Here is a 71,504-nt window from a genome sequence, read left to right as displayed (position 1 = left end):
TTGAGTTGCGACCGTGCCGACCATAAGATACGTGCTAGCAACGACGTATGACAGTGTTACGTGCTTGTGATTTGTAAACTGAATATTCATTTAACTAATAGTATACGACTATTTTTCTAAATTAAAAGCAACATAGGTGTCACACTTCGTAGTTTATACACAAATGTTAATATAATTAATTACTAACATAATCATGTTCCTAAATTATCAATTGCTTAGCTTGAACATACGCCATACATAATTCCAACACAGGTTCCACACGTTAGTTTTTTTTAAAGATTGAAGTTTAATTTGTTTATTTATACGGCAACATTTATGAATAGAATATAACTAGGTTTAACTTGGTTTTTGAAGGAAAACATAAATTGACTAATCTGAATTAATGTCATTCATATGATTTTCTTAATTAGAATAAATCAAGCTGTGTTAGATTAGTGTCGACATGCTCTATGCAGTACTACCAATGTTTTCATGTCACATGTTTTTCTATATATAGTTGAATATTAAATTGATTAATATATATATGCAACCAATTTTATAATTAAAAACAACATAGCTAAATGTCGATCTTTCCTAAATAAACTCTAATTTGACTAATATTAATATATATGTTTGTAATTATAGTGTGGTTAGCTCAATCATGCGTCACGTATAATTTGAATAGATATTTTCACGTGTTATTTTATCTTCGCAAATTTAAAGTTTAATATGACTTAAATTAGACGGCCGTATTTATTAATAAAATATGACCGGTCATAACTCGACTTTTGAATTAAAAGATAATTTGACTAATCTAAACTAATAATTTTTCTATGGGTTTGTTAACTAAAATAAATCTAACTTACAGTTGTTCCTTTTCTTTTACAGTATAATATAGAACTCCCGGTAGTCGTTTCTTTTTAACGGTAATTCCATTATTGACATTTCTTGCGTTGTCGAAACCACAACAACGAGCCCTCCCTCCTAGTACGTTGTTTTAAAGCTTTTGGTATGATTGGTGTATTGTTCTTAATTTATTTTGCTTTCTTGTTTGTTTGTTTCTTTGTGCTTGGTGTTTGCCATGAGTAGAAGAGAACAATACGTAAGCAGTGGAGATCAGAAGTTGAGTGTGCGAAGCTGCAGAAGCTGTAGAATGGAAGATAAAGTTGAAGCTTCTCTAAGCAAGTTGCTTCGGGTGTAAAACAAGTTTAAGGCAAGTATAGCATGTGATCATCCTTGTTTCCTATTCACTTTAATTCATTAAATTCATGTTGCATGTGTCACCCTGATAGGGATTCCCTAGAATTGAACTTTTACCTTGTCACCTACGGGTTATGCATTAGGTAGCTTTGCTAGTGCTCAATTAAACCATGATCTTGTAACTTAACTAATGGTATATGCAATAAACATTAAAATATGACTTTTTAGCAACTTGGAAGCAAGGGGCTAGAGTATTTAGCTACTTTTCAAATGCTTCAGATTCCTCTCTCTAAGGACTTATCTGTATGTAATCATCCGGGACTTACAGTACAGCTATGAGGGCTATATGGCTCTGGCTTTAGCTCAGTATGAGGATCTTTTCTAGTTTGTTAGTGGTTACCTTTATTGGCGTAAGAATGGCTTGACGAATTGGGTATAGTGCGGTCTCTGTTCCCATGTGTATAGGCTGCGTGTCAATGTGCCATAGGGAAAGGGGGCTCTACATCTGTTTGCCGAGTGAATCTAATGGCCCTAACTTGTTAGACGAACCTTTGAAAGGCTTCATAGTGACCCCTGTCTGCTCACCTTGGAAGTGTTTTGTGAGTAATTAACCCGGACATATGGGTATCATGACTCACAGTGAAAGTGTACAACATCTGCAGAGTGTAAAACTGGTATATCAGCCATGCTCACGGTCACGAGCGGCCTTGGAACATTTACGGAATAGATGAACACTAAGTATTACATGTTTATGCAATTCATCATGTTTACATTGATCATGTGTTTTGCATTGGGAATTGAAACAACTTGTGGCTACTCTTAAGCTAAAATTATGACAACTGAAAGCTGAATGTTGTTAAACCTGTGTCAAGCCTTTTAAGCCTCATGAACCATGTGTTACACTTGTTGAGTACGACATATACTTACGCTTGTTTATTTTTATAATTTGGATAAAAATCTCGGATGGGTAACAGATGGCTTTGGGTATGATGACTTTCCTGAGGACTTCTAGACTTGTGGTCAACCAGTCGACGTCCCTATGAAATGTAGCTTCCGTGAGAGATCTTTTATTGTTTTTGCTATATTTATGTGATAACTCTGTCTTATTTGTGATGTAATAAACACTTGTGATGATACTATTTATAATTTATCAGCTTATGTGTGTGACTGATCTCTGGACGCACATAAGATTCTACACTCTATTTTATCCTTAAAATTGGGTGTGACAGTACTCCTTATGATAAATTTTAATATAATGAAAATATTATTTTTCCTATATTTCATATACACAAAAATTTATAAATTAATCATTTTAATCCTATTTTCAAAAGTGCAAATTTTAGGTTGTTACAGTGGGTTGGTGGATAGTGCAGCCTAGTTCGTCGAATGGAAAAGGAGGGCTGTTGAAAGATGGGTTTTGGGCCAACTAGGATAACATTGCTAGGTTAGCCGGACTGTCCAATATGATGGAAGAAAGATGTACACCATGGTCCATGGCCCATAAATATCAGTCCACCACTCTACATACATATAGTATTCTGGCAATCCCAAAACTATGATACAAACGCGCAAAAAAAAGATGCACACATCAGTAACACTAAAACGAGAATCGCCACAGATGTACAATTAGAAATGCGCTTTTGACGAGTTTGCGTAGGCCCAGGTATTAAGAAGGCTCATCTCTAATATGATTGTATTAGAGACCCGTGTTCTCAAGACATCTCTGAAGTTATAGAGACGCTTCTCTTACACACCTGTCTTTTGGAAGATAACACACATCAGAGATAGGTAAAATATTACAAATGTGTGAACTTTCCGCATGTCTCTCCTATGAGTACCGCATCAGGGACGTGCTATCTCAAACCTCACCACTAGTGCACTGTCTTGTTTTAGAGACACGTTTATTTACTACAAGTCACTAGCTACCGTCGGCACCTACGGAGCTACCTCTTTGCCGAAACTTCGATCTGCACAAGCGAGGTCTACCCATCTGGTGTCGCCACGCTGCCACACCGTGGAATCGTATCTCTCCAGTCAACCCCTCGACGATGTGTTGGCTGTTGCCACGTCCACAGTGCGCTGCTAGCCCGCCCAGCTTATCTGTACCCATGGTGTGGCCGCGTGATGATACTCCATTCGCATCGCACACTTTCTCGTGGCCGCGGGATGGTGCACTTGCAACCCATCTTAATTTGTTGGCTCATCAGCCATCATTCCCTAACATTGCACGTCTAACCTCACGAGGCCTGACATGAGCACAACCACTTGGAGCCACCTGTGCTCACATTTAGAAGGCAAGGCAGTTGTTTATCATCTCCAGATGGTAGAGGCTGGAACTTTGTTCCATTATCTAAAAATTTAGAAGCCAAGCAAGTGAGCCCTCAAGTAACATCGAACCTGCCCTTCACCATGCTCTACATCGCCATGATCGCCCTTTCCTCATCCGCACACGGCCATTCTTGCACCCTCCCACCACATCATCTGCCAGATAGTAAACGCACAAACCTATGATGATCAGTCCTTTATCTTGTTACTTTTCTAAATGAGCTCCACAAGTTGATTAAAGTTATACCTATGATATATTATTTAGTGTGCAAGCAATGTTTAGTTCAGTCAGTGGTTCATCATCATTCAACCAGTATTGTTTTTAGTGGGTGATTCATCAGTCAAGCATTGTTCAATGTTCAGTGGGTGGTTCATCAGTGAAGTCATGTTCAGTTCTAAACGGGTGTACAATAAAGAATGATTTAGTGGAACTTTGCTGTGATACTCCTAAATAATTGTGAGCCGTTCATTTAATTAAATCGTAAGGTTAGGATCATCTATTACTTCCTAAGAGGTAATAGTTAAAAATATATAATATATTTAATTTTAAATTTGTAAAATATAATACATAAGGAAAGTTTTAGGTAAAAAATCCTTTTATAGATCTAATTGATGCATGCATGAATTATTGGATATCCTAGATCTTTTTGTTTTGCAATTTTGGACATGATATAATTTAATTGCATACATTGCTGATCTTTTTCTTTTCTGCATGTAACATTACTTTCCAAATCCACATGATAGCATCATGGAAAACCTAAAAGGAAGTGTCTGAGAGCTTCTCTAGTAAGACCCATACTTAGCCCTCAAAACCAAATTTGAGGGCTGAAGCAAAAAAAAAATCAACTCCAGCAGCTAGGGACCTCAAATTTGACGCCCTAAATCTTCCCCTCGACCCTCATCCCCAGGGCTCTGGAGGGCGCCCCTTCTCTACCATTGTTTCAGCCCCCCTAACATCTGATGGTGCCTTCTCGTCAGTGCGTCTTCACGACAGAAGCCCGCACGGTGCTATCCTCCACGCCTGGCGCTGTGGCTGCGTGGGCGGCGCCCCTACCTAGCGCAGCGGCCGAAACCCTCCTTACTCGGTAGTGGAGCTCCTCCCTACCAGACACAGTGGCCACGTGGGTGGCGCCGCTGCCCGATGCAGCAACCAAAGTCGAATACATATTATACTTCTATACCAGAAAATGTAACAACATAAATGTATTGGAAGTACTCCTTCTATTCCAAATTATGAGGCGTTTGAATTTTCTAGACACATTGATTTTATTATGCATCTAGACGTAGCGTATATCTAAGTACGTAGCAAAAGCTATGTTTCTAGAAAAGTCAAATTTAGAATGAAGAGGGTACTGTTGATGGTCACTAAACACCCAATTTGACCATCAACATTCCACCCAAATCAAGGTAAAACAACATCACATGTGCCATATTATGTTTAAAATTCACTTAGTTCTACTTGTACTTGGAAATTTTATTTGTATGCAGGAAAAATCACGGCCCTGTTCACTTATCTTATAATTCGTACTTTTCAGCTTATTTTTTCAGCCATAACAGTGTTTTTCTCTCACAACCAATCAGCCAGAACAGTGTTTCGGCTTGTTTTTTTAGCGAAACGAATAGGGTACACAAAAATGGACAAATGACGTGCATAGGAGGCAATTTGACTATCAACATTCCACCCAAATCAAGGTAAAACAACATTACTTGTGCCATTAATCTAAGTGGACCTCCGAATTTGTCTGAGTATTGTTTTATTGTCTTTTGGGCCATGTATCATGTTGGAGTCCATTAGGGATGCGTCTAGGTGTCCTTGACACCCCTAATAGAATATATTCTATAGTTGTTGCCCAAGTTAGGGTTTAAATTTTGCTTAGATTAATCTATGATGAACAATTCTCGTTCATTAGTTTATGAGACCCCAACTTCTAGTGTTTAATCTAATTTCAGTAATATTTACAGATTGTGTCTTTCTTGTTCTTGCTTGTGTTCTTGATTCGTAGGCAACGATAAGCCTTTATGGCAGGGTCAACAGGATAGTGCATGGTTGATAACCAAAGGAGATGTGGTATTGTGATTGCAGGATTCCGGTCTTTGTGATCAGACGCCTAATCATGTGTCTTAAGTCTGCACAAAATCGAGAGTTACCTTAACCTGATGAAAGATGGAGCACCCTAGTTCCCATCAATTTGACTTAGTACTGTAGTTAGAATTGCATTATTTTCTAAATGGAGGGAGTACATAGCAAAGGGATACAACAAAAATGATACTTATTCAACTCTGGCCATATAATTTTTACTTGAAGAAAACCATTCTTTGGGTGTTTTTTGAAATGAAATGTTGATTCATTCATAATTACTCTTTTCTGGCATATGTCACTCAGCACAATTGTGTCCACTAGTTCACTAGTTCAACAAAGGGTTTAGTATGATTGAAGAAAAAGAAATTACCTTCTTAGCTTTTGACATGTCGCTTGAAGGATTGGAACAAAATGACCGGAGAGGGATGATTGGGAGCTGACAAAAAATTCTTCGCCTAGAAAAAACATGACATATACCCTCTTAATGAAACACGTGCAACAAGCACATTCGCGAAGAAAATGTATCATATATCCCGATCCAACTAAACGCGTATGCTTCTTTCCTACTCGGCTACTCCCACCCCGTTAAGGTGACATATGCCAACTATAGTAACTTGCTCACCCTAGGATCGATTATTGGTATAGCGCACTGAGAAGTAAAGCGTGAAAAGCATCTCACTAAATTACTACTTCTTCATCGCGTAATAAACGAACGTCTCCGAGTATATATCATCTAGTAGAAAGAATAAACACGGCTAAGCTCTGGCAACTAGCCGAAGGGCGGCGGTGGTGGCGGACGTGGTGACCACGGCAAGAAGAAAGAACACGCCCCTAGGTCCACGTCTGAGGGCACTCCGATGCGGAAAGGGCGGTGCAGGAACTGTGGCATCTATGGCCACTGGAAGGAAGACTGCAAGCGGCCGCCGAGAAAGGAACGCAAGGAGGAGGCTCATCACGCGTAGGCTAACATCGAACATGCCGCACTGCTCTTGGCAACGGTGAACGCCGTGCGTGTTCAACTGCGCGACGTCAAGTCGTCGGAGAGGTGCATGACGCGCCAGGTTGTGCATCTCAACGAGAAGAAGGTTCATCCCGGTGACTGCGATGAAGATTGTGATGTCTAGGTCCTCGATACGGGGGCCAGCAATCACATGACGGGGCGACGCAAGGCGCTCGTGTCGCTGGACACGTCGATGCGTGGCACGGTGCGCTTCAGCGATGGATCGCTCGTCGAGATCGAGGGCATCGAATCGGTGATGCTCCAAGCCAAAAAAACGGGGCACAAGGTACTCATAGAAGTTTACTATATTCCTAAACTAAAAAGTAACATTGTTAGCTTGGGTCAACTTGAGGAGGGTGGCTGCAAGGTTGTGATTGAAGATGGTTTTTGCAATGTGTTTGATGTCGAGCGCTCACTGCTAGCCAGAGCGCCGAGGGTTAAGAACCGATTGTATTTGCTTAAAACCCAGCTTGTTGCACCTGTTTGTTTAGTGGCAAAGGTTGATGATGTGGCTTGGCTTTGGCATGGGAGATATGGCCATCTGAATTTTCGGGCTCTTCGGGAGCTTGGAGTAAAAGAGATGGTGGATGGCATGCCATTGATTGATAGGATAGAAGAATTATGTGATGGATGTGCACTTGGCAAACAACAATGTCACCCATTTCCACAGGTGGCGAGTTACAGAGCTGACAAGCAGCTGGATCTGTTCCATGCAGATCTTTGTGGACAGATCAGACCCAAAACACCAGGTGGTAAGAGTTTCTTTCTGCTCATGGTTGATGATTACAGTCGATATATGTGGATTGAGCTCCTGGCAACAAAAGATGAAGCTTTCAGGTGTTTCAAAAGGGTGAAGGCACTTGCTGAAACTGAACACGGTGGCAAGCTGCGTGCGTTCTGGAGTGATAGAGGTGGAGAATTCAATTCAATCGAGTTTAGAGAATATTGTGATGAGCATGGTGTCAAGCACTTCACTACCACTCCCTATACACCACAGCAGAACGAGGTTGTTGAAAGGAGAAACTGTACTGTGGTAGCGATGGCGAGGTGTTTACTAAAAAGCAAGAATGTTCCTAGATAATTCTGGGGTGAAGCAGTGTCCACAGCAGTGTATCTGTTGAACCATGCCCCAACCAAGAGTCTGCAAGGGAGGACACCCTATGAAGCTTGGCACAACCGAAAGCCCAAGGTGCAACATTTGCGTACCTTTGGTTATGTAGCTCATGTCAAGAAAGTCAGGCCTGGGATTAGCAAACTATCTGACAGGTCGACTAAAATGGTTTTCATCGGCTATGAAACTAGGACTAAGGGCTACAAAGTTTATGATCCAGTAGCCAAGAAACTCCACATATCCAGAGATGTGGTGTTTGAAGAAAATCGAGCTTGGTTGTGGAATGAAGGAGCTCGAAGCGAACCAGCAGTTCCTACTTTTGATGTTGAGTATTTCTCTGTTGTCGGAAGTGGAACAGTAACTGAAGATGCAGAACAGGCAGCAGGCACTTCAGCTGGTCCCGTGTTTCAGGAGCAAGGATCGCCCTCCCAAGATCAGTGGGCTATCAACGATGACTCAAGTGCTGCATCAAATCAGTTAACACCCCCAGGCAGTCCAGCAGTGCAAGAAGTTGAGTTTGCAGCTCCACCTACAGGAGAATCTATCGACTCAGAAGGAGTGCCATTGAGGTATCGAACTCTGAGTAATTTGAATGACACAACTGATGAGATTGGTGATTTTGAGTACAGTGGAGTATGCTATCTTGCAGCAGAGGAACCTAGGAGTGTTGAGGCAGCATTGAGTGAGAATTGTTGGAGAAAAGCCATGGAAGCCGAGATGGAATCCATCCAGGCAAGCAAAACTTGGGAGCTATCAGTGTTACTAGCAGGCCACCGAGCTATTGGTCTTAAATGGGTGTTCATAGTAAAGAAAGACCCAGAAGGAAATGTGGTCAAGCACAAAGCTCGGTTGGTAGCAAAAGGGTATGCATAGCGTGAGGGGGTGGATTTTGATGAAGTATTTGCTCCAGTGGCAAGAATAGAAATAGTGAGGCTGTTAATTGCGTTGGCTGCACAGAAGGGTTGGCAAGTGCACCACATGGATGTCAAGTCGGCATTTTTGAATGGTGATTTGAGGGAGGAGGTGTATGTTCAGCAACCTCCAGGTTTTGTTGTCAAAGGAAGCAGTGATACAGTCCTAAAACTGAAAAAGGCCCTATATGGGTTGCGTGAGGCTCCAAGAGCATGGAATGCTAAGTTGGACAGTGAACTGTTGAGGCTTGGCTTTGTGAAAAATCCACTTGAACATGCTGTTTATAGAAGATCAAACCAAGATGGTTTCCTTCTAGTGGGAGTTTATGTTGATGATCTGATAATCACAGGTTCAAGTAAAGCAAACATAGAACAGTTCAAGAAGGAGATGATGGGCAGGTTCAGTATGAGTGACTTAGGACTGCTCAGTTATTATTTGGGAATTCAAGTTGATCAACAGGTAGGAATAACAAGTTGTGTCAGAGCTCATATACTCTGAAGATCCTAGAACAAGCTGGCATGAAGGGTTGCAATTCTTGTGCTGTTCCGATGGAGAACAGACTGAAGCTAAGTAAGAATGACAAAACACCTTCTGTTGACAAAACCAAATATAGGAGCATAATTGGGAGCCTAAGGTATTTGGTCAACACTAGACCAGATATTGCATATGCTGTGGGCATTGTCAGCAGATACATGGAGGAGCCAAAAGCAAGTCACTGGGCAGCTGTCAAACAAATATTGAGGTATTTGTCACGTACAGTGCACTTTGGCTATGTTTACAAGAGGCAGGGCTCAACTGAACTGGTTGGTTTCAGTGATAGTGATCTGGCTGGGGATGTAGATGACAGGAAAAGCACCAGTGGATCAGTGTTCCTATTGGGGACAAGCTTGGTGACTTGGGCATCTCAGAAGCAAAGGGTGGTAGCATTATCATCCTGTGAAGCTGAGTATATAGCTAGTGCCAATGCAGCTTGTCAAGGCATATGGCTCAGCCGGTTGCTCGGTGAACTACTAGGCATTCAGGCACCAATGGTGAGGCTCCTGGTTGACAACAAATCAGCAATTGCGTTGAGCAAGAACCCTATACACCATGACAGAAGTAAGCATATCGACACGAGGTACCATTTCATCAAAGACTGTGTCGATAGAGGTGAAGTCAACATTGAGCATGTGGGGACAACTGAACAACTGGCAGACATACTGACCAAGGCGCTCGGGCGTTTCAGGTTTGTGGAGCTTCGTCAGCAGCTAGGTGTAGTAGATGTGCAGCGGGATTAGGGGGTGAAATGTTGAACTCGTCAATCCCGTGCACACCTGAACCATGATGTAAATAGTTTAGTTGCATGAGCACGTTTACATTATCAAGTTAGCTAGCTGTTGCATGTAATCAATCGGTGTAAACAGCCAAAACCGTGCTGCGTTCACGGTGCGGTCTAGGAACTCTCTCGCCACGCCACGTATGAAACGTTCCCGCGCTTCAGGCGGGCACGACGCAGCGTGAGCGGGCGTGGCGGGGATCTCGGATCGTGGATCAGTAGCACCGAAATAAATCAAAGAAAGCAAGCCAGAAAAGGTCGCGACATTGTGCGACGCAAAACTACTCTCCCGTGTTCCCATTCGCGTTCCTGTGCGACGTCGTGAGCGGAGAGAGTGATCGTCGGCCATTGCCGATCGCCGTCGGCGCAGCCATTCGGGCAGCCGGCGCCAACAAGGTGACACATGCCAACTATAGTAACTTGCTCACCCTAGGATCGATTATAGGTATAGGGCACTGAGAAGTAAAGCGTGAAAAGCATCTCACTAAATTGCTACTTCTTCATCACGTAATAAACGAACGTCTCCGAGTATATATCATCTAGTAGAAAGAAGAAACAAGGCTAAGCTCTGGTAACTAGCAAGACACTCCAAGGTGTTACTGACGGAGACGCAAGTGCAGGGCTGGAAAGAAAAAACTAACTACCTCGCTCAAGCCATCACAGGGAATTATGGTTACCCCTAGAAACGAAACAAGCAAGAGCTAGTAAAAGGTATGACAGCAAGTCAGCTAAGAGCCAAAGCACTAGTACAGAGAAAATGGGACAGCAACAGGTTTAGTTGCATGAGGACAATCAAAGTAGCACAGAATAAATGAGCTCTCGTATGACTAGACAAACATCTACCTAACTAGCAGGTAACCTTCGCACGGACAACAGTAAACGGTGGAGGGGGGGGGGGGGGGGGGGGGGGGGGGGGGGAAAAAGTGATTACTGTTTCTTATCGGGTCGGGTACTGTTCATCGTGTTTCGTTACTGTTCATATACTGTGATCTGAGCCTGCGCGCGACGGATAAACAGTATCTGCGATGGGACACCCTCAAATTTAAAGTTTTAGTATAGATGCAAGGAACCATGCAAGAAAAATGTGATTAAATGATGGAAATAAGAGACACAACACTATAGCATGAAAATGATATTGCAGAAGCACTGAATCATCCTTGCCTAGTAGCTTCTGGCTGCTGCTTTGAATCGAGCACAATAAAAACCTGACGATGGTACCGAGCTCCTGTCCCTGCACTACTGTCGGTCGCTGTTGTTGAAATGAAGAAGTTGGAGCTGCCAAGCACCGAAAAATTTTGGACAGCTAAAGAAACACACGAACTTGGACACGGATCAAGGACAAGTATCTAATCTCAGACCACCTGCTTTACAGGGCAAAGAGAGAGAGAGCAGCGAGCGAACTGGACACGGATCAAGAAGCAATTATTTATGTATCTAGAAACACCAAAAACATCTTATAATTTAAAATAGACGGGGTGTTACGAGCAAGAAACAGTGTATTGTTCTCTAATTGGGCTTCGGTCCGAGGGCATTTGGGTCTCAGCCTGGTTGTACGGTCCAATCCTGGCATGTGCGTGCCGCTCGACATGGTTATTAGCCGCCTAGCTGTCTCTGTGAACGGACTTATAACCAAATTACGTAACCAAGTCTAACCACGTTTGGATCCTTGGAATTTAATTCATTCTAATAATTATAATTTAGCCACAGATTAATTAAGCTAATATATTTATATATAGAATATATTTGTATATTATTGTTGGCCATACAAGTGAGATACTTATATGTCGCATTTATACTGTAAGGAAGCGAGTTAAAGAGTATGCTATAAGTTGGAGAGTAGTAATATAGCATGATGATCTATAGAATCAATTTTTATCTCTCCTCCTATGAATTTGAAATAAGTTTATAGTTGTGGAATGTCAAATTCCAAGCCAAATAGCCTAATCCACGACATTCCATAACTTTCCCAGCTCACAAATAAGCCTATCTCAAATTCATAGGATGGGAGATGGAAATAGATTCCATAAATCACTATGCTATAATTCTACTCTTCAACTTATAGCAGTCTTCAACTCACTTTCCTACAATAGAAATGCAACATATAAGTACATCCCTTGTATGCCTAACAATAAATATATAAATATATTTCATATACAACTATATTAGCTTAATTAATCTATGTCTAAATTATAATTATTAGAATGAATTCAATTCGAGCATCAAACAGGCCCTAAGAGAAATCGTTTTTCTCGAGGACCCAATTTCCGGTCCAGCTTAGTTAGAGCATAACAGGGAGTAGCTAGGTTTAGAAGAAGCGAGGCTGGCTCTCCACTGATCAAAGGATTCAAGGATGTCCTGCCGCGTGTTTAGGGTCTGTTTGGTTTCCATAAGTCAGGTGACTGAAAACTAGTAACTTATAAGTCATGCATGTTTGGTTGTAGATGACTTATAAGCTCATTAAAGGTGTGGGCTCCATGCAGAAAAGGGTGACTTATAAATTTTAAGCAGGGGTGAACCAACTTAAAACTTATAAGGAGGGGTGACTTATAAGTTGGTGGTGTTTAGCAAAATAAGTTACTTATTTCATTTTTTAACTTATAAGTAGGTGACTTAGTTGAAAGCTACTAGAAGAACGTAGAAGGTGACCAGTTAGCTACAACAACGGGATTATATAATAGAATATAGGTAACTGTTGACACGTGATCACGTGCAATGTGTGCACGAGCGTGGACGGGTGTACCCCGGCGTACGACAAGGCGTTGCCCGACATTAGCTGGTTCGGTGCTCCGTTGGTTTGGTTAACTATACGCATCCACGCGCAGGAGGGAGAGTGATGCAAGGCCAATGTCGTTCGTGTGGCTGCGGCATGACGACCTGAATAAGAAAGGATAGCCTTGTTGCTGTCCACATTAAACACGAGTTGCAACTGCTGTGCCCTCCTGATCAATTGCAAAGGGGCATCGGCCGAGCAGGAAAGAAGACGAGATCAAGCTGGTGACGGAAGGATAGAATGACCACAGAACACGTGATTATTGTCGGACCATCGCTGTCGATTATTTTGTAACCGGCAGTGACAGTGTATCACTGCTAATTTGATCGTGGCTTTAACTGATATGATATTACAATAGGTAGTAATAGGTGGGTTAGAACTGTCGATTTATGGCTACAACCGGTGGTGATAAGCAGTGTACTATCAGTAACGGTTCATGGCTACAACCGACGGTGATAGTCTGGTTCGTGCTTGAATCGCCAATAATGATAGGATATTTTACACAAAACATTATAACTTTTCATATTCGGTTGTATCAAGATAAACATTATATCAAAATTATAGAGTTCAAAGAGATCTAAAACTTTGTAGTTATCAACTTTTTAATTTGAAAAGTTTTACATGTCTAAATATGCAATGTAAGATCTCAGATCCGATTTGAGATGCTTAACAATGTTGAATGAAGATAAAGTCACTGTCAAAGTTGTAGTATTCGATGAGAACTGCAACTTTGCAATTAACAACCTTTTCATTGGAGATCGTTTAGAGTGTCACATATATAATAATATAAGATTCATAATTATGTAGATAAAAGAATAGCATCAATTGTATCGACACATATGTCGCGTAGCTCATCTGCTCTAGACGCTCGAGAGAGAGCAAAAGTTGAGATCATGAGCATGAATCCTAGAAATTGATATTTCTGATTTTTTATCACTTTATCACTAGCGGGAGTCAAGGAGTGGATATCAAAGAACAGAACTTGATCATAAAAAAACTTAGTCCTTCTATCATGAAATACTCCCTCCATTCCATAATGATAAACATATTTTGTATAGACAAAAAAGGTTAAATTTTAAAAACTTTAACTATTAATCAGTCAAAGTATATACAAATTTATGACACAATTTTGTATCAAGAAACTTGTATTCAAAGTTCCTGTAAAATGATATTCGTTCGTCAGTGACAACATATTATAAGAGATATTGAGGATTAAATTCTATTTTATTCAGTTTTTTCTGATCAAAATACGCTTATTATTCCGGGATCAAAATAAGTCATATCATCCTAAGTTTGACATAGTTTGTAGAAAAGAACAGTAATATTTGTAATACCATGTGTGCTTCATTTACATACATGTGGAATTTGTTTTCATAATTTACCTCCTTGATGACACGGTAGATGTTAATACTCTTTTCTACAAACTTGATCAAACTTAAAGTGGTCTTATTTAGGACAACAAAAAATCCATAATATTTTAGGAGTAAGCGTTGTCAGATCAAACTTAAAGTTCCTGCCTCTATTAATTAGAGTCGTTGTCTGCAAAAATCAATTTTCTTGTAGTGAAAGGTCAATTTTCTTTTCTAAATGGATTTATTGTTCAGCATGATTAGTCTTGATTCAATCCATAAAAAAACTTGATATGACATCAAATGAGTAATACAATTAATTCCTTATGGATTTTGCTTAATTGCAAAATTAGGGCTTAAAATGATCAATTCTTGTCACCTTCTCATACAGCAACATTGTTTCATTAACATCTCTTGACCTAGAAGTTCAGTTCACTTAATTTTAGTTGTGTTAGTTCGGGAATTTTACTAGTTTATTCTAAAAAAGTTTACCAAGGCCTATCTGTTAGAATAATAATCAATCTAGTTTTCAAACCATGGTTTATTTTAATTAGGTTTTATATAAATGATGAAGGAAGTGTTAAATTTATTTTTATTTAGCTTTCACAATTATTGAAACCCATCTAGTTGTCTTAATGTGAACTAGTACTACACCAAGATTGGTCATATGTTCACCAAGTTGGACACATACAATAAGTCACTAGGGCTTGCAATAATATAGAAAAAAAATTCGACTCGCGGGGGTATGACAGTCCCTGGGCATTATGCTTAAGAAGAAGACATTCTCACGCAGGTCGAGAAAACCCTTGAACCTCTACCCCACCCATACATAGCGGCACAACAGCTCCCATGAGACTGGGCTGGCCTTAGACCTGTGCTTTGGCGTAGGGCAGAGGAGGGATTTTTTTCAACGCGCAGATAAACTACGTCTCCTCCGGCCATCAAATCCATCCCCGAGGGGTTCGAACTCTGACTGGCAGAGTGCAAAGCGCACAACCAGACCAACTGGTCTAGCGTTCGCTTGTACCTTGCAATAATATGAGCGCATTGAAAACCTAGTTGTGACATATTACAAAATTAACATAACATTTTTCATGCTTGAACTATTTTTCATCCACAACCAAAGTTATTGGTAAAAGGTATGGTGCAACAATATCACCCAACAGTTAATTTTCGGGCTTCTGTGTATGATAGTCAGGGGGCTACAACACATCGAACATTAGATTTTGCTCTTAGGAAATGGGGAACAACAACTTATTAGTGTTCTAGTATTGGACCATATGACCCAAATGTTCTAGTTAATATGGTGGGATTAGGCCTCACAACAGCAAGCGTGACAACTTTTTCAACTGATATGCAGAATTAGGAGCTTTCTTGCCTTAGGTGCTTACGGATTTTTTTGTTTCTTGGTTTTTACCCATAAATAATGACATAAGCCCCGACAGATAGATTATAGCCCTGCTACTTTGTCACGCCCTAGAAAACTCACCAAAAATCCAATTTAATGTATCAATGTTAACTTGGAGCTGTTTAATCATCTAAATCTAGCCTCCACTGCACATATAGAAGTGATCTACTCTACAAACATTTTTAAATGCCGGTATTTGCATATTATGTGCCGAGGTACAAGAACGTGCCAATCACTTGTGTCCACAAAGATCAAATAGTGAGTTAGGTGTAAGGCTGATGTCAGAAGAATCTACTGAGTGTTACATTGAGATCCTTCCAAATGTCCTTGGTTCTCTCATCCTCGTCTCCCCTCTTTCTTGTGTAGACCTTTCCCCTTGCTGCATGTGCTCTTAGATATCACATTCTAGCCTTTGTGAAAGTAGAGAGGCAAACAACAAATCGATGGGAGTCTTAATTAGTCTGCTAGGTTGGTCTTTTCTTCTCATTGTTAAAATAGTGCGCTATAGCTTTTTTTTCATATAGGTCTACTGCTACGATATTGCCAACTGTTTCGCTATTGCCGCTAATAACACTCTGGCTTCCACCACTATTTGGTTTAGTCATAAAATATTTTTGGCACTACGAATGCTAACCAAGGCAAATATTTCTAGAGGACTACAATATATGCTATTTACTTAACAAAATTTGATTGTAGCCGTGAGGATGTTGATTAATTAATTTAGTGAATGTTATGTAATAGACATGGAGACATGTTACTCTAGAACTTGTACATGTATTTGAGTATTTGTGTTTATGAAATTTTCTTTAGTTAAATGTTTGTATGGATGTATTGTATTTCACATTTTCACATTGTTTACTGTGAACACTAAATGAAATAGCTTCGTTTGTATCTGCTATATATTTTCTGGAGAAGGCCAGCGTTAAATGCATGCTTTATCCTGCTGTTATTTAAAACATTATAATCGTTTAAGGAATTCCAAATCAGACCGATCAAAATGGCTAACAGCAACATGGAGCCAATCCAAGCAGGTAGGGTAGAGAGGGTCTTCATCAAGAGGAGTACTATATAATATGCTCCCCTATGGCTCACCAACAGCATAACAAGAGCATCAACACAAACTTGCAGCCATACCCAAATACCGCAGACTGAGCTGAACACAGATCCATGTACTTCCCAACACAAATATATATGATGAGCTCCAACGCATCATCAAGCATGGCACTAGCACCTAGCCATGCACATGCCGTCACTCCATTAACAGTACTTTGCACCTTTCTTGCCCTAGCTTTATTATTTCTCTACCGAACCAAAGCAACGTCATCCAAGAAAACACAGCTGCACCAGCTGCCGCCAGGTCCGGCTGGGTTGCCTATCATCGGCAGCCTGCACTGTGTGGTGTCAAAGAGGCCGGTGTTCCGATGGATCCATGGCCTTCTCAAGCACATGCACACCAACATCCTATGCCTCCGCTTTGGAGCTATCCATGTCGTAGTAGTTGCCTGCCCAGAGATAGCCCGTGAGGTTTTCAGAAAGAATGACGCAGTCTTCGCGTCTCGCCCCCTAACATCCGCCACTGAATTGTTCAGCTTCGGGTACAAGGGCTCCATCCTGTCGCCGCACGGGGAGCAGTGGAAGAAGATGAGGCGGGTGATCACCTCCGATATCCTCTCCGCGTCGATGGAGCGGCGTCTACAGCGCCAGCGAGCGGAGGAGGCCGACCACCTCATCAGGTTCGTCTACAACCAGTGCAACACCTCAGATAACAGCGCCGTCAATGTGCGTCATGTAGCCCAGCATTTCTGCGGCAACATGATACGGAGGCTCGTGTTCGGCAAGAGACGCTTCTCGGTTGCTGCTGGTGCTGCTGGCAATGGCAGTGGCCCTGGTCCTGAGGAGGTGGCGCACGTGGACGCGCTCTTCACGCTGTTGAACCACATGTACAGCTTCTCCGTTTCAGATTACATCCCTGCTGCGTGGACGTGGATGATTGCTGGCCTCGATCTTGACGGCCAAAAGAAGGTTGCCAAGAGCGTAATGAAGACTATAAACAGATTGCATGATCCCATCATACAAGAGAGGATCCATGAGTGGGATGGTCTTCGCAAATGCGGTGACAAGAGAGAGGCCAGAGATTTTCTTGACGTGCTAGTTTCTCTTCAGGATTCACAAGGGCGACGTTTTTTGTCGTTTGACGAAATACAAGCACAGACAGCGGTAAGATATGTTAATATTTACTATGCCGCATTCCCAATAGTATTAACTTTAAATTGCCTTATTTCTAGACAGTAAATTTCTAGGGGTTTTATTTCCTTTTTTATAACTAACCATTCATGCATGGTGGTAGAAAATTATGCCGTGTCACTTGTTATTCACTATGTTAATATAACTGTTTCATGTTCAGGAGATAATGTATGCAACTGTCGACAATCCATCAAACGCGGTTGAGTGGGCACTTGCGGAGATGATGAACCAACCGGAGGTCATGCACAAAGCAATGGACGAGCTGAACACTGTTGTTGGCAAGGACAGGCTCGTCCAAGAATCTGACATCCCTCACCTCAACTATCTGAAAGCGTGCATACGGGAGGCCTTCCGCTTGCACCCCTACCACGCTTTCAACCCACCCCACGTCGCCATGGAAGACGCCGTCGTTTCTGGCTACTTCATTCCCAAGGGCAGCCATGTCCTTCTGAGCCGGGTGGGTCTTGGCCGGAACTCAGACGTCTGGGATGCTCCTCTCCAATTCCGGCCAGAGCGACACCTGATGATGAAAGAGCATGTGGTTCTCACCGAGCTGGACCTTAGGTTCGTCTCGTTCAGCGCAGGTAGGAGGGGATGCCCAGGGGTGTCACTTGGCAGCTCCGTTACAATGATGCTCTTCGCAAGGCTTCTGCAAGGGTTCACATGGACCAAGCCTCCTGGCGTTCGTGCAATCAAGCTCAAGGAATCCACTACAAGTCTCACACTAGCTGAGCCACTCTTCTTACAAGCTCAGCCTCGTTTGCCAGTGCATCTTTATGCGTCTGTTTAGTCATCACCGTAGTCTGGAGTCTGATGGAGCGGCTCTATATATTATACTATATTCCTGCACAGTCTGCTTCAGGTCAAGGCAACGCAACTGGCTTTGATTCGTCAGTGGGCACTGTTAAAACGGCACAAAGAAAACAAGGAGCGGATCTTCAAAGTTTGTCGTGTGCTAGAAACGGCCGCTATGCAGCTTCTCTTCGGATGCTTGGCCGAATAATGGTAGAATTGAGTAAAAAAAAATATTCAGGCACGAAGATATATTATTTATGTGATCATGCATGCATATATATCCTGTGAAAGTCGGTGAAGTATATATGTTAGTGTCAATGATCTTACACTGCGTGCTTATATAGTTTACTAGCTAGTTTTTGGGTTGTTTCATGGCGTGTGCGTGGTATTGGTAAACCTCTGTTTATGGTCGTGTACGGCGTGTACGTTAATGAAATAAATGGGTGAAGATATGCTAGTATTAATAATCTTTGTGTGCACGATCACTTGCTTACGCAGCAGTATTGTACTCTTCCATCTCCATGTCCGTCCGCGAAATACATGTAGACGTGGATTGAGGGTGGTGCAGCGTAGTCAGATATGTGTGTATAGCAGGTGACTCATGGAAGCACGCGCCTGGCCTCCATTGGCCACCAACACGCGGTCCTGACGTACGGCGCCACTCTCGCTCTCAGTCTCAGGACGATCATCACAAGACGCCCTCCATTAGCCATATATTCATCCATCCATGTGGACCATTGGTTTGCTTGTCTCCAACGAATGCATCCATCCACGGGAGGACCAACCACTTGAATGAAATTTGGACAGCATGCGCGTGCGATCTCGTCGGGTACTGAAGTAGCGTCCACGCCATCTGCACTGCACTCCATGCGCGAGCGCCCAAAAGAACTCATCTGCCACCTCATGATCTGCTTTGTGGCCAGACCTTCCTTGTCCGCGTCGCGCCGCATATATTGAATCCCAGCGAGCCATCCCACAAGCACTGTACTGTGCCTGCCGACCAGCATTGCTGCCGCGGCTGCCTCGGCATGGCGGCGCCGGTGGAGATCGGCGCGCAGGGCACGGTGGGCTCGCTGGTGCTCCGAGAGGTAGAGTACTTCCGGAGGATGGAGGTCGCCGGCGGCCACGGCAAGAAGAGCAGCAGCAAGGTCGTTGCAGCCAGCGGCGGCGGCGGCAGCCCCCGGAGCAACGGCAAGAAGCCCAAGAAGAAGAAGGGTGCCGCGGCAGGCAATGGTGGGTCCTTCTTGCCGAGGATGTGCTCGTCGGCGGAGGTCGCCGAGGACCCCGGCAGCGGCCGGAGGGAGCGGCCCTCCAGGGTCCGCTACCGGCCTCTGGGCGACGACGGAGACGCTCTGCCTCAGCTGGACTAGCTGATTAGAGGGATGATATGCTGCATTATTATTCTGTATCAGATTCAGATCCGGAGAAATCTGTGCCAATATTAGGTACAGTAGATGAGAAAATCAGAAAAGTATTTATGTTATGACTGGTTTGACTCGTATCCATATTATGTAGTTTGATTTGATTGTCTGTGTTTCAGACTCGTATCTATTTTGCTATCCATTGACAGAACTGTATTGCTTCACAATCCGAGCCAAATTTGGTTCACTTTGAATGTATTGCTCTTGTTCCATTGCATTCTCCACTACAGGGAGGACGGAGGATGCACTGCTTTCTTCCATTAACCAACCCTGCATTTGGATAATGCGATTTCTTGCTTGATTGTTTGAAGCAGCAGCGTTGGCTCTCCGGAACCATGAAAATGGTCTCTTGCATCACAGATAGTCAAATACTCGTTATTTCCGGTGAAACTTCTAACCATTAAAACTATTTAGCTCCAAAAAAAAAAACATTAACGCCACACGTAGATTTCGGCTTGATGAAAGATACATTTATCAGATTTTAAAAACACATTCTGAGAATACTGTACAATGCATCAAACAACAGACAGTGCCCCGGGTTCCTCCAACAAAGGAATCTCTCGCACTGCGAATTGCTGCATCCACTGAAATTTAGCTGCAGCGCTGCACCTGTCTGTTGCTTCAGAATCAGATCTAACAACTTCAGATCAAAAGCAGGTCCTATCCCATGGAATATTCGAACACATGCATAGAGTATTAAATATAAACTAAAAAAATAATTAATTGCACAGATTGTGACTACTTTGCGAGACAAATCTTTTAAGCCTAATTAGGCTATGATTTGACAATGTGGGTGCTACAGTAATACATGTGCTAATGACGGATTAATTAGGTTTAATAAATCCATCTCGCGATTTACTAATGGATTCTGTAATTTGTCTTTTTATTAGTATCCGAACACCCCAAGCGACACCCCCATATGACACCCTAAAACTTTACACCCTAGAACTAAACCAGGCCTAAATATAAATCTAGCAAAAGAATACAGTTCAACATTCATTTTACTTGGATTTATCATTATAGATAGATGCTGTTTCCCGAAGTGGATGGGTGCCACAAAAAAATTCAAACAAATATTTCACTACATGTGCAGCCTTCTGAAGTTTTCTCAGTCAACAGGTTACAAACTGAAAATAGAACTTATAGTTATTTCCATAAAAAGCCTATTATTTTTTTCAAGACGCGATACAACAGGCGTATGGCCATCTACATTGCGCAATAGTTGGATGGACTGAGTTCTAAATATGAGGTGCATGGACATATGTCCCTGTGCATTATGGAGTGCTTAATACAATAAGGATCTACAAACCCATATGAGGGAGAATACCAGCTACGAAACAGTCCAACCATGATTCATGGTTATAACTCTGAAGAAAGAACGTACTGTCCCATATCGAAGGCAATTAGACACAACATGTATAACTTAATCTTTCAACATACTTTCCTTTTCCATGTGATTTTAAAATATTCGAATAAATCATGTTTGCATTCAGTTTTTCTCAACAGAAAATGTGATGTTAACCTAACCCATGCAAGAATTGCTAATCCTGAATGAACTATACTGAACTCACAAGTAACAGGTTCACATGAGATGCGGACCTTGTAACCTACTACTTCATGTCGAATTTGTTTCTTTCCTACTAATTTTGCTACATTCTGCTATATATTCAGCCCTATCAAGAATCAATTCAACAACTGCTGCACCATAGTTTTTAACTACTGACAAGCAGAAAACACAAGAAAAATGCTGTATATCTACATGCGCTACATCACTCGGTAGAGAATTCAAACAGCATCATATGCCTGTACTTCTCACCAGGGTGAAAGACAACTGAGGGAAAATTAGGTTGATTAACAGCATTCGGGAAACCTTGCGTCTCGAGGCAGAGGCCAGCATGCTTTCCATAGACCGCACCTCCTTTGCCCACGATGCCATGAAGAAAATTTCCAGTGTAGAACTGCACTCCAGGTGCATCAGCCCAAATGTCTAGGGCCCTCGAACTAGACGGGTCTACCACTTTTGCCACATGTCGCAGACCTGACCTCACTTCACTGGAGTCAAGCATGTAATTATGATCATAACCACCAGGGACCTGATCAATTCTGCTTCCAATTCTGTTCCCAGTCAGAAAATCAAAGGGAGTGCCACTTACTGGCATGAACTCGCCTGTAGGTATTGAGGTTTGATCTACTGGAGTTATCTGAGAGCCCCATATCTGGACCGAATGTGAAAGCACATCTCCTGAGTCATGGCCTGCCAGGTTCCAATAGGTGTGCTGTGCTAAACTGATGGGTGTGGCCTTGTTCAATGGTATGGCTTCCATCTCAAGTTTCAGTGTTGCACTTGGAAGAAGTGAATATCTGACAGTAACAGAAACATCACCTGGGTAACCTGTTTTTCACAGCATTAGTATTCATTGAAATAAGGCATGTATATACAGTTATTTTTCATAGAAGGTAATTGTCACAGTACCTTCCTCTCCATCTCTACTATAATACTTGAAGGTAATTGAGGGCTTGTCCCCTTTGTTACATTCGGCGACTTCCCATACAGTTTTGTCAAACCCTTTAAATCCACCTGAATATGGTATTGCCCCTAGATTAGTTAATGGAACAGAAGCACAAATAATTGAAGTGATGTAGATCTCTTCTTTCTATGTGCAAACATGCATCTGTGATTCTGTATTGGATGTTAGGTGTCCCTAATACAATAGATATACCAAAATAAGAGACTGGATAATAACATACATCTAACTGACTATATAGTTCAGTAGCAGGCACCGAGAAAACAGAGCATGCCAGCACCAAGGCTGTTGTGGTCACTGAGTCTCAACTGCAGCAGTGCAACCACTTGCTTTCCCCCAGCCTTCTTTTGGTCAAAAACATCTTGTCCAGCAAGTGTTCAGTATCATGTAAAGGAGGTTCAAACTGTGCAGTTGAGTTGTAACTAGATTGATTCATTTGTACTGTTTGTCTAAAGAAATGGCAATGGCAACCCCTTACCTTGCCTCAACTGGCCCTAAGGGTAACTGTTACTCACTTACTCCTTGTGTCCCAACCCCTTAGTGGGTTCAGTTGTCATGTGCTGATGTGCATAAGTCGGGGGTAAGGGTATTGTAGCACATGGTGGCTTCCGAGATAAGTCTCCCTGTATACTTTGATTACCTATATCCTATTAGTTATTTGTTTATGATATTTGATGTTTAATGACTGGTTTTGTTCATTAATTAGCTCACTGATTTGGTATTGAGAAATTCTAGAGTGCACTTGTTAAGTCCATGCCTAGATCTATAAAGAGCAGCCAGCAGTTATTTTCATTCAGCAAGGGAAAGGAAGTATTGAGGAAACAGTATTTTGTTCCCCACAATACTATTTGTCTTTGGGTCCACTAAACCAAGTTTAATGCAAGATCATTTCACCCATGAAGCCAGTTTTGAGAGTGGCTTGCTGCTGCAGGCCACCACAAGACCAGGTTTTTCCACCATAGAAGCCAGATCATGCTTAACTCCCTCAGCTCACACAAGCACACATTAATATCAATCTCATCCCAAATTCCTTTTCTCCTGTCCTGACAGTGTGGCTGCTGGTTGTTGGCATCATTGTACCACTTGGGTAGTCCATGACAGTAACTTGCAATATTATCAATGCATAGGTGATAGTCAAAATTAGTGTGTACCTGTCTTATCCTATGAGAGAGCAGCAATGTATTTAATGAGAAATGGGAAATTTACAGTGTGGACATTGAAAGTTTTATATCATATGACTACAATTAATAGCTTAGCAATAACAAAATATCCCCATTGAAAGCTTTGTACAAACTACACAATGTGGATATTTATTAGCCTTTGTTGTACAATGAATACCATATGCAGTTACATCCCAATTTGTCAAAGTCATTTAGTACCAGGGTTGTTATCAGGCATTTTTCATTATTATTTATATTTGCATGTTTAAATAACTTTTAAATAACAATATAACATTACAGATTTTCCTTACCATGAAGGGTGTTAGGTGGGTTGTTGATACTCAGATTGTAATGCACCCCATTTAGAGTGAACTTTCCATCCTTGATTCTATTTGCAACTCGACCAAGAATGCAGCCAAAGTAAGGTGAGGTTCCATTCTGATCAAAGAGACTCTAACTGTTAGCACCAAAGCAATTCTTGATCGCTGAGATATACGTAAATAACGATCTACAAACTGCAGATAAACAACAGCCACAGTTGTGAAGCTAATCCCTGAAGGGAAAAATGTACATTAAAATATAAGGGCAAACCAGAAAAGGAATGCAAACCTAAATTAGGAATAAATCCATTTCACACCCACTATGCTTTCGTGAAAATCCGCATAACCCCTGAACTATAAAACTGGATAACCTACCACCTATGGCTGCTTTTGAAGGTCATTTTGAAGTTTAGGGGGATCCAAAGGAGTTCTGCGGAATAACAATCCCAGCCGACAAGAATCAGTTCTCCAAATAGTTTTCATTCCAGAAACTGTACTTTTCAAAAAAAAAAAAAAAAAAGTAAGAGGGCATACCCAGCACTGAAAACTACCACATTAGGTGGACTCCAGGCCTCTAGGGAAGGGAATTCCTAGGCAACCTTGTGTTTGATTATTTTGCAAGGAGGCTGATTCGAACCCAGGACCTCGAGGACATAAGTGGAGACAACCATTGTGCCTAGCCCACCCTTGATAAAACTTTTCAACAGAGTACTTGATGAAAAAAGGTACTCCCTCTATTCCATTATAGTTCAATTTGGCCTTGTCTAAGTCTAACTTTGACCAAGTTTTTAAAAAGAATATTAAAATCTACAAGTTCAAATAAAGGCTCTACCAAGATCTTGGGAAATTTAATGAAACTAATTTGATATTCTAGACGTTGATGTATTTTTCTATAAAATTGGTCAAAGTTAAACAAGTTTGACTTAGAACAAAGCTAAAATGATCTATAATTTGGAACAAATAGAGTATTGCTTTCTTAGTAAAGAGAGAACAATATGTTAAAAAATGCTCTCTGACCACATCAGTGAAACCTAAAACTGTCAACAAGAGGGTTAGGAGGGCTTCATTTTGTTAAATGCGGTGGTGTGTGGCTGCGTGCACTGGAAGAATAAGTAAAATGGCAGCATGAGATGTTATGGGCAGCCAACTGTGCTCTTTGGGCTGGTTCGGCACTGTAGCAGGAATGTATTGTAGCGCCAGGCCTGTAGCACTGCCTCCCTCAGGTTTAGGGTTAGTTAGAGATAAGATTTGGTAGTATTAGATTGGATCTCTTTCTTACGAGTCAAGTAGAAACTCCATATATAAGGAAAGGAGATGTATCAATTAAAGGCAAGCAAGAAACAATCAATGTAGCCCCCCTCTTGTGTTCGACTGTTCATTCCTCTCATCTTTGACAGTTTGATCTAGACCTCATCTCCAACAAAGCCGACTCCACCCAACCATCTTTCCTGTGGTTTATCCCATCATGGGCACGCCAGCCATGACATGTGGATAGCGGGTGGTCAGCATGCAATTTAAGCGAACTGCTCAAAGAGATGTAATGTATTGCTTCAATTTTGTTATTAATTAGGAGTCGAGGAACACAGCACCACACAGTAATCCAGATATCCATAAAATTAAGACTACAACACTTAAAAGTAATATGAGTTAGTTTGCAAATGAAAAACTGAAGTTACAGCATTTGAAAAGTAAGATAAAAACAAAAAAGGTTAATATTAATGGACAGTGCACTTGCAAAGTACTCCCTCGAGTCAAAAAATACTTGGCCATTTTGGACATTACATAGTCTTTGATGTGTACCTTGGATCACTATTTTGTATTTTGATATATTTATAGAATCCAATAAATTTATGAGAATATGTAAGTATTTTTAAGACAATATATACATATATGATTTTTCACATTTCCAAGCAAAATAGTTTTAAACATATTGATAGTCAAAGTTTTGAAAGTTTGACTAACTCTTATCCAAAAGGTAAGCATTTGTAAACCAGACAGAGTAGGTCTAACTTCTAAGGTGGTTCAGTGGTAGAAAAGGATGTCAACCAAACTTCAGAATTCAGCACCCATACTAATTCCTGGATCCTATCATCAAGCAATGAAAAAGCATTTACTTCTATACCAGGTATACTAAATGCTGACTCTTGGCTAGCGGTGCCAGCTGGCCAACATAATGCAGTTTGGCAAAATGTGATTCAAGCTGAAAAAAGGTGAAGTTTGTGGCAGAGGCACACAGCCACAATCTTCCACCTGTTGTTTCTAAAGTAAGTGCTGGAACACCATTTCATGCTGCCATTAGCGTGAAGTTACACTCGTACACAAGAAGGAAAGATTTTAGAAATAGGAAAACATGCAAGACAACTTAACAGTTCACTGAAATAAAACTCATGCTGCAAGCTACAGTAATGAACAATATTGAAACAAATTAAGTGTGGGGCTGAGCAATGTTTTCAAGGCGGTAAGGCGAGGCGAGGCAACTGACTACCGCCTTACGCTTAAGCGACTAAAGCTTGAGGAGAGGCGACGCCTTAAGAAATTAATTAAAAAATAAAAACAGCAGCTTAGAGCAGTAGACGAAGAAAAAAGGAAAGGAAAAAAAGAAAAAGAAAGGAGCCAAGTAAGAAGTGGGCTCGCCCAGCCCACTAGGCAGCCCATGTGCTCCTTCCCCTCCTGGGTGTGGCTTCATCGAGGTCCCTATCCCGAGTTCCCGACCCCCATCAGCGCCGCCGCTCCCCACTGCTATTCCGCCTCCGCACGACCGCATGAGTGGCTGCTCTGCTTCCCTCCGCTCCTCTCCGGATGCCCTGCTCTGCTTCCCTCTCCTCCTGATGCGCTGCTCTGCTCTGCTCTTCCCTCCGCCCCTCTGCTTCCCCTTCCTCTCTGGTCAGTGCTCTCAGATCGACAGCCGCCGCCGTCTCCCCTTCAAGATCTCCCGCGCGCTCCTCTCTCTGCGCTGAATTTCTCCCGCGCGTCTCTCTCTGCGCGCGTGCCAATTTCTCCCGCGCGCCAGCTCTCTCTGCGCACTCCTGTTTGCCGCCCAGAATCGGGCCCGTGTATGGCGCCCACCACGCACGATTTGGAACGAATCAGACGCCAAAGCGACGATTTCTGGACGCCACGGTCATAAGGCGGACGCCATACGAATCTAAGGCGAGTCGTCTGTTGTGGCGTCCCGCGTGGAGCGCCTTGGCGATTAAGCGATGACAAAGCGACGCCTTGAAAGCACTGGGGCTGAGTGTTGAATTTATTTCAATGTTATTTCCCAATTAAATGCTATGAGTTAAAACTATATGTGAAATGTAACAAATGGCACTAGTGTTCAGAGTTCAGACCCTAGGAGGTAAAACTTATCAATACCACAATGATGTCAGAGGCAAAATCATTGAACTGTTATGCAGTATTAGCGCTGTAACTTATAAGCAACACTCAGGCGAAACTAAATCAAATGAGGCATCATATTTTAAGTTTATTTTTACACTTCATACTTTTGAGCGCTCAATGTAGTTTGGCATGGCAGCACAGTTGTTAAAGTCCGTACTGAACCAAACAATGGATGCTCCAAGTTACCAAGAAAAGATGAGAGTAATGCCTTAATGTAAGAGATATTAAAGATAGAGCTTACATATACAAGGTTAAAAGCTTTTATTACTGGCAAAAATATTTTAGAGATGGCATCATAATACTGTAGTTAATAACAGTATTCAACGTTTCTATAGACATGAATAAATAAATTTTGCTGCACTTTCGCAGGAAAATAAATTATTTAAAAATTACTGCCTCATCTTCTTCTATATAGTAGTATAATATTACAAAACACACGCCATAATTGAGTAACCAACGAACCAGAAAAAAGAAGGGGCCCCAGCACATACGCAGATACATTCACACACAAGCTACCAATATGCAGCGCTTGCACGCACAAGTTGACTTTCAAAAGTCAGAAACCAATAAAATATCTCCCTTCAGACTCCTAACTCTACTCCCGCAGAGATCTCCGAGAAATGAGGCAATGCGCTAATTAATGGTTCCAAATGAAACGCATGCATCAAGAACTCACCAGGTACGGATCCAGCGAGTCGAATCCGAGCACCACATCAGCGAGAACCCCTGGGAGCAAAACGAGCAGAGCATCGTGAACCAAGAAACTCACAGCCGCTCTACAGCACAAGCAAACAGAAGGTGGGTACCAAAGAGAAGCCGCACCGTTCTTGTCCGGGACGAGGAGCGAGGTGACGGCGGCGCCGACATTGGTGAGGCGGACCCGAACGCTCCCGCCGTCTAGATCAAAGAGCTCCGGCGCAGGGGGTGGCGGCGGCGGCGCGGGCATCGGGAGGAGCAGCGGCCTGGGAGAGGCGGAGCGGAGGCGGAGCAGCGGCGTGGGGGCGGAGAAGATGGTGACGGCGGCGAGGAGGATGAGGAAGAAGGGCGGGGTGGCGCGGAGGACCCTGCTGGCCACGGGGACCGCGGGGTGAATGCGAATCTGGGAGTGGAGATCCCGGAGCCTGTTGGACGGGGGGAGGTGGTGGAGGAGCGGCTGCGGCTGCGGCTGCGGCTGCGGGCGGGTCGGGGTGCGAGGAGCCCGAGGGGAGAGCGAGTGGTGGTGGTGGTGGTGAACTCCCACCAGCTGCTCCATTTCCTCCGGCGGCCTGCCTGCCTGATTTCCCGGGGTTTTGGTTCAGCTCTGGAGCAGCAGCAGCATCTCCAGTGGCTAGGTCAGAGGTGGGCGCCGCGCCAAGGGGACGACACGACACGACGCACGACTCCAGCGTCGGTCAGGTCGGTTTATACCGACCATCAATCAAACAAGAGACGAGAGAGGGTTTATACCTTGGTCATATTTGATTATTATTTGTTTATAACTCTCCTATAGTATATGTTAAGGCCTTATTTAGATTCTAAGTTTTTTCACTCTCTCTTCATCACATCAAATCTTTGGACACATGCATAGAGTATTAAATATAGATAAAAAAATAACTAATTACACAGTTTGATTGTAAATTACGAGATGAATCTTTTGAGCCTAGTTAGACCATGATTGAACAATAATTATCAAATACAAACGAAAGTGCTACAGTGCCAAATACTGATTCTCCACCATCATCTAAACAAGGCCTAAGTGTCTGATGTTTTGTGTATGGCGTCTATGATTTTGTATTTTTGTCAGATGTTCTTAAATATATATGGACATAGCATCGGCTCTGTTCGACACGACTTATTGCTGCTGCGGCTAATTTGTTGTGAGAGAAAAACATTGTTTCATGACTGAAAAGGTATAGTTGATTCTAGCTTATAAGCTCAAGCGAACAGAACCATCGATTCTGCTTGCGACATTCATATATGTAGTCAAGAACTCAAGATAAAGTAAAAGCTAATACAGAGAGATCAATCTTCTTCCAATATCATCCAGTAGTCGCAATATTCATCATTTGAATAATTGGGGAGAGGGGGCGCCAAAACCCATAATAGGATTCGATGCACTTTTAGTCTTTTTTTTTAAAAAAAAAAGGACATGTACTGAACACAACACCAAGCTCTACTGCCAAGAGAACTTTAGATTTTGATCATATAGGTACACAACTGTTCAAGCATTCCTATATAAAAAAGCTCTGAATGCAATTTTTTTAACCATTCCATTTCCCTGATATTGATACTACTATATCCAATTCAGTGAAACACATGGACCGGCTTCGGATGATGATCCAAAACGTCAGGCCTGTTCGCTTGAACTTATCAGCCGGCTTATCAGCTAGAATCTACAGTATTTTTTTCTCACAACAAATCAGTCAAGACCAACTTATCAGCCAGTTTTAATACCAGCCGAACAGGCCCAAATAATGTACTAGTAAGTGCTAACATTCCTCTCATTCATTTTTTTTCACAGGCATTCCTAACATCCTGATATTCCTACAGTAATGTAGATCACGATGCTGGACAATCCATAACAAATCCAAAAGATCTACTTAACCAATGAAACATAGGTACTAAAAATATTAAACAAAATTTCTTCTTTCCACTTATCTATGTTTGACACACCTACTTTGCTCACACTTGTTATCTTTTTTTTATTTGCAGAAACTTCACTTATCCAAAAGAGTCAATAAAAAGTCAAAAATCACTTGCCTCGCATATTGTGCTTCCTCTTTTTACGTGTTTCATCAGCTTGAACTTCTTTATATGTACATCGACTTTGATATTTAAGCATATCTTATATACAAGCATATACCAAACCATGCCTTATTTGCAGTGTCATAAAATTGGCTGCAACTTCATAGTTTGATCCTTCAGCATAATCAACTTCAAAATGGGTGTCCCAACTGGCCAACTAGTTATTATTATTATGCTCACAAAAAGAGAGAACCTCTTGTGTTTCCTCTGTTCATTCATGGATCTACAAGCGTTACAGAGGCAGCCTGCCAGCATTTAGCGATCGAAGTTTCAGAACTGAAGACAGAACCAATCCAGCTATGACCAAGGGCTTAACAAGACCAGATAACATATGGAGACTAAATATCAACCCTCCTTGAACCTGTTCGTGTTAGAAATTTCTCAGTACTAGGTGTACGTAGATCTAGCGGGTTTAAACATCTTACTTAGGGTTCCTCTACTTCGCGCTCGCACAGTTGCGCCGTAGCCGCATGGACGCCAGTGTCGAGGGAGCTCGGCACGGTGGAGTTCAGCGTAGAGGTGGCGAGGTCCAGTGGCGATGCAGAGACGACGGTGAGGTTGGTGGTGGCTTCCCGTCACTGGCAGCACTCACTTTAGATCGGATTATGTTTAGTTTTTGGAGGATCACTGCGACTCCGGTCAACCTCGTAGTCCGAGCCCAGATCCCCATATCTCCTTTTATAGTGTTGTGCGACAAGGCCCACCAACCATATTAGGGTCAGGCGCCCCCGATCAGAGCGCAGATCCAAGGACCCAATAGGTCGTTGAGCCTATTGGTGGAGATCAACTAACATTCTCCCCTTGATCTTACTACCATCTTTCAATTTCATATCATTTACTTTTGTTCATTCCATTACAGATTAGCGCATAGAGCATGTTTCATCGTCACGGTCAATTACCGATAGATTTAACAGTTACAACACACCACTCTATTCTGAAATAGATACTTAACTTTGGTCCTTCTTTTGTCTAGAAATTATAGGTTTTCCCTTAAACCCATGCTAGCTACATGTTCTTTGAACACGTTGGGTGATAAGCCTTTTGTAAGCGAATCCACGAGTATCTTTTCGGTACTTATATGCTCAAGACTTATGACATGATCCCGGACTTTATCTTTCATAACATAATACTTTATGTCAATGTGTTTTGCAACACCACTTGACTTATTGTTGTAAGCATACTGTACTACCGGATTATTATCGCAGTATATACTTAAGTGGTCTATAGATGTCATCAACCACCTTCAAACCGGGTATGAACTTCTTTAGCCAGTTCATCTGCTCCGTTGCCTCATAACACGCTACAAACTCGGCATACATTGTGAACGATGTAGTGACGGTTTGCTTTGAGCTTTTCCATAAAATAGCTCCCCTACGAGAGTGAATACATATCCGTGGATTTTCTATCATCTCCCGCATAATCAGAATCAGAATATCCCACTATATGGAGTGAATCTAATCTTCTATACGTCGTCATGAGGCTTTTCGATCCTTGCAAATAACGCAAGACTTTCTTTACCATTTTTAGTGTTCTGTTTCAGGATTGCTCTGAAATCTGCCAAGTGACCCGGTAACAAATGTCAAGTCAGGGCGCGTACATACTTGAGCATATTGCAAGCTTCCGACAGCTGAAGCATATGGAACCACTTTCATTTGATCGATCTCATATTAGTTACTAGGGCATTGAAAATCCCTATATCTATCGCCCTTAACTATAGGAGCAGGTGTGGGACTACATTTGTGCATACTGAATTTCTTTAAGATCTTTTTATATGTATGCCTTTTGTGACAGTCGTAATACCCTTTTACTTCTATCTCGGTGAATCTCGATCCCTAAAACGAACGAAGCTTCACCAAGATCTTTCATATCAAATTTTGAGAACAAAAACTTCTTTGTCTCCAGTAGTAGACTGACATCACTACTAGCAAGTAAGATATCATCCACATACAGGACAAGGAAGATAAATTTCCCATTCTTAAACTTTGTATAGACACAATTGTCCTCTATATTCTCTTTAAACCCAAAATTCCTTATTGTCTGATCAAACTTCAAATACCACTGTCTTAAAGCTTGTTTTAATCCATAAATGGATTTCTTTAGGCGGCATCTCATTCGTTCTTTTCCTTCCATGACAACCTTTCGGTTGTGCCATGTAAACATTTTTTTCCAAGTCCCCGTTGAGAAATGTCGTCTTTACATCCATCTGATGTAATTCTAAATCGTAATATGCCACTAATGCCATTATGATTCTGAAGGAATCCTTACATGAGACTGGAGAAAAAGTCTCATTGTAATCAATCCATTCTCTTTGCGTAAAGCCTTTTGCCACAAGTCAAGCTTTATATCTCTCTATATTTCCTTGAGAGTCAAGTTTTGTTTTATATACCCATTTTACAGTCTACTATTTTGGCTCCTTTAGAAATTATTTCCATGTTCCAAACTTTATTGGCATTCATAGATTTCGTTTCATCTTTCATGGCCTCAAGCCACTTTGATGAATGATCACTTCCCATGACTTCTTCAAATGAGGTGGGATCATCCTTCATTTGAAATTTATCAGTGTTGTATACTTCATAGTCAGCAGGAATAGCTAATTTTCTAACTCTTTGAGACCTTCTAGGGGCCTCCACATTTGGCACATCTTCTGTTTGAGGCTGTTGTTGCTCCCCCTCGTGTGTGGCAATAGGTTCTATAGGATCCTGAAGATCGTCATTCATTGTTGCCATAGGCGAAATAACAATAGGTGCTGGCACCACAGTATCTTGCACTGTCGGTGCAGCGACAGCAGGTAGTGAGAAAAATAGCTCATAAATCATCGGAGTGGGCGTATACACCCGCTTCTCTTCAAAGTCAATTTCTCGAGCTACTATGCTCCTCCTCATTATTTCATTCTCTATGAAGACAGCGTGTCTCGTTTCTACAAACTTTGTATGTCTATCTAGATAGTAGAAACGAAAACTTTTTGACTTTTCTGGGTAGCCAATGAAATGGCAACCTACTGTTTTGGGATCTAGCTTCCCAATATTTGGGTTAAATACTTTAGCCTCAGTAGGACTCTTCCACACACGTAAGTGGTTTAGTGAGGGTACTCTTCCTGTCCACAACTCATACGGTGTTTTGGGCACTGACTTACTTGGTACTCTATTGAGAATATGAATGGCGGTTTTTAATACCTCCATCCACAACCTCAACGATAAGGTGGAGTAACTTATCATACTATGCACCATGTCCATCAGGGTACAATTGCGTCTTTCAGCTGTTCTATTCTGCTGAGGTTCGTCCGGTATAGAATACTGTGCTACTATGTCATTCTCCTGTAAGAACCTTACAAAAGTTCTAGGAACTTGGCCATATGGTGTATGCCGACCGTGGTACTCCCCCCACGGTCGGACCTAACTGTCTTAATCTTTAAATTGTGTTGGTTTTCAACTTCTGCCTTAAATATCTTAAATTTATCCAATGCTTCTGTTTTTTCTTTGATTAGATAAATATAGCCATAATGGGAGTAATCATCTGTGAATGTTATGAATGAATCATAACCATCCACACTCTTTACAGGAAACAGACCATAGATGTCTGTGTGAATAATCTGTATAATTCCTACGCTTCATTTGGCATCTTTTTTAATTTTCTTTACATACTTTCCTTTTATGCATTCTCTGCATTGTTCTAAATCTGAGAGCTCTAATGGAGGAAGAATATTATTCTTAACTAGTCTTTCTATTCTCCTCCTCAAAATATGGCCTTAACGACAGTGCCATAATTTCGACGACGCATCGTGAGCTCTCTTATCCACCATTTCCAGAGTAACTCTCTGTCACCAGCTGCTTTTTATCAGCTAGGTAGCATATGTCTTTGAAGAGCTAGTGAACTGACTCTTTATTCTATCGAGGTACTCAGTGACCGTGTCACACTCTGAGATTGAGCCCGCAATTACAGGCTTAATCATGTTCTTTATCACAACCAAATATTTCTTATTGGTAGTGACCCACTTCCTATGCTCAAGGTCATAAAACATCTTTTGAGATTCAAAATTCCTCTCTTTAGTTGCCCAAGCGGCATCAGCCTCGTTTGTCTCTCTCACTGGTGTCACATGATTAGTGGGACATGGTGAGGTGACTACCCAGTCCACATCAGCCAAGATAAAGGCTAGGTCAATCTTTTTCTTAACATAAAAAATTAACAACAATTGCATGCCTTGATTCCAACGTTGATCAAAATTAAAACATACAACTGTTCTTATACACTAATTCTACATCACCGTTGGGCAGAAATAGAATTATTATGGGGATGAAAACGATACGGATATTTTCCGACCGTATTCGAAACCGTATCTGAGTCCGGATATCCAACCTCCGATACCGTATCCGTATCCGAATACTCAAATTACATATTTATGATGTCGATATCACATATTTATGATGTCGATATCCAATCGTATCCTATCCGACATAGTTGACACTATCCGTATTCGAATCCGAATCCGGACAGAAATATGAAAACAAATGTAATATCGGTGATATCCGTCCGTATCCGATCCGTTTTCATCCCTTTAATGCATAAAATCATTAAAATTACGATATTGTTATTAACAACGTTGGTCAGAAAATAACATCATAATCACGTCAAAATCTCTTTTTCTCTAATTAAATATCACTTTGGTTGATTACGATATTGTTATTAACAACGTTGGTCAGAAAATAACAACATCATAATCATGTCAAAATCTCTTTTTCTCCAATTAAATATCACGTTGGTTCAAAATAACTGAAGAATAAACTATTTCTTTAGCAACAGAAACATGAAAAATTCATTATCTATTTTTCAGAAGCATTAAACTTTTCTCAAATATTCTCTGAAAAATTATCACGTTGGTTCAAATTTTAACAGAGATATTAAACTAGATTTATCGAAATCTGCTTCTCAAAATTAAACAACTCAGAACTCTATTTACTGTTCACTGTGGCCCGGCCTGCATCTACAGTACTGGCCCAGCAGCAACAGTGCATGGCTCGCCCTGCCACAGCAGCCTGGGCCGGCAAAGTGGCCTCCCGCTCGCGCCCACCTGGGCCTAATTCTGGCCCGGTTGATATGCGCCGTTGATGTAGATCGGACGGCCACGTGCGCGTCTCGGTGGATCAAAACAGCGACCTCAGCGCCTCCGCTGAAACCCTAGCATCATTTCTTTCTTTCCTTTCTCTCTCTCAGCGCAGCAGCGACACCGAGCGAGAGCGAAGCGGTGGAGCGGGTAGCCATGGCACCGTCGTCGGCCCCTCACCGGCGTGCGCGCTCCCCAGCGGGTGAGCGCGCTGCTGTCGAGCGGCTTGGCCGCGGCGCCCCCTTGGCCGAGCCCGAGCGAAATAGCTCCCCCGGCTCGGCCTTCTTCTCCCACGCCGGCGAAGGGTCAGCCCGACGCACGGCGAGGTAGGTCCCTTCTCCTTTTTTCCCCTTCTTCTCCGATTTGGTTCTTGTTTGTTCCTCTCGGATTCAACCGATTTGGGGATCTAGGGTTAGGGTTTCTTTTCCCGATTCGATTCGTTCGATTCGGTTCATCTCTTTCATTTAATTTTTTTTCTTTTCTATTTGTATCGAATCGCTCTCTTCCTCTTCCTCGTCGCGAGTTAGGGTTAGGGTTCGATTGAACCCGATTCGGTTTTTCTCTCGGTTTTGATTCAAGATCGGCGAGATAAGCCCCTTCCCCTCTTCCCTTTCTTCTCTTTTGGATCTTCTTTCTTTTCCTTTTGGAGTTGAACCGATTTGGGGTTGGGGTTAGGGTTAGGGTTTGACTCACTAGAGTCACTTTTCTTCTTCCCCAGTGAGCGCTTTGTGTGTTAGGGTTCGGCTTCGTGTGCCGAGACCCATTTCTCTCCTCTTCTTAGATCTAAACAGGGTCAGTTCTTTTCTTGCCATGCGCCAGCGAAGACGGCGGTGCGACATCTTTCCCCGCTCGGTGGCGGTGGTGACCAGGAGTTGAGTGACGTCTGCCACCCCCCGGTCTCTTTTCATTTTCTTTTACCCGGTTAGGGTTAAAGTTTCAATCCGAACCGGATCGAACCCACTGTTACTCTTCGATTTCTTTTCAATGTTTTACCCCATACTAGATCTACGCACTGGCAACCTTGGCTCTGATACCATTGTTAGAAATTTCTCAGCACTAGATGTAGATCTAGCGGGTTTAAACATCTTACTTAGGGTTCCTCTACTTCGCCCTGGTACAGTTGCGCCGCAGCCGCATGGACGCTAGTGTCGAGGGAGCTCGGCGCGGTGGAGTCCAGCGTAGAGGTGGCGAGGCCCAGTGGCGATGCAGAGGCGACGGTGAGGTTGGTGGCGGCTTCTCGTCACTGGCAACACTCACTTTAGATCGGATTAGGTTTAGCTTTTGGTGGATCATTGCGACTCCGGTCAACCTCGTAGTCCGAGCCCTGATCTCCACCTCTCCTTTTTATAGTGCTGTGCTATAGGAGCCCACCAACCATATTGGGTTGGACACCCCCGATCAAGGGGCCTATTGGTGGAGATCAACTAACAGTGCGCTCTCCAACATCTAAACCAGCCTGTGTATTTGGTTAAACAAAAGTAGCAGGATCTCTAAGAACAAAATGATGGGTGGCCCCACATGGGCCTAGCTAACCCAGAGTAGATTGGAATCTCCTGCAAACTGACGTGACGACCAAAAACATCTTTGCTTATTCTTCACACCAAAACTCAGTACAAACTGTAATCTACGAATCCAGCCAAAGGACGTTGAAAATATAGATGCTCTATCTATGCTTTCTATGTACCAGAGCCTTACATGAGATCCAAACAAAGTCTAGAACTTAGAAATTTAAGTCTCTAACCACCGATAATGTAGGTCAGTTGAAAAGGGTACATTGAGGTTCATAAAGGAACCAACAAATGATTAAAGCTGACAAATGTGTCCCTTTCAAATTATAAAGGTAGCCCATTAACATATGGTGTAGAAGTTTCTTCAAAGACTCTTGGAAGACTTCGACCTGGTATCTAGCAGCATATATGAGACTATTGGTCTTAAGAATGGATAGCAAGCTCAGTAATTGCCAATATGGATATCTCCAGCTACTTGGCTGTAGGTGGTTGGTTCATCCAAGTTATCTTCGACAAATACCTGTCCTACCAGCTCCGGCGATGGGCGGCCGACTGTGGCATCGAGCATGAGCTGGACAGGCTTCGTGTTGCTTTGCTTCGCACGCAGTCACTTCTCCATGGTGCTGAGCTGGTGCCGACACTCTCCTACAACTCTCTTCCTTGGATGCGAGAGCTCCGAGATGTCATGTATCATGCAGAGGATCTCCTAGACAAGCTTGAGTACAACCGTCTCCATCATGAAATGGAAGAATCAAGTGCAAACGAGAGCAGCAGTAGCCCAATCAGCGCCTTCATGCTCTCCCGGTTTCACAACCAAGGTACCCCTTCTAGCCTGGAACCATGTTGGGATAGATCAACAAGGGTAAAGAATAAGATGGTAAATCTATTGGAGCATATTGAGCAGGTTACAAATGGAGTTAGTGAAGTAGTCAGCCTACCCAGGAACATCAGAAGCAGCAATCACAACATCATGACAAGCTCAATACCCCACGGGAAACTCATCGGTCGGGAATTCGAAGCCCAACAGCTGGTAACCGCTCTGATAAGTTCTCAGGTCGAGATCCCAGTCTCTGTTGTCTCTATTGTTGGGGTAGGTGGCATAGGTAAGACTACTCTAGCACAGCATGTGTACAGCAACGCTAGAATAACAGAGAACTTTGATGTGAGAATGTGGATCTGTGTTACTTGTCTCTTGGACGAGTTGAGGATCACAAAAGAAATGCTGGAGTCAGCTTCCAGCAGTCGGTTTAGGCATGGTGGCATAACAAATTTCAATAGACTTCAAACCGCACTGAAGGCAAGGCTTGCTTCAAAACGGTTCCTCCTTGTCTTAGATGATGTTTGGAACAATGACAACAGAACAATAGCAATAGAACAAGAGAACTGGCAGAAGCTGCTAGCCCCTCTAAAGGACGGAGCAAATGGGAGCAAGATACTTCTGACAACTCGGTCAAGTATGGTAGCAGAGATGCTGCAATCATCCTAAATAATTAGTTTGGAGACCTTGCAAGTTAATGACTGTTGGTCCCTAGTAAAGACTTCTGTGTTTGATGAGACAGAACATACCATCAACTCAAAATTGGAGAACATTGGAAGGAAAATTGCTGAGACACTCAGTGGTCTTCCTCTTGCCGCAAAGGTGGTAGCTGGACACCTGAAATGTAAACACAGTGTAGATGAGTGGAAACAAGTCTTGCAAAGAAATGCAGTATGGGAGGAAATCATGCCAATTCTACGAACAAGCTATGACAATCTGCCACCACACCTGAAACAATGCTTTGCATATTGCAGCATCTTCCCCAGAAACTGGGAATTTGAAGCGGAGCAGCTGATTCTGCTGTGGTTAGCACAAGGTTTTGTGCACCCAGATGGTTGCAGGAGATTGGAGGACATTGGGAAAGAATACATAAATGATCTACGTAATAAGTCATTTTTCATGATACAGAAGAAAGAATTTGTAAGCTATTATGTGATACCACCTGTAATTTATGAGCTTGCAAAATCAGTTGCAGCTGAAGAAAGCTTCAGAATAGGAGGTGATGAATGGACAAGAATCCCATCGTCAGTACGCCATCTATCCGTACATCTAGATAGCCTTTCAGCACTTGATGACACAATCCCATACAAGAATCTACGCACTCTCATTTTCCTCCCTAGCAGAACAGTGGCTCCAATCAATGATTCCATCCCTCCAGTGGCTCTCAATAACATAAGAAGCCTCCGTGTGTTGGATTTATCCCTGTGCATGATGGACAGACTTCCTGATAGCATATCAAATTGTGTGCATCTCCGATACCTAAATATCTCATCTACTACCATCGTCACAGTACCAGAATTCTTGTGCAAACTCTACCACCTACAGGTTCTGAATTTATCAGGTTGCAGGCTTGGAAAATTGCCTTCCAGAATGAACAACTTGGTCAATCTACGACATCTCACAGCAGCTAATCAGATTATTTCAGCCATAACAGACATTGGCAGGCTGAAATACCTTCAGAGGTTGCCAACTTTCAAGGTTACCAGAGAGAGAACACAAAGTATAGTTCAGCTTGGGTACCTACTAGAACTCCAAGGATCCCTACAGATCAGAAACCTTGAGAATATTGATGCTCCAAATGAGGCAAAGGAACCATGCTTTGCAAGAAACGCCAGCTCTCTGTGCTGCAGTTAATGTGGGCATCTGATCGAGATGAGGTAAATGGAAATAGGGAAGAGGATGTGCTAGAAGCTCTCCAACCGCACAAAAATCTAAAGAGACTAGACATAGTGGGTTGGATGGGAGTCAAATCCCCTAATTGGCTTGAGAACGAATGGCTAAGCAATCTTGAGCTTATTTTCCTAAGTGGCTGCAATGCATGGGAGCAGCTTCCACCACTTGGTCAGCTTCCCTCCATCCAAATAATCTGGTTGCAGCGTTTGAAAATGTTGAGGCAGATAGGCCCAGAGGCATATGGCAGTGGCAGCCAAATGGAGACATTCCAGTCACTAGAAGAGCTGGTGCTTGATGACATGCCAGAACTCAATGAGTGGTTATGGAGTGACCAGACAATGAGGAATCTACAGAACGTTGTGATCAAGGACTGCAATAAGCTCAAAGCGCTGCCTCCAGTACCTCCTAACCTTACAGAGATAACAATTGCAGGGAAAGGGTATTGGGTGCCATACCACCATGATGTAAAGTCGGCACGCAGGTCCAGTGTCTCATCTCTTTGCATATTCAATTGCCCCTTGTTACTTGCCAGATTATCTGCACAAATGAACACAGAAATAATTGCAAGGTTTAGGTCACTTAGAAGCATTATCACTGATCAAATGACAATACTAAGGTGTTCTCTTTTAGAAGATAGGCTTGAGCTCATTGAGAGCCTAGACATCCAAGATTGCTCAGAGATCACCTCCTTCAGTGCAGACGACGATGATATCCTCCTACAGCTAAAGTCACTCCAGAGCTTATGTATATCTGGTTGCAACACTCTGCGATCACTTCCTTCCACTCTGTCCAGCGTGCAATCCCTGGATAAGTTGGTCTTATGGAACTGCCCTGCGTTGGAATCACTGACAGAGGAACCACTGCCTCTATCAGTTAGGAAGATTGAAGTTGCACTCTGTCACCCACTGCTCAAGGAAAGGCTCGTAAAAGAATATGGAGTTGACTGGCCAAAGATTGCACACATCCCTTGGATTGAAATAGATGGTGAAATTTTGTAGAGATTGGAAATAGGAAGATAGTGTATTTTCAATCTGAAACCTATGATCCAATATGGATAGATGTTTGTGTTCCAAATAATTCTATATGGAAACAATATTAATTTAACTCCAAAGTACTACTAGCGAAACTATCACAGTACTTCCGAAAATGGTAGAATCAGCTTCAGCTTGTTATTTTTTAACCAAATATCTCTTGTTTGTAAGATCTTAGCATTTCAGTTAAAAGTTATGTCAAATCTCATTCAAAGTAACCATGTTAAAAACTTAAGTAGGTAAACTACAACTGAAAGGAAATATGCAAGGTAACCCAAAAACTGAGTTAAAATAAATTAATTTGGCTGTTCAAAAAAAAAAAAAAAAAAAAAAAAACTAGATGCTTCTCAAAACACAGGATAAACTGAAGCATATATGTAATGATATTCAGTACTAAGCATACATTCCAAGATCAGAATAAAAAACTGCACTAGTATCTGGAAATGTCATTAAGATTCAAGATGCCCAGCGCATGCACAAATATTGATGTTACTTATACCAAGTATCTATAACATACACTCCCTCCGGTCAGGTAAAGACGTCGCTTCTGACAGCAAATGGTCAGTTAACTCAATTGCTAACTCCAGTAGGAACGGCATCTTTTCCCTACCAGAGGCAGTAATAACAAAAGGTCCAGCAACCAACAAACTAACCTAAAAGTTAAAGCAAAGGGATACCATGGAACTCGATGCAACACAACTATTGGGCACATGACATGTCTAAACATCTGGCCTTGCTGAGTAACAAAGGGGCAAAACTGCCAGAACTCAATTGATTCTTCGCAGTTCATATACAACCCAAGCTTAGGAGCATAAGAGCAACAGTCAGAAACAAATTTGTCTATTCCTTTGTACAGTGAGCATCATTTCCATGCCTTGTACAGTGATTGTAACCAACACTAGTGAGAAATGCCCTTATCTCCTGTGCACTGCTGTTGCTAGCCTGCAGCAGGTGTTCATCTTCTTCATATATAAGGTAGGGAGCTTCACCTTTCCTCCTTGAAAGCAATTTTGATGCACCTCTCAGTACGTGGTACTCCCAGCCTTGAACATCAACTTTGATCATAAGAACTCTCTCAGTATCTGGAACAACTTCATCCAGTGGAATTGTGGAAACTTCAACAGCAATTTCTGCATTAGACTTGAATGCTAACTTTGCACCAATTGCAGATATAGCACTGTTGTCAAGTCGACCAATCACCTAGATTACCAGAATATGCAATAAGTGGTGGAAAAAGGCAAAACAGAAGCACAGACACATAGAAAACAATTTGAGATTTCTAGATTATGTAAATATCTCTTGTAAAACTAAGGATCAGAATAATTGCCAAACTGTAATGTCTTACATGCATGCAGATTTTGTTTATGCACTTATGTCTTGCCTAATTTCAGATATGTGATAGTGGCAATCAATCAATCATGGTTGTACATGAATGTTCAAAAAATATACAAGGCTATAAATTTCTGCGAAAAATAGTAATCCTATAATGAAAAGTTCATTGTGTTGCTTTAACAATATTAAAGTTTATCAGTATGAGATTGGACAAGTAATACTGATTTTCCATGTAAGCTTGTTCCTTAAGGAAGACATATCACAAAAGAACCAAAGGCTAAATTAAGCGCTCCTTGCCTTTGGTTTGAGCAAAACAGATTCTTGCTTCACCGAGGAAAAGAGAAGTTCTGGATAAATTGACAATGTCAACTTGAATTGACTAATTCAGTTCCGCCTATTCCACATTAATGGGAGTACATTTACACCAGGTACAACGCCGGCGCTTGGGGCGGCGGTGGCGCTAATCAGAGGTTCTGCATTTTATTTTATTTTATTGCCACTATGTACATGTGGCCAGGCACTTAGCAGTGACATTGACGCTCAAATAAGCAGCCGGCACTTGGTGATTTTATAGTTTAAAAAGTGACGGTTTTAAGGATGGATAAGCACATTAGCATGTAGGTTTAGCTTTTTCCATTGTAGGTTAAGGCTCTTACACAATTGTTTGATTATTCTCTTTCTTTAAGAGCCCCATTTAAGCGTTCACGGATTGTACATAGCCTTATGTTTCTGCTTCATGGATATGATATTTTTTGGACATTTCTAATAATAGCAAACCTTATTCCTATTTTGGTATTTTGGATTTCAGGACTTTTAGCCACGGTTAGTGAAGGGCCAGAGAAGCTTTCTAGTTATGAATCGGGTATAGAACCCATGGGGGGGTTTGGTTACAATTCCGAACACTAATTACAATGACATCCATGCGAGCTTGTTCTGCTAATAACATGGTCAAAGTGCCATACATAGAGACCAGTATGCAAAAAATGTTCGTTGATTGATAAGAAGGTAAAAGAACATAGCACTTTCCAATTCTAAATGGCTGCATTTAGCAACTATAACAGTGATACACAAAGTTGCAACGATGAATTAATCGGTTAAAGAAAATCAAACTATGATCAGAACCAGTACCTGGTGCATCGTAATAGTCCCAACTCGATCAGAAGCTGCCGCGTGATACACCACAACGCGGTCCTGCACCCGGTTGAGGTACACCCCGTCGCAGATCCGCTGCAGGTTCTCGAACACGGGCTCGAATGCCAGCACCCGGAACCCCATCACGGCGGCCGCGAATGATGCCATGCCGACATTAGCCCCCACGTCCACCACCAAACCACCGGAAGGTTCCCCCCTCCCCACCTCCCCGCCGAGCAGCTCCTGGATGGTCCCGGAGATGTCGGGCTTGCGGAAGCGCTTGCCCTTGAGAAGGCGAGCGATGTTCTTGTGGGGGTGGTCGGGGAGGGTGCCCATGTCGGCGAGCGAGTAGAGGAAGGGGTAGGGCACGCCCTCCACAAGGTTGGCGACGACCGGGAAAGCCTGCGGCGAGGCGTAGCAGTCAAAGGAGCGGAGGTCGCCTGGAAGGTGGCTGGAAGAGGAGGCAGCGGCCGTGGCGGCGCGGGAGGAGGTGGTGGTGGAGAAAGTTAGATCCGGCGCTTTGGAGAGCACGAAGAGGAGCAGCAGGAGGATCGGGAGGAGGAGCAGGGCGGTTTTGGGAGTGGAGGAGGCCGCCGCCGGAGCGTGCCGGCGCCAGGGAGCGGCCGGTGGCGCCGGCGGTGCGGCCGGCGGGGCCGGCATTGGTGAAGAGGCCTCGGGCTTTGGGGGAGCAGCCGGTGGCAGTGCCGGATGGCGTTGGGGAAGAAGGCCGCCGGGCTCCGGGCTTTGCGCACATGCGCCGCCCCGGCAGTGTGGCAAAAGTCACTCGTCGAGCTGTCCAGCAGCATTGATTTCGGCCTGGCTTAACTGCTGGAGAACCAAACTATTTTCCGTCCAGAAAAAAGCATGTGCGCTGTGAGGATGGAGATTATCCGGTAAACCGTGAGCTGTGAAAAAACTAACGGGGGTTATTTGCTGTAAAAAATTATAAGATGTCTTTTAAAAACAACTATAAAACTTATCTTTTCTCTTTATCTTTTTTATTAAGCCCCTTTGGCACGGCTCATCCAAAACGGCTTCAACGGTGAAGCCAAAGTAGGTAAAGCCAGAAAAACTGATTTTTCTTGGCTTCTAGTTTATTTTAACTCCGGCTTACAAAACAGCTTCACGCTACAGTGCCTCGATTTGCGCAAAATAGATAAAGCCGAAGCCGGCATAAGCCGTGCCAAAGAGGCCCTTAAAACAGTTACAGTTGTAAAACTTTTCTCTATTTCTACGCATTTGAAAAAGCATGAAGCCAAAGAAAAAGCAAGGTCCAAGGTGCTGCGAAAATTATGTTGGCATTTTTTACACCATAATAAGAAAGTTAATGATTTCACAATGTACATAATATTACTATAGCATTTCATTAGTCAATATTCTAGAGTATTGAAATTTTCCACGGAAAGTAAGTAAAGAATATTCAGAGATAAAAGGAAAAAATCATCACTAATTTATATATATAATACCAGCCAAACTATAGAGGGGTAAGATAAAAATTACATAAAGAGGGTTGACACAACGGAGATCCATTTTGTACAATTTGGCTCTTTTTTGAAAGTTTCTCATAAATAGACTCCTGATGAAAAGAATTTAGGAAATGGACCCTTAGCTCGGCGCTATTGAGGCTAGCGCCGAGCTCGGCACCACCGTCACTGACGCCGAGCTCCTGGACACGGGGCCATGACCGGCCAGGGAGCTCAGCGCCTCGGCGCCAGTCACTTTGGCGCCGAGCTCGGAAATATCTACGGCCCGCGCCGCTCCGCTCTCTTCTTCCTCCCGTGCCCTAGCCCTGCCGACGCCGCCGCGCCACCGTGCCGCGCCGCCGCCCCATGCCGACCGCGCGCTGCCGCCCCGCGCCGCGCCCGCGCCTCGCCGCCGAGCCGGCTCCGCCGCGGCTTCTTCCGCGCCCGCTCCCGCGCCCCGCAGCCCGCGCCCCTCGCCGCTTTGACCCCGCGCCACCGCCCGGCGTCGCGCCCGTCGAGCCGTGCCCGCCACCCCCCCCCCCCCCGCCTCGTGCCGTGCCCCTCGCCGCGCTGTCTCCCGTGGTTGGCCGCGCCTTGCTCTCCACCGTCGGCCCTAGGCCGCGCCCGTCGAGCCGGACTCGTCGCGCGTAGCCCCGGGCATCCCGCGCTTGCCGCGCGCGCTGTCGTCTGCCGCGCCACCGCCGTCATCTATCTTCGGCCTGACCCACGCCCATCGTTCGGCGGTCCGGACAGGTAAAAATTATGAATATACAATGTAACTACTAAGTTGGTATTTATTATTTATTAGTTAATGTGATGACTCAGATAGTTAACTTAGTTAGTGATCTAGTGAGATATATATGTAGATAGATAGAAACATAGACATATGGGCACATAGATATAGTTAGATAGCTACTTAGATATGTAGTTACATTTTTAGTTATGTACCTATGATCTAGCTATTTAGTGAGTACATTGTAAATATATTCATAGTTATTATCTTGATTACTTAGTTTATAGTTAGAAAGTACTTGTTAGGTACCATCTATCGTCTAATTTGGACTAAAGAAAATGTGTTTCGTTACTTGTTTGAAATAGATGGATAACCTAGTGACCATATATCATGGAGGCACCGTTGAAAACGATCGCTATGGATATATTGAGTTTCTTGACATGCAAAGCATGCCTGTGCTATTTAATGATAGGCCTTCATTTAGTGACATGGTTGCAAGGGCTCGGGAGGAGCTGCATTGCCTTGGAGATGATGACATTGAAGTTGATGGTGTACTGCACCTAGGTTGTCCTCCGAACATCTTCAGGTGAATGATCTCAATTGGTTGTACGGATCAGTGGGAGAACTATGTAAGATCGGCTATGAAGTGCCAGCTGCAATGTTTGGACGTGGTTGTGCATCGGGTGTTAGTTGATCCCATCCCTCATGGGTTTACCCCAACAATGGATCATCAGGCATACATCGACACTCCTGTTCTAGAACCTTACCTGCATGTGCAGATTGCACCTACGGTTCCCGATGCTCAATCTGCCTCCAATGCGGTATTTGGAGATGGTTGTCAGACTCATTTTTCTGTGGCAGATCCTCCTTATGAGATCTCTTTGACACAGAATCATCCGAGTAAGTGTCTTAACCGCATGGTTTTTGGGAGCTTACCCCTTTTCTTACATCTATTTCTTTTATTCTTTCCTCATTTCTGTAATGATGTTGCAGGAGACATTCCTGAGAATGTGGATGTGCCCCCTGTTGCTGCGCAAGTGCAGTTTGGAGATGGATTCCGTGGGTCAAATAGTGTTGAAATTATGCATGATTCGGAGCCATATGAGATGGCTAGGACTCTTGATTCTGATGATGATCGCCCTGTTGGAGAGCTGACAGAGAGTGACGTTGAGATGATGAGACGTATCTTTCCCGATCGCCGTGATCCTAGAGTTCACGAGTTCAGCGATCTTGCTCATTCCGATCAGGCGTTTGCAGAAGGACATGATGATGAGCTCCTAGAAGCTCCTGAGGCCGGTCCTAACATGGTAATTGAGAATGGGAGGGTGTTCAATGACCTCCCTGCTTTGAAGAGGTGGTTGCAGGCTTTTGCAGTGATACCAAAGAGGCCTTACAGGGTATTGCATTCATATGTAGAGCGCCATTACACAGTTGTGTGTGACAAGGAATGCTGCCCATGGAGGATTTGTGCAAGGAAGCAACAAGTAACTAGAAAATGGAAGATCACAAAAGTTGTCGGGCCACACAATTGTGCTGACCATGAGCTGACACTAAGGCATCGACAGTTGACATATACCCTCATTGCCAAGCGGTTGATGGGAATTTTTTAGGGAGAACCCAACATGAAGGTGAGGACAATTATCAGGCCCGTTGAAGCATTGTATGGAGGATATGTGATAACTTATGGTAAAGCATGGAGGGCTAAGCAGCGAGCGTGGAAGATGATATATGGGGACTGGGAGGATGGGTATGAGCAGCTGCCAGTTCTTTTCTGTAAGGAAAATGGACCCTTGGCCCATTTACTTTGGATTTTGGTGTTTGATGACCAACACAACCAAATTGAACTAATAAATTTGCAAGTGTTTATTTTATAGTTCACTAGGGTGCAAGACGTAACTTGGACAAAGGTGACGTGGTGATTCGATGATCAACACCTCAAGCAAGACTTTAGAAACACAAGAGAAGACCCAAGAGATCAAGCAAAGTCCAAGCATGAAGATTGGAACCAAGCCGTATGCAAGATCATGAAGAAATGAGCTTACTGTGGTGACCGGATGCAGGACCGGACGCTGGACAAGCAACTGGACGCTATGACCTGATGCTAGGCAAGTGGCTCGATAGACAAGCGACCGGACACTGGACCGGACGCTGGCGCAACCGACCAGACGCAGGACAGCAGCGTCCGATCGAGTATAGAGAGGTTCCAGAGCGACAAATCTGTGACCGAACACGTCCAGTGGCAAGCGACCGGACGTTGGCCAGCGTCCGATCAGTATATTGCTGGCTCAACGGTCGGGACGACCGGACACGTCCGATCAGGACGATTCAGCGTCCGGTCAGTAGCAGTTGCGCGGGAATTCGACCCCAATGGCTACTTTCTCAGTGGGGCTTATAAATATAACCCCCAACCGGCCATTTGAGAGGTGTGGAGCTAAGGAAACATATCAAGGGTGTTGATACACCATTTTAGTGATCTTCACATGCATAGTGCTTAGTGTTTTATTAGGTGATTAGCATAAGTGCTTTGCGAAGTGCTTAGGTTGATTAGACCACAGCTTATGCGCTTGCTCTAGGTTTATGCCTAGTGTTTAGTGAGGTTTGCATACCTCTTGCCACCCTGTGCTTGCGAGCACAAGTGTTGTATATTGGAGGGGCTTGAAGTCTTGCGAGATCACACCAACCGCGTTTGTGGTGTAGCCGCCACCGTGTACCGGAGGGAACAAGGCCCGCGGCGTTTCGGCCGAAAGCTTGATAGTGAAGACGGCGGGGAGCATCCGGGAGAGGCTTGCCGAGAGGCACGTCGGAGACCCACTTGCGCGTGGAGAAGGCCTAAGGCTATCCATGGAGTTACCCGACCGGGAGCTTGGCCCTTGCAAGGGATTCCTTACGAGGGGCTCTAACGAGGACTAGGGGGAAGCTTGCGCGCTTCTCGATACCTCGGTAAAAATACTGGAGTCGTCGACGGGAGTTTGCATGTCTCTACCTTACTCTTTAGCTTCCGCATTTACATTAATTACTTTACTACGTTTGCGGTAGAGATAGCAACACACTAGCAAAACCATAGTTGCACATCTAGATAGTTTATCTATTGCATATGTTTTGCTAGGGTTAGAAAAAAAGGCCATAGTTTTAGAAGTTAGTTTTTTAAGTTGCCTAATTCACCCCCCCCCCCTCTTAGGCGTCACGGTCCCTTCAATTGGTATCAGAGCTGGTTGGCTCATATTTGGACCCTTGGCTTAACCGCCGTTGAGCCGACACGTTTGTAGAGTGGTTGGGATGGATACTGCTAGGCCTCCACATTTTGACGGCACTAACTTCCCATACTATAAAGCTAGAATGGCTTGCCACCTTGAGGTGGTTGATTTGGGTGTATGGAGAGTCACTCGTGACGGGATGAAATCCATCAAGAATCCTAAAAAACCCACAAAGAGTGATGAAAAAGAAATGCACTTCAATGCTAGAGCTAAAAATTGCTTGTTTGAATCACTTAGTATGGATGTTTTTAACCAAGTATTCATTTTAAATACGCACATGAAATTTGGTTAAAACTCTAAGAGCTCCATGATGGCACAAGCAATGTCCGTGAGCAAAAATATTGTCTAGCAAAGCAAAACTATGATTCCTTTACTATGAATGATGATAAGCTTGTTCGTGATATGTATTCTCGTTTGAATCTAATTATCAATGAGCTCCATTCTATAGGATTACTAAAGCTAGATGATGTGGACATCATGAGGAAGATCATCTCCGTGCTACCACAAAAGAAATATGCAAGCATCATCACCATCCTTCACAACATGGAGGACTTGAGCAATATGACCTCGGGCATAGCCATTGGCAAGTTAGTGGCATTTGAAATGTCACGTAAGATGGGGCAAGAAGAAGCTTCTTCATCAAGCAAAGGCAAAGCTCTCGCTTGTAGCGAGAAGAAAAAGATGAAGGGCAAGAAAGTTGAGTCAAGCTCAAGCTCAAGCTCCTTAAGTGAAGAAGAAGAAGATGAGGATGATGATGATGATGAACTAGAATCAAGTGATGATGATCAATCTTCCTCCTCCACCTCCGACCTTGATGAAAAATCAATCAAACTTATCAAAAAGGTGGAGAAGATAATTGTAAGGCTCAATGTCAAGGGTGTGCCCATCCAAATTCAAGACCTTGTTTTCACTAATCAAAGAGACGAGCAAAGAAAGAAAGGATGCTATGGATGCGGTGAGTTGGGGCACTTTTGTGGAAGTTTGTCCAAACAAGCCCACACCCAAGGCAAAGAAGAAGGCGTGCAAGAACAAATCCCTCACATCAATTAGGTCATGGGATGATTCCTCAAGTGAAGAAGATCATCACAAGAGGCGAGGGCGCAAGCACTCATCATCAAGCTCTTCTCGTGTGTGCCTTATGGCACGAGGTAATGAAAGCTCATCCTCTAGTGAGAGCGATAGTGATGATGATTTGCCTTCTTATAATACAATTGTGCAACAAAATCTTAAATATGCTAACGTTTGCACTAGTCAACAAAAGAAGCTCAAAAATTTAAAAGAAGAGCTTGTAGTTCACAAGAAGCATACAAAAAATTGCTTGAACAATATGAAAACTTTGCAAAACTCAATGTTGAACTATCTACTAAAATTGAGAAACTTGAGGCCAGTGCAACAACAAATGCATGTATAATCAATGATGAGCAACTTTTAAAGAAAAATGAAAAATTAAAAGAAAAGTTAGCTAGCTCACAAGAAGCATATAATAGTTTGCTTGCTAAAATGGAAACCATGTGCAAATATTGTAATGAGCTAACTAATAAAGGTGCTAATCTTGAAGCCGTTAGCACAAACTCCACCAAGGCATCTAAAAAGAAAAGTTCTATCTTTAACATGTCTAAAAAGGATACCTCTACTTCTTGTAATGATTTATGTTTAGACTCACTTTTGTGCAACCAAGTTTGTGTTGAGAAAGTTATTGTAGATACATGCACATAAAAGGTTGCAAAGGAGAATGAGCAACTCAAGCAAGAAGTAGCTCACCTCACCAAGGACTTGACTCAAGTAAAAGGCAAGGCGAAGCAAACCCAACTTCATCAAGATAACACCGTCAAGGGAGTGAAGAAGCTTGATGAAGGACAAACCGTGGTTTGTTACGTGTGCCACAAGGAAGGTCACAAGTCTTATGAGTGCAAGGTGAAGAATGGGGGAGGAGCAAAGAAGAAGGAGAAAAAGCAAACAAGCAAGCTCTCCAACACCTACACCAACAAGGTGGACAAGAAGACCTCCACACCTTATCTCTTGAAGAAGAAGAAAAATGACAAGGTGGTGGCCATCAAGGTGAATAAGCAAGCCAACAATGGGGTCAAACGCTTTTGGGTGCCAAAGGAAATCATTTCAAACATGAAGAGCACCAAGAAGGTTTGGATCTCGAAAGGAAAGTGAGAAGTCCGTCGGACGGCGGGGAATTTGGATACTTGGCAAAGTTTGGGTGCATTTCATGGGGTGCATCATGATGAATAAAGTCATTGCCAAGCAGGTTAGTGAATACTGTGGACCCAAATTCCCCTTCCTATGTTAGGTAACTAGTTGTCATTACTAAGTATCCATTTCAATTGGTAGTTTTTCAATTGATATACTCTTAAAGCATCTAGTTATCTTTCATGCCTATGTTTGCATTAACATGCTTAAATCTTTTGTCTTGCATTCAATAGGTATAACATATGGTAGGCTTGCTTGGTTTCATTATCAACCCTTGGAGCAAACCTACATGGTTTAAAATTATTTAGGAGCAAGGCACGTAGCTTGTTTTACAATCATTTATCTAATATGTGCCAAATTCCAAATTGTAGATAATCTCTCCAAAATATCACCTTTCAAGTGGTATTTTGATACTTAAATCAATATGCACAAATTTTACAAGTATTCAACACCTGTGTGCACATATTTAAGGGGAGTAATTCTACAACTTGGATGCTTTGAGACTAACACTTGTTCAAATGGTATTTTTTTTAAAACCTATCACATGTGTAGTAGTCTCATTGTAAGGAAATTGGAGTTCTCGGAGTTAAGCATCATTCTTCAATTGGCATCATCATGTTGATTTCATTTCATATTTATATGCCTTCTCCATGCATTATATAGATTAAACTCTCTTGTACAATAAATTGCTAATTATGCATATGCTTTGCTTTCTACCATATGTATGCATATATTTAGGGGGAGCTTAGTCTATATAATGTGAGAGTCAAATCTTGTGATCCATTTCACTCTATACACAAAGGATCATGAAATTTGACCCTCCCTTGTGCTACTAATGTCTTCCTTTTCGGTGTTTGATGCCAAAGGGGGAGAATTTGAAGGACCAAAGACAAGCATTTAGTTACAAGTAGTAATGGTCCAAAAAAGGGAGGGAAGTAAATTATGGGTTAGTCTAAGCAATGGGAGAATTTTTTTAGAAAGCTAGGCTTTAATCCATAATATCACATGGGGACATTTGCAAGGGCAAGACAAGCTTTTAAGTAAAGTTTTAATTAGTATCATATAACCTTGCCCTTTGCATTGCATCCTAGCAAGTAGGTAGTTCTTAACTTCCAAATTCTTATTATTTGCTTGCTTTGGTCGTGTTGGCATCAATCACCAAAAAGGGGGAGATTGTAAGGAAAATGGACCATTGGCCCATTTACTTTGGATTTTGGTGTTTGATGACCAACACAACCAAATTGTACTAATGAATTTGCAAGTGTTTATTTTGTAGTTCAATAGGGTGCAAGACGTAACTTGAACAAAGGCGACGTGGTGATTCGATGATCAACACCTCAAGCAAGACTTTAGGAGCACAAGAGAAGACCCAAGAGATCAAGCAAAGTCTAAGCATGAAGATTGAAACCAAGCTGTATGTAAGATCACGAAGAAATGAGCTCACTGTGGTGACCGGATGCAGGACCAGATGCTAGACAAGCAACCAGACACTGTGACCAGACGCTAGGCAAGTGGCTCGATAGATAGGCGACCGGACATTGGACTGGATGCTGGCGGTAACCGACCGGACGCAGGACATCAGTGTCCGATCGAGTATAGAGAGGTTCCAGAGCGGTAAATCTATGACTGGATGCGTCCAGTGGCAGGCGACCGGACGCTGGCCAGCGTCCGATCAATATATTGCCAGCTCAATAGTCAGGATGACCGGACATGTCCGGTCAGGACGATTCAGCGTCCGGTCAGTAATAGTTGCGCGGGAATTCGATCCCAACGGCTACTTTCTCAGTGGGGCTTATAAATACAACCCCCAACCGGCCATTTGAGAGGTGTGGAGCTGAGGAAACATATCAAGGGTGTTGATACACCATTTTAGTGATCTCCACATGCATAGTGCTTAGTGTTTTATTAGGTGATTAGCATAAGTGCTTTACGAAGTGCTTAGGTTGATTAGACCACAGCTTATGCGCTTGCTCTAGGTTTATGCCTAGTGTTTAGTGAGGTTTGCATACCTCTTGCCACCCCGTGCTTGCGAGCACAAGTGTTGTACATCGGAGGGGCTTGAAGTCTTGCGAGATCACACTAACCGCGTTTGTGGTGTGGCCGCCACCGTGTACCGGAGGGAACAAGGCTCACGACGTTTCGGCCGGAAGCTTGATAGTGAAGACGGCGGGGAGCATCCGGGAGAGGCTTGCCGAGAGGCACGTTAGAGACCCACTTGCGCGTGGGGAAGGCCCGAGGCTATCTACGGAGTTACCCGACTGGGAGCTTGGCCTTTGCGAGAGATTCCTTGCGAGGGGCTCCCACAAGGACTAGGGGGAAGCTTGTGCGCTTCTCGATACCTCGGTAAAAATACCGAAGTCATCGACGGGAGTTTGCATATCTCTACCTTGCTCTTTAGCTTCCGCATTTACATTGATTACTTTACTACGTTTGCGGTAGAGATAGCAACACACTAGCAAAACCATAGTTGCACATCTAGATAGTTTATCTATTGCATAGGTTTTGCCAGGGTTAGAAAAAGAGGCCATAGTTTTAGAAGTTAGTTTTTTAGTTGCCTAATTCCCCCCCCCCCTCTTAGGCGTTACGGTTCCTTCATTTTCAATGTAATCAAAGCGGTGAATCCTGGCATGCATTATGAGTACATCCCAAAACCTAATGCATGGAAGGATGGGAGGCAGATATTTTTCCGTGCCTTCTGGTGCTTCTCTTAGTGTGTCGAGGCCTTTAGGCACTATCGTTCTGTCTTCTCCATTGATGGTATGTTCTTGATTGGCAAATACTAGGGCACACTTCTTATAGCCATATCCTGTGACACGAACAACAAGTTGGTTCCTTTGGCATTTGCCTTGGTTGAGAAGGAGAACAATGACAGTTGGGGATAGTTCTTGAGGCTAGTCCGGATACACGTGGTTGGGCCTAGCAGGGAGGTTGGCGTCATATCTAATAGGCATCAGGGTATGCTTAATGCTGTGTGAGAGCAGATAGAGGGGTATGCACCGTTGCACCATCGTTGGTGTACTCAGCACCTTACCGAGAATCTACTCCGGAAGGATGGTGTCAAGGGTAACTTTGATCTGTTCTAGGAGGCTGCTCGATAGCTTGAGGACAAGTACTTTAAGGAAAAGTTGGAGCAAGTCAGAACCGCATAAAATGCAGAAGGTAGACAATGACTCACTGGTTTGATGAGGGATTTGGAGAAATGGACGAGAGCTCACGACGCCGGTGGTTGGAGGTATGAGTTTTAGTGCAGCAACATGGTAGAGTCATTCAATAAGTTGCTATTGGGGATACGTGGTATGCCCGTGAATGCAATTGTTCAATTCACCTTCTATAAGCTTGTTGCCTGGTTCAACGATAGACACGCCCATGCATTGCAGTTGAGGAGTGATGGAGACATATGGGCTCTGAAACCAAAGGCACATCTAGAGAAGGCAAGAGAAAGGGCTGGCACACATGAGGTTGCATGCTTTGACCACGCCATAGAGACTTATCAGGTCAAGCATAGGGGTGGTACAACGTTCGATGGCGAGGTCTAAGAGTTGAGGATACATGTGGTTGTCCTCCAAGATTTCAAGTGCACTTGTGGTAAACCAAGGCAATACCACTTTGTATGTTCTTATTTGGTGGTAGCAGCTAGGCATCGCAACTATAATATCGAGAGGAGGATACCTCACGAGTTCAGTGTCAACACGCTTGTGAACACATGGAGCCCCCGCTTCGTGCCTTTCTAGGACCTTGGAGAGTGGCCTCCATATGATGGGCCGAAGTACATTGTGGATCTAGCTTACCGTTGGAACAAGCATAGATCAAGGCAGAGGACAAGGCATAGGATGGTTATTGATCAGATACCCGGAAGAACTAGGCATGGGAGAGGAACTCCATTTGTTACTGATCCCGAGCAATACGAGTGCGGCAAGTGTGGTAGACTTGGCCACAACTCACGAAATTGCCATTGGTAGATTAGTGAGGTAGGACTATTGGTTTGTAGTATTATTTTATATTTGTCTTATTCATATATTTAATTATGCATGTCTCAATTTATGCTTGTATTTGTGTCAATTATTTATACATTTATAAGTTCATGTTTCATTGTACATTGGAATTCTAATTCATTCACTTTTTTTGTAGGATGGAGCAATTCCACCTGCTCGACCCGACGTACGAGGAGACCCACCGAGGACATCTCGTTGCACTAGGGTAGGTAATAATCTATAAGTTTTATTCGTACATGTGTTCGTGAAGTAACATGTGACTATGTTTTATTCGATGCAGGACCTTCCGCACCTTCGTTCTAGGACCCATAGTGGGTTCTTGGACATTCGGTACGACGACAGGTACACTTCTTTCCTACAAAGAGATGGCCTAGATGTCATCTCCTTTTAGGTTCATCGTGGGTTGCCCAAGTTCAACTCAACGGTGATAACTACGTTGGTAGATAGGTATTAAAGTGAATCATTGCCTCCATTCATGGCCATTTGTTCATGCGATTGACTTTTTGACAAGTAATCTTGCTTTGTCTTAAATATAGGTGGTGGCTGGAGACTCACAGCTTCCACCTACCTTTCGAGGAGATGACAGTCTTGCTCTAGGACTGTTAGAAGATGCTAGGCCTAAGGATTCATGGGAACCTAGTCACCGGGCAGTGCAGGTTAGAGGGCTGGAGAGCACGAGTGGAGGCCTTCCTTAGGCATGAGCTTGGTGAGCAAGGGGCTCGTACTTCTGGAGTTCCCATCTCATGGCTACGTGCAGAGTTCGCACAGTGCCCCGAGGAGGCAGATGAGGAGACGGTTGGGTACTACTACCGGGCGTGGATCCTACACCTTTTTGCTTGCGTTCTCTTTCCTGATGCCACGGGTGACAGTGCGTCCTGGATGTGGATCCACTACCTCAGTGACTGGGACCAGGCGGGTCAGTATAGCTAGGGCTCTATAGTCTTGTGTTTTTTATACCGGCAGCTGTGCGAGGGGTGTCGTCGGTCTACGTCCAACCCATCACTTGGTGGATGCATGTACCTGTTACAACTATGGATGTGGGCTCGTTTTCTAGTTGGTCGTCCAGAGGTTCTGGCTCATCGTGAGTGGTTTCAAGGTCAGCCTCCAAGTTGCCAGCCGATGTGGGCGTACCTTTGGGACCAGGTCAGGGTTCCACACACAAGGATAGACCGGGCATATATTGAGTACACGAACGAGCTAGATACGTTGACGGCGTCTAGTGTAAGTAAATTTTATTTTTCATGCTGCTTTGAAAAGGATTAGTATACCATCTAACATCTTATTTGGACATGTTGCAGTTGGAGTGGGAGCAGTATGGTGGAGAGGACGCACTTTCTTTTCAGCTGAGCAACGTCTGTGGGGCCGACAACTACTTCTATAGGATGAGGTGCTCTCTAATCTGCTTCTATGCTATCGAGTACCACTTGCCAGATAGGGTTGCACGCTAATTTGGAGTGAGACAACTTTGGTCTATGCCTCTGTTCTCGACTGGCATTGACTTACACAAGTAAGTGTTTTGATATTTCAAATGTCTCATAATGATGGTCCATTTCTTATAATATGGTGCCACGTACGTGGATTAATGTAACAATGACATACGTGCAGGTTGGATTGTTAGAGGAACAAGAAGATTTTTGACTAGGAGAGACACCACCAGTCCTACATTGAGGAATGGGAGGAGATGCACGACAACGTGGATGACAACAACGAGCCGCACACGAACCGTGAGTTCAGGCAGTACCAAGCTTGGTACCAGCATGCGACATGGTGCAGGCTGAGGCTACAGTGGACCAAAACTGACTACGCCGACATCAAGTCCTCCGACGATGAAGACATGGCGTACGACCAGTCGACTCATGCAGGAAGGCAGGTGGAGGCAGGACCGATCTTGGACAGAGTGGTAAGCCAATCGCCTTATTTTTTTACGTTGAGTTACATAACAATACATTCGGCATTCTTGGACCGACATTAGGAGTTATCTATTATAGTTATTGCAACCTTCGAGCCGTATAACCCTTATAATAAGTTAGATTCTTGTACAAAAGAAAACAAAACTAAATGCTATCTGTTCAGAAGTCTTATTATTAAGAACTTTATTGTAGGGCAATACACTGAAATGCTCAGTTGAAGAGATCGAGCGCGTTCGGCCGAGAGTCAATGACAACTACATACTTGGCTTCCTAGACGTAAGATTTAAAATATTCTTTCAAACATATCATTAATACGTTATATTCTTTTAGTTAATATAGTTTTGTACAACAGAGGTTGTCACGTCGTCTACGGCGTGTGGCTGGTCGTTGTGGTTGCAGGATAGACACGACGCAAGACATGTACGTTCCTTCCACAGGAAGAGGAGGCTTGGGTTCCTCTAGTCAAGCAGCTACAGGGGACGGGGACGAGGACGAAGAGGACGACGACGACAATGATGTGGACAAGAGGCACAATGAGCTTGGCCCCTCTCAACTCCATGACGCTCCATCGACTCATCCTACACCGCCTCTAGGCACTAGGCGACGCCATCCGCATGACCCTTACACTCTAGGCACTAGCGCTTTGGGTCACAAGGGTAAGGGCAAGAGTAGGAGGCAGTGAGTGATGTGGTAGGTGTTACTATGAACTATTATGAATTTTGTATTTACTTTTCTGTAACTATTCGGGACTGTATGGACATTGTGGACTATTTGGACTTTGCATGACATATTATGTTGGTTGTGATATTTGTTGTGATTGCATTATGCTTGTTGGATGATTAAATGTTTGGAATATATATTGATGTCTCTGTTTGTAACTGTGGATGCTCCTAATACAAGACCGTATCTTGCGAATTTTTTGCGTGAACCTTTAATCATACTACACTTGTACAAAGGCACAAATGTAGTACACAGATTAACTATAAATTTATTACAACGTGTCTAATCCAGGAAATATTGTACATACGCTTTGTACATGAATCTAGGATTACCAAGCAACAGTGAACGAATCTATGCTTTTTAGATAATAAACATAGACTTTTCAGATACACGGACAGCATCGAATTATCACATCATTGATATAGTACTGGCATGCAAGGAAGCACAACTCCACTCTATCTCCACCATCCATCTTATGACTGTTTGATCCAAGGGCTGAGGTGAAGAGGCACACGGATCGCTGATATGGCACATTGAGAGGCCTCCATTCCTCCTCTCAACCTATAAATAAACACTCACTCCCTCTCATTCACATAAACAACAAGGAAGAAGAACACTCCTCAGCATTTGCTTTCATTGCAGTACCAATGTTTGGAGGATCGTCCAGAGGGAGAGGAAAGGGGAAGGAAACTACTTGGGGAAGGGAGGGTCCTCTTGGTCCCAATTTCTTTGAGGAAGCTCTTTATGAGAGATTCCTAGTTGAGAGCAAAAGTGATTTCACCAAAGAGACACCACTAAGAGGATACGATGAAAGGAAAGAAGAGTGGCTAAAATGCATGTATGGTGAGGACTGCCTAGTGCAGATGTTCACCGAGGGAATAGATGTAGGTCGTCGTTTCTTCAAATGCCCGTTAGCATGGGTAATTGCTATTACTTTTTGTTTCTTCAATATGTTTGTCTTGTATATCACTTACACGACATACTTATTGTAGTCTTCCTTGGCCGAAGAAAACTGTGGATTCAGTAGGTGGGTCGATCCTCGACCTATTTATCCACATGCGGAGTACATCTACTACCTATAGGACCGTATCTTCGATCTAGAAAGGGAAGTTAGCAGTGGTTACAAGGACGACGAACAGGACGACAACAACAATGGTGCTGATTCACAGGAGGCACTCTGCAATGATCCATATTGCACCTGCCCTAACCACAAGAACAAGGGGCCTCCCCTGTCACCCCCGCCACCACCACCAACAACAACGGGAGGCTACTATGGAGAAGGTGCAACACAATTTGCTATGTGGCCACACTACTAGGATAACTTTATCTTTTTCACATGTACTCAGGTTTAATTACCTAAGGCATGTTAGGTTTAATTACCTAAGGCATGGTTTAATTACGTAAGGCATGTTAGGTTTAGTTAAAGAAAACTCCGTACCCAGGTTCAGTACATATAGTCACATGCCATTTAATGTGTTTCATGTGTTGATTTATATAATGTCGTGCGTCGTTAAGTTTTTTTGCAGCACATGTTCAAATTTAAATACGTCTGTATCATTAAGCGAAATATTAAGACCATAGATAATGAAAACAACCACATAATGAAAAGTTCGATACTATGCCACATTACACAACATATTAATACTACAACTACGTGCCGATAGTAGACATAGGGGCAAATGCACTTCCAAATCCTTAGTCTAAAATGTACTGAGTAAGCAACTCATCATCCGAGTACCAGTCCTCTACTACAACCCTGTTGCTGTGGCTAGGCTCAACTGTGTTGCTCTGACCTGCCTGTTGCTTGTAATAAGCAGCCTCCGCTTCATCTGCGGCCGCTACGGCCTGAGTGAAGAATGCGTCGTCATCCTCCTCTACCTATAAGCTCGCCTCTGCTAGAGCGATAAGCTCGCTCAGTCTGCCAGTATCGTCGTCAGTCTCCTGCGCCTAAATGCCCGCCTCTGCTAGAGCGATGAGCTCGCTCAGTCTGCCAGTGTCGTCCTCAGCCTCCTACGCCTATATGCCCGCCTCTGCTAGAGCAATGAGCTCACTCAGTCTGCCAGTGTCGTCCTCATCCTCGTCTCCCTCATCACACAACACAATCGGTGATTGAACGGTACGACCAGCTCGTGATCTATGGCCATCTAACTTCTTCTCCTCATACCTTGCACGAGCCACCTCTGCGGCATGTTCTTCGCTGCAACCAATCCCTTCATGTATAAAATGCAATCAGTTAGCAACACGATTATATTACATTTAAAACCAGGCAACGAAAAAAGGTTTTCAAGCACTCACTGGCACATAATGTAGCAACATGCTCGTTCAAGACCTGCATCTGTACTCTTGTCTCCTCCCTTGCCTCATTCCTTGCCCTCTCCTCCTCTAACGTCATCCGCCTCTTCAATCCCTATTTGTTAAGCCCAACATCGATCAGGTTACAAATACCGCGTTGTCTAGCAAACTCACGCATCTTTTCTTTGTGATGTTTAACGAATAGGTTGACGTAGTCAGGTCCATATCCCCTCTTCCGTGCAATTAGTTGCCTCTTCTTTAGTTCATCCAAGAACTTAGCTTGACCATCATAACATTCCCAACTGCATTTCCTAGTGCTCTGTTCAAAAGAAATATTATATCATATATGTCTTAGCAAAAACAAACAAAATACGATTTCATGTTTACCAGGAAAATAACGAACCTCATCATACTCAATCATATGGCCGCAATAATGGCCTATTCTAAGCTCTGAAGGGACTAGGCCATAGTTGGATTTTACACCACATTCGCACATGACAGGAGGTGCTTTGTAGATTACCCGTTCTTTCTTCTTTTCCTTAACCCTCTGTGGTTCTTCCGGCCATTGGTTCTTAGGACCATACAACCACTCCTTGAAACGACACTTCGCCATTGAATACACTTAAATAATAAGACATTAGTACATGAACACATATAGATCAAGATTTTAACACATACACTTTGCACTTACTTCATGCTTGTTTGGACATACAAACTCCAACGTATTCTCAGGGTTTATCATAGCTCGATCTCCACAATCGCATAGAGGAGGTTCCTCGAGTCGTCTAACTGCGGCTAGGTGCTTCTCCTTAGCCGTCATTGCTAGAGGGTTAGGGGGGTGGAACCCACCGCTTGAAGTGCTCACGTGGATGTCTCCCTCTAAACTAATCGTCGAAAAAGAGGTACCTAGGATCAAACTTGTCTGCACCATCGATCCACCGAAAGAAAAAGCACCTCTCATGGTCCTACACAACGAGATTCCAACGAAATATTAGTACCATACTTAAACAAATAAAGAAAAAGGATAGTACAAATAATTTCTTACATTAAACTGACTACATGTGTAGAAGCAACGCACGGCTGTGTCTGGATGTTTCGATTGAAAAACATGGGCCGGGAAACCACAGTCATAGTTAGGGACAGGAAGGTCAGGAGGGACGAGGGCATCTTTGCTAGACGCGTCGGGGTATAATTCTCGAGGACGACCCCGTTTTCGCCAAAACTCCTCCTAAAACATTTCTTGCATCTAACAAAATGGATGTAATTTAACAAACATAAATCAAAACATCACAAAAAATATCAATGAGAACCATAACTACAATACAACCAATTTCGTTATAAGAACCGAAAGCAGTTAACATTATACCATAAACCTAGGGTTTCTCATTTGATCCACAACAATGAACCCATAACATAACTACATGCGGCTAGGTTTGCTAGCTTTTTCCACGCCTTGGAATCAACCTACGGTTGTATAATACATATATTGAGGGATACAATGAAACCCTAAGTGATGACGATTCTTAGGTTCAAAAATCCGACTAATATATACCGAATCGATGCAAAAAAAACAAGGAGGTGAGCGAGTATACCTTGCTCTCGAAGATCTACGGATCAAATCAAGGTTTTCAAGGTCCAATATGTCTATTCGTGAGGTAGGATGAAGTGGGGAGAGAAAAACCCGAGAGGAAGGAGAAAGAAGAGGAAGAACGCTCGAGCAAGAAGGTTGGGCTAGGGTTAAATGCACGGAGCTCGGCGCCAGAGTGACTGGCGCCGAGCCCCTTGGCAGGTCATGGCCCCGTGTCTAGGAGCTCGACGCCAGTGATGGTGGCGCCGAGCTCGGCGTCAGCATCAATGGCGCTGAGCTAAGGGTCCATTTCCTGAATTCTTTCCGCCAGGGGTCTATTTGTGAGAAACTTTCAAAAAAGGGGCCAAATTATAAAAAATTCGGTCCAGAAGATAACTTGAGTGAGGTAGCGAGTTCGGAGGACAACGATACTAGTCCGTTTGTTTTGGGCTTTTGTCAACTTTTAGACTACTAGTTTTTGGACTTTTTAAGAGTCAAACGGCCCGCATAGCCAAAAGCCCAGAAACTCAATAATGGGCTTTTGGCTTTTGGCTTCTAGGAACCTTTTGACTTTTGAAAGATTCAAAAGCTGAGGTCCAAAAGCTTCCGAAAACCCAAACAAACAAGCCCTAAGATACACTAACTTGATATAGTGGTGGATTCTAAGCAATACACCTTTAAGGCTTTAACTAAGCACGTAACTCTCTCACCGATCAAGATATAAATAAAGGCTCCTTTAATCTAGTGGTGGATAGCAAGGGTCCAAATCAACTAGCCTATAGTGAGAACCTCGTAAGCAACGAAAATGAGTAAAGTAAAGTAAAGCAAGAAGTAAAACTTTGCTCAAGATAAATAAAGGAGAGTCCTTGATTGAAATACTAAAAAGTATTATCAGAGGAGTAGTAAACACGGGTACACAACGTGGCTTTAATCCCGGTTGAGAAAGACCTTTAGCTCCGGTTTTCTAATAGAGACCAGTAATTCAGGACTAAAGACCTATCTATTTAGTCTCAATTGACTTAAACCGAAACTAAAGATTGAGCCTTAAAATAAATAATGCCTCCCCCGCCTGTGCCTCATGGCATGCCCAACGCGGTGACTTATCTGGTCAGGCCACGTAGTCTCAGATGCCACCGGAGATAAAGTGGTGGCTCGCAGACCATAGTTCTTCTGCAGGCTGCTATAGCTTAGGAGAGAGAGAAAAGGCAAGTGATGGAACGGCATGGTAAAAGAAGTAGCTGCCTTCAGTGGAACTCTATTAGCATGAGAGTAGAGACGTCTAGGTGTACTATTACCAACAGCAAATGTTGCCTCGGTTGGTGGTGCCATTCAAACCTAAAACCTCGTGCATTATCTCGCGCACGTAACTTTCTACCCTACCTATACAACACATGTGATCTTCTTTTGAACTAGTCCATCCGATGACCTTTAGTTCGGGTTCGTAACACCAACTGGGACTAAAAATCAAGGCTCTTTATTCCGGGTTAGTAATACCACCTGGGACTAATGTAGACCCTTTGAGTTGGTCTTACCAACCGGGACTAAAGATCCTCTGTAGCCCAAAAAAACTTAGACTCAGGACTAATAGCCGAGACTAATTTGCTAAACCGAAAGTCTGTTCTCTACTAGTGAAATGATACACGAGCTTTACCAAGCTCCAAAGATGACTTTAGAACCTCAGGACAAGCTAAACTCGACTAATAGGAGAGATTCAAAAGTAAGCGTGTGCGTGCGTGTTTACCTCAAATGTGACAATATGGAGCACATAAAGGTTGTGGAAGTGAGGCAAGCCGGTCTACACAAGATCGTCTGGTCTTTGGATGTGTCAACTTTCTATATATGGTGCATCTCAGATTAGCTCCCTGTTGGCGGATGCATGCTTGGTAAGGCAGTTGAGCAAGTTTGGCATGCAAGTCCAGGCCGTCTGACTTTGTCTAGACGCGCAACTTATGTGTCACAGCCTCTGCTTTCCGATTCGCCACCACTGTGACTTGGACATTCAAGATGGCACACCCAAGAAAGTTGCCGGTAAGTTGGTCCGAAGTGTGTGCCCTTCAATCCATGGCTAACTCCCTTCGGTCCATTTGATTGAACTAACTTGGATCCAATGCTTGTCATGCAGTCATGCTCTACCTTATGTTTGTTTTGCATGCAGATCCAGGTGTATCCTCTTTTTGTTCCAAATTATCTCTGATTACACCTGCAGCCAGACACTTCACAAACACATGGACTCATGGAGTGTTCTTTGTTATTGTTAACAACGAACCTTAAAATCAGTTTTATACTTTTTAAATTCCAAGATAGTGGTGGCACAGTCAAAAAATCTTGCAAAAAAACAAGCTTTTCTAAGATGAGAGCTCAATTTTCAAAAGAAAATGTGATAAAATAGAATAATAGATGGTGTATCTTTAGATTTGTTATTAGGACAAAGTTTATACTTTTAAATTGCAGGATAATAGCCTCAAATGGTTAATTGTGCAAAAGAAAATGTGGTGAAGTAGAGAGGATGTATCTTTAGGGCTTGTTTGGCTGCACACAAATCCACACCAATCCACGGGATTGAGGTGCGTGGATTGGGGTGGATTTATGTGCAGCCAAACAAAGCCTTAGATTTGTTAGGGTGAATGGTTTTGAAATCGTTGGTATACTTTTCATCTTTTTTTTTACCTAAAACGATGCATTGCTTAAAAGCTATATACATGTCACAGTTTAAAACATGGGCATGAATCCTCAGTTTCCATAAAACTACGTGCTCCCTGTATTGAGTGAATCGTTTATTATTTTTCATAACGGCACCCTCCACAGTATAATAGTATTAATATGTAGGATAATAAATCATAATATGAATAACTCACATGACAATCTCACGTGATCTAAGAACATATTTAGGACTGCTTCATAAACTCTACCCCGTAAAGTGGCTCCATAAAAACCTGGAGGGATCGGAGCACCTCTCTAGGTTCTCTCATAACTCTACTTTTTTTAGAGCAAAGTTTGTTGAGCTATATCTGTTTAGGTAAAAAAACATGGAGTGGAACTGAAAAACATAGAACAGAGCAGTCAAAAACATACCCATAGAGTACGTGCATGAGATTAGCTCTGGATTAAGAGATAACTTTTCATGCAAGCCAATGTTTGTGCTAACCATCGCCCTGTTCGCTTGGCTTATAAGCCGTACTTTTTCATTCAACGAATAGTATTTTTCTCTCACAACAAATCAGCCGACAGTACTTTCAGCCATGGCTTATCAGTCAAGCGAACATGGCACATGTTTTTAGGTTTGCTATTTTTTCTTACCCAAACAAAATTTGTTTAGGTGTAGCTTTCTGAGGCATTTTTATGCGCTAGGAAATTCGGTCGGAATGGCATTAATTGGTGTAAAAATTTGCCATGCTTGCAAATTAACAGGACCGTTATTTGGCCAACGGTCAAAACCTCCCTCTTCATGTAACGGTTGAAGCACCACACACACACTCCCGCGGAAAAGTCTAGTACACTCCCCTACTTTAACGGAAGGCAGAGCTCATGTCACTTTTCTTTTAATAATAATAAAAAAAACTACGCTAGAAACACTCCCGACTCACAGAATATTGCCCTGAGTAAAGAAGTGGTCAAATACGACATATGCTTTACACACGGAGACATCCCCACACTCGATCGCAAAGACAATTCAGATCGCAAGACACACACACCAATGCATCAGTCGTCGACGGAAGAGGCAACAATGGCAGAGGACGGCTGCGAGAGCTCCAGCAAGGCGTCGTCGTCGGCCGGCAGCAGTGGCTGCTCCATGCCGTTCAGGCTCAACGTGCACGCGCGGGAGTTCGTGCCGGTGCCACCGACGGCGGCGGCCGGCCCTTTGACGGCGGCCGCCGGCTACTACTGTCCGTTCCTGCAGCTTTCCAGCGGCGGCGGCAGGGTGGGCGCGGACTGGAACTTCTTTGCCGAGCCGGACCCCACGTCGTCCTTCCTGCCGGACTTTGGACATGGCGAGATCGCTGGAGCTACCGGCGTCAGTGGCTACCCCAAGGGCGCGAGTCCGGCCGACATCGCACAGAAGATTATCAAGCAGGTTCGGAAACCACAGATGATCTCCTTGTCCTTGATGCACATTATACATCGTTTGATACCGAATCACCGATACAGTAGTGTAGGACTATAGATTTCTGAAACTGAAAATGCTGAGAGTACGGTGTAGGTGATCTCCGCGCCAACAGATCAGGGAGCTACATGATCTTTGAATTCTCATCCTGAATTTTCGACGCGGCCATTTATGACTTAGTGATGTTTTCAGTAGTAACTTGTCAGACTATTCTCGTGTTTTTCGGATCTGTGTAGATCATGCTGTTTCTTGATTTTTGGAGTGGCTGGCCTTCAGTTACATTGTTCTGGCCTTGTGCAGGTTGAGTACCAGTTCAGTGACACTAATTTGGTTGCGAATGATTTCTTGACGAAGATCATGAACAAGGATCCTGAGGGCTATGGTGAGTGGAGAACAGTTATTATCTCTTCAATCCTATATATGAATATATTAGCACACAGATAATGTACTATTAGCACACATGGAACATTAATAAATAAATCATGTGTCCCTAAAATACAGGGCCAACAACACCAATAATGAACTGATGAAATGAAAACTAAATGTGTGTTCAACGGTTTGGCCAGTTCCTTTATCTGTCATCTCATCCTGGAAGAAGATCAAGGCTATGGGGGTAACAAACCAACTGCTGGTTACAGCTCTCCGGACCTCAGAAAAGCTCGTAAGCCAGTGCTGCTACCTTTGCTCCTTGCTTTGTGTTTGACCTTTTGCTTCTCTTCTCTTGCGTTTCTGAGTGGGTCTGTTTGCGGTAGCAGCCGATTACCGCTCCTTCTTGTTCGTCATTTGTAGCTCGCTTTTGTAACTCTACCTCTTCTTAATGAAAAACGTGCCTCATGGCACGGTCGAGAAAAAACAAGTGGTAGCCATGTATCATATCATGAAATACTTTCTTCAGGTTGTCAGCGATGACGGCAAGAAAGTGCGACGGGCTCAGCCATTCACCGAGAGACACAAAGAAGAGCTGCAGGTCAGTACTTCCGAGCAGGACAAGGTTTTAGCTACTGAAATGGAAACAGTTAGCTTCATCTGCCTCCGACTAAGACCAAACCTTGCTGACTCATGCAGTGTCGGATGGTCATCGCCGAGAATTTGCCGCACGATTCCACTAGAAATAGCCTCGAGAAGATCTTTGGCATCATTGGCAGGTCAGAACAGAACACACAACCCCCTTTGATCCCCATGCAGTTTGTTGTATATATATTATTTTTAGGGTCTCTTAACCGTGTGCACCACACAAGTTTGCAGTGTGAAAAACATCAGAATCTGCCATCCGCAAGAACCCAGCTCTGCAAGATCATCCAAGTCTGACGCAAACACACTAGTCAGTAACAAGGTACTTGATACTGATCCGGGGCCGGGGTTTGATTTCTCTCTTTTTTTTTTTTCAAATCAGTTTTCTTTTTATCTCATCATCTGACAGTTGTTCTGTCTATTCTGTTCTGACACAGCTGCATGCTGTTATAGAGTACGAGACCTCACACCAAGCCGACAGAGCAGTAAGTCAATTCCAGTTTCCAGACATGGAACCTTGAAGTTTTACTTCCAGCTCCGGTTCGTTGCTCACTTGTGCCATTGGAATCTATTTTTGTGCTTGTCAGGTGGACAAGTTGAACGACGAAAGAAACTGGAGGAAGGGCCTCCGTGTGCGCCCCGTACTGCGACGATCGGTAACTGAAGCTCGTTCCTTGTTCATCAGCTCTACTCCCATTTCAGAGCTGATCACTGAACTGACATGCCGGCGCCCATTCAACTCACCACAGCCCAAGGCGGCAACACGGCTGAAGCGGCCGGACTTGGACCACCTCGCCGCCTCCGACGAGGAGCGCTCGCCGCATTCGCAGGTCTCGTCGTTCGACTCCCCGACGGCGGCGCACTTTCCTGACCACATCGTAAGCGGAAACGCCACGCCTTGGCACATTCTGTAATGTCCCTGCCTGACCATATCTGCCACTAACTGATGTGCGCGATCGCATGCTCTCGCCTTGGCAGCAGCAGCAGGAGGAGGACCAGCACCAGCACCAGCACGTCGGCGCCAAGAAGCCATGGGGCAGAGGGCGGGGCAGGCCGCCGCAGACGCCGCACTCCTCCGCTCACGCTGCTGGCGCGCCCGGGCATCTGGAAAGCCTCGCGGCGAGCCCCCGGCACGCGGCGCAGGGGCCGAGAATGCCCGACGGCACGCGCGGGTTCACCATGGGGCGCGGGCGGCCGGCGCCTGCCGTGGCATCGGCTGCTGTCGTCCGGGTCGTGTAGTTCGCCGGCTCCACGGACGTCTGACCGGTCAAATGTTCGATAATTGATTTGTTTTATTTCGAGGGAGAGGATGGAAGTGGCAGCGTCTTCTCTCTCTTTCTCTTTCCTTTTTTCTTTCTTCTGGGATCTAAATTTTTGAACGAAACTTCTGGGATCTAAATAAATCGTTTTGATTTTGTTTTTAATCTTCTACACCTAAAAAGACTTTGAAGTAATCATCTACCCGGTGATACCAAATCTCGCTCTTGCTCATGTATCTACATCCAATACGAATCATTCTCCACTCGGAGCTCACACGTCCGCATCCTACTTGGTTTCAATACATTGATCGGATCCATGTGTCCATCTAATATGAAATTCTCGGAGCTCACGCGTCTGCGTCCGAGTAATAATGAGGTTTAGTCCAAAAAAATTATGATCCCGGTGCAACGCACGGGCATATATCTTAACAATATATATGTGGTAAAGTTGCATTGTTGTCTAATGGTAATCTGTCGTGTAATTCGAGGAGGTATGGCAAAAGTACGGTCGCGACTAGAATTATCTTTTTGGAGTTTTGATTCCGACTTCCGAGCACTTCTCAAAAGAATAAAGAGTTTTGATTGTGAGTAAATTAAAATTAGTATAACAGTTAGTTTGAATTTGTAACAAGTTACAAAAAAAAACTTTGAGCTTTTCCATGAAAGGCTTGCTTTGGTAGAGCTTCTCCACTGATTGTCCATGGAAAGTCATTATCTAATACAAATGATTCTACATGACTCTCTAAGATAAACTCTATTTATAAAGTGATTTTGTACTTCGAGTGAATCGGGAGATGTTGGTGTTTGTACCACCGGTTGTGACTATAGTTATGCGCAGCAGACCTAGAGGTTTGCACATAGGACCTAGATTTGCTGGTTCAATTAGATGGCGCTCTACGTCTAGTGTATGATGGTGACTGTATTGTGCCGGTATGCAAATGAGTTCAAGGATTAATAGGGGTCTAAGAGCCTCTTAATGGATATGTCTAGGGTGCCCACCTGGGAGCTCCCTACTTGCCTTATGTAGCTCGGTGTAGGATTAGAAGTAGATCGTGTCTTGATAGGCAAACAAGATCCGACTAATCAGTTACATGTATATCGATCTATATGTCTTGTATATCATCAAATAGATGAGGGACCCCCGAGTAGATATCACCTCTGACTAGTCGGTTCAGCCCACCCCCCATCCGGGAGGGGTCATTTTTGTCTTCCATGATGATACTTATGAGCCATGTACTCGTAAGGAGCTAATTAGCTTACAACATCCTAGTTTATTTCAGAGAATCATTTCAAGGAACTAATATAGAATATTTCTCTGTTGAAAACCATTTGCCAAAAGTTGCTATGAGAGCTTTGTGAAACAGGCCATAGGTCTTCCATGGACTAGTTCTCGAAGATGCACCATATATCACTTAGAGAAGATAAATGGATCATGCAAGTTCCCATGCCCTAAACAAACTACAAAACTACCCGTGAATGCTCATACTTAGGCTTTGTTTGGATAAATAGGGCAAATTATTACCCTGAATAATATTTAGCACTACCTCTCCAAATAGAGGACTAACAATTAGCTCTAACCCTCACTAGTTGGCAAGACCCAACCAATTTAGGATAAAAACAACAACCAATGGCGAAGAGACCAAGCATACCCCTCTAATGGCTCCAAAATAGCACAAGTAGGGAGTGGAACAATTCCAAGGACAAATTTGACTTTTAGTATGATTCTACCAATTTTATTATCTTCTCTATTGGCTCTTGTATCAAAACAACACAGAACTAACTTGAGCCAACTAACTATTAACTAATTAGCACTTAGGTTTAGTCATTAGCCAGCTAACAATTAGCCCTAATAGATCAAACTGGCTTTATTTCAAGAAAGGTAAGTTTATCGTGTTGAGAAAACACAGTAGTAATCTCAACACTTGCAGGTAGTATAGTACATGGTATCCATCGAGGGGCGAAGTTGTACCTAAAATTCTACCATATATGCATCTTCTATGTCACATGTCTATACACCCATAAGGTGAGCGTACCCCTTTCTAATTTGCTCTAGCTTCGCCACTATATCCATCAGGGTTCACAGACACAACTTTATAATTAGATGGTAATGCTAAGATCTAAGCAAAAACATTGATGTATATCACTGTCACCACATCATCAGCATTTAAGATCAGGCATATCATACGGTCATACCAACAAATATAAAGCACCATTTATGAAGTAACTGCATATCTTCCATGTCCTGTTATGGTTTTGCTCAGTCATACATTACACATCCATTTACACTACTAGAGAACAAACTTTAGAACGATGTCCCAATTTGGCATTAGCCTCGGCATTTTTTGCCCCCGGGACTAGAGAGGCCTTTAGTCCCGGTTGGTGTCTCCAACCGAGACTAAAGGTCCTTGCCCAACGGCTAAACCGGGACTAAAAGTCCTCCAACCTTTAGTCCCGGTTGGTAATACCAACCCAGACTAAAGGTAGACCCTTTAGTCCCGGTTGGTAACATCAACCCGGACTAAAGGACCCTTTAGTCCCGGTTGGTAACACCAACCGGGACTAAAGGTCCCCGGATGGGTTAGTTCAAAAGGAAAGCATCCCATCCATTGTTAGATGTGTTGTGTAGGTGGGGGTGGTAAGCTATGCGCGAGGCAGTGCATGAGGTCTTGGGTTCGAATCTCATGGGGCGCAGCGGTGGGAGGCATTATTTTTTTTAAAGCTGGGAGGATCTTTAGTCCCGGTTGTGGCAAACCGGGACTAAAGAACAACACCTTTAGCCCCGGATTGCTAGTCCCGGTTGGGAAACCGGGAGTAGAGCTAGTTCCCAACCGGGACTAGATCTCATTTCTGTAGTAGTGTTATTACAGTTTACAATTAGAGTCCATGACTACTAAATGCCAATGCATGTTTCATGACAGCATGATTTGGTTGTGCCACACGGGCTGGCATAGCACGACCAAACTGGTCAGATCAGTTTTTTATCAATTATTTATAAAACACAATTAAAAATAGATTAAAAATAAAAAAAGAAGAATCCGACGAATGACCATGTGTTTTGCATGGTGCGTCGTAGGCATATTGCGGAAGGGAAATAGTTGGGGCAGGGCATCTAGAATGGATCGATTCCCGCTAGAAGCTCACGTTGCCAGGAGGAGGCCAGGGTAGATGGACGAGGCTACAATGGTGTGGCGTTGGGAATTTGGGGTCACGGTATTAGATTTTCTAAGGTCTTCATGCCTAGTGACCTTAGAAGGGGGGAGGGGGCTAGTGACAACGGTCACCCCCAGCGACGATGGTGGTTCTGTGGGCGATGAACAAGTGAGGCGGAAGTGTGCCATTGAACGAGCACAGAGGACATCCGGTGGACAAAGCCGACAGTGAGGTAAAGGTTGTGTTTTTGTTCTCTTCTATTTCCGGTTAGGGAATGATAGGGTAGAGAGGAGGCGATGGCGGGGGCGGTGGAGACACTAAGGGAGTAGTGCGGCTCAAGAGATTGAAAGAACAGGAAGGGAGAGAGAAACTATGTATTGGACTTGTAGGAGAGAAAATGGATATTGTGACGAGTGGTGAAGACGTCGCTGGCTGGAGATGACAGCAGTGGTGAGCAATGCTGTTCAAGGAAGAAGAAAGAATCAGGAGAAACAAAGAAACCACGCGACGGCCCCGTGACCGTGAGCCTCCAATCGATTTGGGTCCTTCCGCCGAGCGCCAGCGTCTCCAATCGGGGAGACCGTGGTTTTAACTTTTGACCCAACCATGGTCACGGGCTCACGGCACACGGTGTACATCCTGTGCTGTCACGGGCACGGCCGCTGCTGCTGACCACAGAGTTTCGGGGCAGGTTAGACACGAATCTTTTGCTTGCGGCTTTGCCCTTTGCGCGCGTGGTTTCCACAGTTACTGGTTACTGCCGATCTTGAACCTTCAGCTCTTCGAGGTCGGCCTCGTGCCTTTTTTGTCGGGGCAGCGGCCATCACCCATCGGCTTCAGGCTGCAGCTAGCGAGGAGTGCTCACTGGAGTAGTCACTAGTACTACTACGTACTCTAGTCCTAGTGGCCTGCTAGCTGTGGTATCACGATAGGCCGAGGTGATTGATTTGTTTGGGTGGGACC

At 43.5% G+C, this 71,504-nt stretch overlaps 5 protein-coding genes and 1 pseudogene across 6 annotated transcripts; 4 read left to right on the top strand and 2 right to left on the bottom strand.

Moving 5' to 3' along the window:
• The first annotated feature begins 16,616 nt into the window (after nt 1-16,616).
• On the top strand, nt 16,617-18,483 carry LOC136483664 (tyrosine N-monooxygenase-like). Its single transcript, XM_066480792.1, has 2 exons — nt 16,617-17,666; nt 17,854-18,483. The coding sequence occupies exons 1-2, from the start codon at nt 16,617-16,619 to the stop codon at nt 18,481-18,483; spliced, it is 1,680 nt and encodes a 559-aa protein (XP_066336889.1).
• Nucleotides 18,484-19,189: 706 nt separating this feature from the next.
• Nucleotides 19,190-20,101, top strand: LOC136483655 (uncharacterized). The gene has a single exon (XM_066480783.1). It carries the CDS (start codon nt 19,517-19,519, stop codon nt 19,856-19,858), a length of 342 nt encoding a protein of 113 aa, XP_066336880.1. The 5' UTR covers nt 19,190-19,516; the 3' UTR covers nt 19,859-20,101.
• Nucleotides 20,102-21,363: 1,262 nt separating this feature from the next.
• LOC136483650 (uncharacterized) lies at nt 21,364-28,684 on the bottom strand. The gene is made up of 5 exons (XM_066480772.1): nt 28,118-28,684; nt 27,972-28,021; nt 23,906-24,032; nt 22,383-22,487; nt 21,364-22,301 (listed from the first exon to the last, which is right to left on the bottom strand). The coding sequence occupies exons 1-5, from the start codon at nt 28,545-28,547 to the stop codon at nt 21,679-21,681; spliced, it is 1,335 nt and encodes a 444-aa protein (XP_066336869.1). The 5' UTR covers nt 28,548-28,684; the 3' UTR covers nt 21,364-21,678.
• An 8,243-nt stretch (nt 28,685-36,927) lies between these two features.
• On the top strand, nt 36,928-40,628 carry LOC136483643 (putative disease resistance protein RGA3; annotated as a pseudogene).
• A 183-nt stretch (nt 40,629-40,811) lies between these two features.
• On the bottom strand, nt 40,812-43,673 carry LOC136483635 (uncharacterized). Its single transcript, XM_066480751.1, has 2 exons — nt 42,887-43,673; nt 40,812-41,626 (listed from the first exon to the last, which is right to left on the bottom strand). Exons 1-2 carry the CDS (start codon nt 43,547-43,549, stop codon nt 41,267-41,269), a joined length of 1,023 nt encoding a protein of 340 aa, XP_066336848.1. The 5' UTR covers nt 43,550-43,673; the 3' UTR covers nt 40,812-41,266.
• A 20,953-nt stretch (nt 43,674-64,626) lies between these two features.
• On the top strand, nt 64,627-67,549 carry LOC136483622 (la-related protein 6C-like). Of its 2 annotated transcripts, none has more exons than XM_066480743.1 (10): nt 64,627-65,091; nt 65,422-65,503; nt 65,688-65,782; nt 66,017-66,088; nt 66,187-66,266; nt 66,367-66,454; nt 66,570-66,617; nt 66,720-66,788; nt 66,882-67,010; nt 67,114-67,549. In XM_066480743.1, the coding sequence occupies exons 1-10, from the start codon at nt 64,714-64,716 to the stop codon at nt 67,369-67,371; spliced, it is 1,299 nt and encodes a 432-aa protein (XP_066336840.1). In that variant the 5' UTR covers nt 64,627-64,713; the 3' UTR covers nt 67,372-67,549. The 2 variants fall into 2 exon arrangements, with proteins under 2 accessions (XP_066336840.1, XP_066336831.1); XM_066480734.1 differs by having other exon boundaries at nt 67,111-67,549.
• The last annotated feature ends 3,955 nt before the right edge of the window (nt 67,550-71,504 follow it).

Source organism: Miscanthus floridulus, chromosome 1 (genome assembly GCF_019320115.1).
Source record: "Miscanthus floridulus cultivar M001 chromosome 1, ASM1932011v1, whole genome shotgun sequence".
Lineage (NCBI taxonomy): Eukaryota > Viridiplantae > Streptophyta > Magnoliopsida > Poales > Poaceae > Miscanthus > Miscanthus floridulus.
This window is presented reverse-complemented; position numbering and strand designations above follow the sequence as displayed.

Coding starts and splice junctions, on each gene's coding strand:
- LOC136483664 (XM_066480792.1), top strand. CDS start 16,617: ATGTACTTCCCAACACAAATATATATGATGAGCTCCAACGCATCATCA. Junction 17,667..17,853: donor AAATACAAGCACAGACAGCG/GTAAGATATGTT, acceptor TTTCATGTTCAG/GAGATAATGTATGCAACTGT.
- LOC136483655 (XM_066480783.1), top strand. CDS start 19,517: ATGGCGGCGCCGGTGGAGATCGGCGCGCAGGGCACGGTGGGCTCGCTG.
- LOC136483650 (XM_066480772.1), bottom strand. CDS start 28,547: ATGGAGCAGCTGGTGGGAGTTCACCACCACCACCACCACTCGCTCTCC. Junction 22,488..23,905: donor CCCACCTAACACCCTTCATG/GTAAGGAAAATC, acceptor TACCATATTCAG/GTGGATTTAAAGGGTTTGAC. Junction 22,302..22,382: donor TAGTAGAGATGGAGAGGAAG/GTACTGTGACAA, acceptor TGTGAAAAACAG/GTTACCCAGGTGATGTTTCT.
- LOC136483635 (XM_066480751.1), bottom strand. CDS start 43,549: ATGCCGGCCCCGCCGGCCGCACCGCCGGCGCCACCGGCCGCTCCCTGG. Junction 41,627..42,886: donor GGACTATTACGATGCACCAG/GTACTGGTTCTG, acceptor CTGGTAATCTAG/GTGATTGGTCGACTTGACAA.
- LOC136483622 (XM_066480734.1), top strand. CDS start 64,714: ATGCATCAGTCGTCGACGGAAGAGGCAACAATGGCAGAGGACGGCTGC. Junction 65,783..66,016: donor TCCGGACCTCAGAAAAGCTC/GTAAGCCAGTGC, acceptor TACTTTCTTCAG/GTTGTCAGCGATGACGGCAA. Junction 66,455..66,569: donor ACACACTAGTCAGTAACAAG/GTACTTGATACT, acceptor GTTCTGACACAG/CTGCATGCTGTTATAGAGTA.